This window comes from Chlorocebus sabaeus, chromosome 12 (assembly GCF_047675955.1).
Source record: "Chlorocebus sabaeus isolate Y175 chromosome 12, mChlSab1.0.hap1, whole genome shotgun sequence".
In the NCBI taxonomy this organism is placed as follows: domain Eukaryota; kingdom Metazoa; phylum Chordata; class Mammalia; order Primates; family Cercopithecidae; genus Chlorocebus; species Chlorocebus sabaeus.
The window spans coordinates 81,871,725-81,932,672 of NC_132915.1; the positions used below are offsets into that span (position 1 = coordinate 81,871,725).

Genomic DNA, 60,948 nt, shown 5'->3' on the forward strand with positions numbered 1-60,948 from the left:
CAAAGTGAGATCTGTACACCAGCATGGGCATTGCCTGGGTGCTTATTAAAAATGTGGAATATCAGGCTCCACCCCAGACCCACTGAATTGGAATCCACATTTTGACAAGATTCCCAACTGATTAACATACACAATAAAGCTTGAGAGTCTCTCGCCTAGAGCAGTGGTAATGAGGATTGAGGAGCCAAAGTGAATTCAAAGCTATCTCAGTAGTAGGGCAAATTGTTGAAATAAGACTCTCCTTTCTACTCTCACTTTCCAGATTCCAAAAAGGAAGGGTTTAGGTCCACTTACTAGCTGTTTGACCTTGGATAAATTATTTAGCTCCCCATGCTTCATTAATATGGCTCTGCTGTCACTAAGGTATCCAAAAAATTCTAACTGCTGACTCTATGAATTATTTGTAATCCTCCTCCTCTTGCACTGCCCTGTCAAGTGGTCATACAGTTCATTTTAATTTTTATGTATTTGTTCTACCCTATTGTAAAGTTAACAAATTACTGGGGAATAAATACTAATGATGGTTCCGACAGGGCCCTGCTTCTAGCTGTGAGGAATGAAACGTTTGCCTCCCTTGGAACAAAACTCTATAAATAGGTAATCTAACTGGAAAATTGCTCAACAAATTTATTAATTATGCTTAATGCTTTCACATAGAATGAATTTGGTGGAAATCACTAATATACCGAAGGAGTAGCATCCCAGGTCATATAAGAACTAGTTCTTCTTCTCTTAGCATAGTGGCTTCAAACAAGTAGAAAATCATTATCACCATTATTTTTAACCCTTAGGATAACTTTCCGAAGGCCCATTCATGGTCAGCATGGAAATGGTGAGACTAAAGGGCTGAGAAAAGTAAAAATAAACAGAGCAGATTTTAAACTTAATTGATGATGGCTTCCAAGGACTTTAAAAATCTCAGGTGTCTCAATGAAAAAGCTTGTCCTCGTTTCTTATCAATGGATGACTAATCATTTTGAACCATTTTTATTTTAACCATTTTCAACTCTCTTTATCTACAATTTATCCCCACCTTATGCCTAGTTGAACAGAACTGCCAGTGAATTCTAGGGAGGATAAAAATGCTTTATGGCAAACAAAAGCTGGAAGGCAGCACTTGAGAATGAATGGCAGATGAAGAAATTCTGAAAATCGTCTCCTCCATATAAGCAATGTGAACACTTTGCAAAAATTGTCAAAATTAACTTTTCTCAGAACTCTGGAAATTAACGATAGACCCACAACTATCCAAGAAGCTTTTATTCAAGAAAAATGGTTGAGGCTGGGCGCAGTGACTCACACCTCTAATCCCAGTACTTTGGGAGGCCAAGGAGGGTGGATCACCTGAGGTCAGGAGTTTGAGACCAGCCTGACCAATATAGTGAAACCCCATCTCTACTAAAAATACAAAAATTAGCTAGGCGTGGTGGCAGGCGCCTGTAATCCCAGCTACTCAGGAGGGTGAGGCAGGAGAATCGTTTGAACCTGGGAGGCAGAGATTGCAGTGAGCCAATGTCACACCATTGCATTCCAGCTTGGGCAACACAGTAAGACTCCATCTCAAAAAAAAAAAAAAAAGAAAGAAAAGAAAAGAAAAACAAAAGTGGTGCATCTAGGTAAAAACAGTAAGCTTTGTGGAATTTCCATGTACCCCATTTCCACACTTTGAAGTAGATGGAAACAAAAGTACGGTTTACCAAAATTCATGGTATATAGTTAAATCAGTGCAGAAAGAAATGTATAGCTATAAAGGCCTATATTTTAAAGAAGAAAAATATACCAGATTAATAAATTAAACTTCCACCTTAAAAAACTGGAGCAAAAGAGCAAGCTAAGCTCAGCGTAAGCAGCAGTAGGAAAATAATAAAAATTAAAGCAGAAATAAATGACATAGAAAAGAGAAAAACAATACAGAAAATCAATGCAACCAAAAGTTTGTTCTTTGAAAATATCCACAAGATAGAGAAATATTTAGTTAGACTGACCAAAAGAAGAAAACAGAAGAATAATATTACTAAAATCAGCAATGAAAGAAGAAACATTACGACTAAATGGAAATAAAAGGAATTACCAGGGGATGCTACAACAACTGTTTGTCCACAAATTAGATAACTTCCATGAAATGGATCACTTCCCAGAAAGACACAAACTACTGAAGCTGATTCAAGAAGAAACAGAATATCTGAATAGACCTATAATAAGTCAAGACATTGAAATAGTATTAAAAAAGAAATTTATCCAAAAGAAAAGCCCAAGCCCAGATGCCTTCCATATTGATTTCTACCAAGCATTTAAAAATAGAAGAATTAATACAAGTTGTTCAAAAACTTTCTCAAAAACGGAAGAAAAGGGAACAATTCTCAACTATTCTATAAAGCTAGTATTACCCTGATACCAAAACTGAAGACACTGCAAGAAAATAACACTAGAGACCAACATCTCTTATAAATACAGGTGCAAAAATCTTCAACAAATATTAGCAAACTGAATCTAGCAACACATAAAAATAATTACACAATATGACCAGGTGGGATTTGTTCCAGGAATGCAAGGTTGGTTTAGCATCTGAAAATCAAGCAATATAATACACTGTATTAGTAGAATAAGAAACTGTATGATCATCTCAATAGACATAGAAAAATCTTGTGACAAAATTCAACACCCTTTTATGATAAAAACACTCAACAATTGAGGAATATAAGGGCACTTCCTCAACCTGATAAATGGCATCTGTGAAAAACTCATAGCCAACAGCATAATTAATGGTGAAAGATTGAAAGCTTTCCCCCTTATAAGCGGGAACAGGTCAATGATGTCCGCTCTTACCACTTCTATTTACGTTATACTGGAAGTTCTAGCTGTCTAGCTGGGGGCAATTGGGTAAGGAAAATAAATAAAAAACACCCTGATTGGAAGGAGAGAAGTAAAACTACTTATATTTAAAGATAACATGATCTTATACATAGAAAATCTTAACGAATACACACACACACAAACACACACACAAAAGCTATTAGAACAAGCAAGTCAGCAAGGCTGTAGGATATAAGATCAATATACAAAATTCAATTGTATTTCTACATTTGCAATGAACAATCCAAAGATAAAATTAAGAAGATAATTTAATTCACAATAGCATCAAAGAGGCCGGGTGCAGCGGCTCATGCGTGTAATGCCATTACTTTGGGAAGCCAAGGTGAGGAGATTGCTTGAGTCCGGGAGTTTGAGACCAGACTAGGCAACACAGCAAGACGCATCTCTACAAAAAATTAAAAAATTAGCCAAACATGGTAGTGCATGCCTGTAGTGCCTGCTACTTGGCAGGCAAAGGTGGGAGAATCACTTGAGCCAGGAAAATTGAGGCTGCAATGAGTCATGGTCATATAACTGCACTCCACCCTTGGTGACAGAATGAGACTCTGCTCTCAAAAACAAAAACAAACAAAAGCCCACAACAGCATAAAAGAGAATAAAATACCCGGAAATAAATTTAAGAAAAGAACTTCAAGCCCTGTACACTGAAAACTAGAAAGCATTGCTAAATGAAATTAAAGACATAAATAAATGGGAAGCCATCCCATGTTCATGGGTCAGAAGACTTAGTATTGTTAAGATGGTAATACTTGACGGGCGTGGTGGCTCACGCCTGTAATCCCAGCACATTGGGAGACCAAGGTAGGCAGATCACTTGAGGTGAAGAGTTTGAGACCAGCCTGGCCAACATTGTGATATACTGTCTCTACTAAAAATACAAAAGTTAGCTGGGCATGGTGGTGGGCGCCTGTAGTCCCAGCTACTCGGGAGGCTGAGGCAGGGGAATTGCTTGAACCTGGGAGGCAGAGACTGCAGTGAGCTGAGATCGTACCACTGCACTCTAGCCTGTGCGACAGAGTGAGACTCTGTCTCCAAAAAAAAAAGATGGCAATAGCATCCAAATTGATCTACAAGTTTAATGCAACCTCTATCAAAATCTCAGCTTTTCTTTTTCAAAAATTAACAAGCTAACCATGAAATTCATATTGAAACTCAAGAGACACAGATGGGCTGGGCACAGTGGCTCACGCCTGTAATCCCAGCACTTTGGGAGGCCAAGGCAGACTGATCACGAGGCCAGGAGTTCAAGACTAGGCTGACCAACATGATGAAACCCCGTCTCCACTAAAAATACAAAATTAGCCGGGCATAGTGGTGCGTGCCTGTAATTCCAGCTACTCAGGAGGCTGAGGCAGAAGAATCGCTTGAACCTGGGAGGCAGAGGTTGCAGTGAGCCAAGATCGTACCACTGCACTCCAGCCTGGGTAACAAAAGCGAGACTCCGCCTTAGGAAAAAAAAAAAAAAAGAAGAATCAAAAACAATCTTGAAAAAGAACAAAGTTCTCAGGCTTCCCAGTTTCAAAGTTACAAAGTTACTACAAATTGACAATAATCAAGACCATGTGGTACTGGCATAAGGATAGACATGCAGATGAATGAATAAGAGTCTAGAAATAAATCTATATGTCTGTAGTCAATTTTTGACGATGATGTTGACATCATTCAATGTTCTCAGCACCATTGTCAAAAGAAACGTCTTTTCAATAAGTGGTGCTAGGACAATACGATATTCACGTGCAAAAGAATGAAGATGGACACCTATCTTACATGATATACAAAACTTAACTCAAACTGGATCAAATACTTAAATACAGGAGCTAAAACTATATAATTTTTAGAAGAAAACATGGGCATAAACCTTGTGACCTGAGTTAGCCAATGGTGTCTTTGACATGATTCTAAAGAACAGATGACAAAACAAAAAATAGATACATTGGACCATCAAAATAAAAAATGTTATGCTTTACTTTGGGAGGCTGAGGTGGGCGGATCACCTGAGATTGGGAGTTTGAGACCAGCCTGATCAACATGGAGGAACCCTGTCTCTACTAAAAATACAAAATTAGTTGGGCGTGGTGGTGCATGCCTGTAATCCCAGCTACTTGGGAGGCTGAGGCAGGAGACTCGCTGGAACCCAGGAGGCAGAGGTTGTGGTGAGCCAAGATCATGCCACTGCATTCCAGCCTGGGCAACAAGAGCAAAACTCCATCTTAAAAAAAAAAAAAAAAAAAAATTGTGCTTCAAATGACACCATCAAGGAAGGGAAGAGAAAATCCACAGAATGAGGGGCAGTGATTGCTAATCATATATCTGATAAGCAACTTGTACCTAGAATACATAAAACACTCTTGGCTTTTTTGTTTTTGTTTTTGTTTGAGACAGAGTCTTGTGCTGTCCGTTAACCAGGCTGGAGTGCAATAGCACACTCATGGCTCACTCGAGCTTTGACTTCCTAGGATCAAGTGATCTCCCACATCAGCCTCCTGAGTAGTTGGGACTCCAGGTGTGTGCCATCTCACCCAGCTAATTTTTGTATTTTTTTGTAGAGATGGAGTTTTACCATGTGACAGACTGGACTTGAACTCCTGGGCTAAAGCGATCCACTTGCCTCGGCTTCCCAAAGTGCTGGGATTACAGGCATGAGCCACCACAGGCAGCCCATAAAGTACTCTTACAACTAAATAATAAAAAGATAAAACCACAGTGTTAAAAATCAGAAGGGATTTTTAATAGATATTCCTTCAAAGAATATATACAAATGGTCAATAAGAACATTAAAATATGCTCAACATCATTAGCCATTAAGGAAATACAAATCAATACCACAGTGAGAAATCACTTCACATTTACTAAGACAGTTACGACAAATTTTGGTGAGGATGTGGAGAAACGGGAACTGGCATATATTGCTGGTGGGATTGTAAAAAGGTACAGTCATTTTAGAAGAGTCTGGCAGTAACTCCAAAAGCTAAACATAAAGTTATCGTACAGCTCAGCACTCTTAGGTATATACCCAAGAGAAATAAAAAATATATGCCTATACAAAAACTTGTACATGATGTTCATAACAGTTTTATTCATAATAGCCAAAACATGGAAACAACCCAAATCGAACTCGATTAATAAATGGAGAAACAATATCCATAAAATGGAATATTATTTGGCTATCAAAAGGAATGAAGTACTGATATGTTCTATGACATGGATAAACCTTGAAAATATCATGCTGTGCAAGAAGGTAGTCATAAAAGGCTGCATAATAAGTTAATTCCCTTTTTTTTTTTTTTTTTTTTTTTGAGACAGAGTTTCACTCTTGTTGCCCAGGCTGGAGTGTAATGGCATGATCTCGGCTCACTGCAACCTCTGCCTCCTGGATTCAATCAATTCTCCTGCCTCAGCCTCCCAAGTATCTGGGATTACAGACACGTGCCACCACACCCAGATAATTTTGTATTTTTAGTAGAGATGGGGTTTTTCCATGTTGGTCAGGCTGGTCTCAAACTCCTGACCTCAGGTGATTCGCCTGCCTCAGCCTCCCAAAGCGCTGGGATTACAGGTGTGAGCCACCGTGCCCGGCCCATCAATTCCATTTTTATGAAATAGTCAAGACAGGCAAACCTATATAGAAAAATATTAAATTAGTAGTTGCCAGGAGCTGGGGGAAGGGGAAATGGGGAATGACTGCTAATGGGTATGAGGTTTCTTTTTGCAGTGAGAAATCTTCTAAGGTTGGGTAGGGATGGTTGCTCAACCCTGTGAAGACACTAAAAGTCACTGAATGGTATGCTTTAAAGGAGTGAATGTTATGGTGTGTGATTATATCTCAATAAAGCTATTATTTAGAAAAATAACAAGCTGGAAGAGTTAACCTGGAATCTTTCATATTTAAGATGTCCTGGAAATTTTCTATTGTTTTGGAAAAACTCAGTGTGGTGGCTTTTGTGGTTATCTTTCCAATTCTATTCCTCCCCCATTCATTACAAAGTTGTCTTGCAGTTTGGATGGAATTATCCTTACTACCAGCTTCAATACATTCTAATTTGACTATTCTAGTCTGCCTTGCCATAGCCTAACAAATGGTATTCAAGGGTAACCATTAGAAAAATAAAAAGGCTTAAGATTTTTGTTAGGTCATAACTAACGCTTGCTCTCTCTTCCTGGATGTGAAGTACTGATAATTGTTGGCAGCCGACTTAAAACCGTGAGAGAGGTCAGCTTAAAGACAAAACTGCTGGATGCAGTACCTTGCGCCTGTAATCCTAGCACTTTGGGAGGCCAAGGCAGCAGGTCACTTGAGGTCAGGAGTTTAAGACAACCCTGGCAAACACGGTGAAACCCTGTATCTACTAAAAATACAAAAATTAGTGCACGCCTGTAATCCCAGCTACTCAAGGGGGTTGAAGCATGAAAATTGATGAACCCAGGAGGCAGAGGTTGCAGTGAGCCAAGATCTTGCCACTGCACTCCAGCCTGGAAGACAGAATGAGACTCTATTGCAAAAATAAAATAAAATAAAGATAAAACTGACGCATAGAGAAGGGGCGAGCCAAGACTATCATAGAAAAATGGAACAAGAACTCCATTTTTGAACTGTGCCTGACTCTTGTTTCCTTTATATAGGGTGTGACCCTGTGACAGCCTCAGTTTCTCCTAGCCTGATTGTTAATAGTGTCTCCTTTCTCAAAAGAGTCCTGCTTTAGATGGTCATTCATAAGGTCATACTCCCCATAACCGGATTTTCAGTTACAGATCGATGAATTTACTAGTTAACCCAGGTCAACTGTTTCTCAAGGCCATTCAAGTTTTGTTTATTTGTTTGTTTGTTTGTTTGTGATGGGGTCTAGCTCTGTCACCCAGGCTGGAGTGCAACGGCGCGATCTCAGCTCACTGCACCCTCCACCTCCCGGGTTTAAGCCTCCCGAGTAGCTCAGCTTCCCGAGTAGCTGCCATTATACCCAGCTAATTTTTGTAGTTTTAGTAGAGATGGGTTTTTGCCTGTTGGCCAGGCTGGTCTTGAACTTCTGGTCTCGAACTCCTGGCCTCAAGTGACCTGCCCACCTTGGCCTCCCAAAACGCTGGGGTTATAGGCACCCAGCTGCACTTTTCTCACTCTTGGCAATGTCCTAGTCTTTCTTCAGGACCCAGATGACCTTCTCCATGAAGTCTTTCTAGACTTTCTGTAATAAAAGTAACCATTCCCAACTCCCAATTTTTCTCATACCTTTATATCAGCACTCATTGCATTACAATGATACATTTTTGCACTTCTCTTCCTTAGCTGAATGTGAAACTTCTGGGGGGGGGGGGGGAACTATGTTATTTTTAACTTTGTATCCAAAGCATGAGAATACTGTGTACCTGGAACATCACATATTTTATTGTATTATTATTTTATTATTTTGAGACAGTCTCACTCTGTCGCCCAGGCTGGGGTGCAGTGGCATGATCTCGGCTACTTTTGTATTTTTAGTAGAGACAGTGTTTCACAATGTTGGCCAGGCTGGTCTCCAACTCTTGACCTCAAGTGATCTTGGCTTACTGCAATCTCTGCCTCAGCCTCTTGAGTATCTGAGACTACAGGTGCAGGCTGTTTTGCATTTTTTATAGAGATGGAGTTTCACTATGTTGCTCACCCTGGTCTCTAATTCCTGGGCCCATGCAACCTGCCAGATTCAGCCTCCCAAAATGCTGGGATTATACGCATGAGCCACCATGCTCAGCCTCATGTATACATGTGTGCATACATGTATGTATACAAGCACACATACCTGTGTGTATACATGCATCCATACATGTTTGTATGCATGCATGGGTGCATGCATGCATATGTACATGTATGTGTACACATGTGGATATATGCATGCACACATGCCATGTATACACATGTGCGTGCATGTGTGTATGCATGGGCATACATGTGTATGCATGTGTGCATGCATGTACGTGTGTATGCATGTGTACATGTGTATATGTGCATGTGTGCATGTGTGTATGTGTATACATATATGTATATATGTATGTATAGGTTGTGTGTGTATATATATATTTTTTTTTACTAAAAATAAACAAAAAAAAAGACAGGATCTCACTATGTTATCCAGGATGGTCTTAAACTCTTGCGTTCATGTGATCCTCTCACCTCGGCCTCCCAAAGTGCTAAAATTACCAGCATGACCATCATGCCTGGCTGCCTTGTATATTTTAATATTTGTTGAGGAATAAAGGAAAATAAATGGAAAATCCATTAATTTGTTTACTTTGTCATCTTAACAGTCTTAATAATTTTGCTCAGTGCTCTCCATTATAGAGGAAATGACTGTTAATGATGGCTCCCATCATTAATTGTTGATGACTGTTAATGAGGGATCCCAAAATAGTTAACGTGGGTTGGCAAGTGAATTTAGGCATGAGCTTATGTGACAGGGTAGGCCCTAATAGTTGTTTATATTTCCTTGTATTGCAAAATGCATTGTTTCGTGCTTTTTCACGTTTTAGACAACACTTCAAATTTATACCTACAATGATATAAAAGGCTAAAAACAATCAGATGTGATTTCCAAACTATAAAATTGTTAGACTAGGGGAGGATGCATCTTTTTCACAAATTAGTTGTTAGTTTGGTACCAATTTGTGTAAGTGTTATAACACCTTTTGCCAATTCTGAGCTTCAAAAAATAATTTATGTATATTTATGTAAACTTGACTCTGAAAACTTTGCCTCGTGTTAATCTTGATGCATTTAATTATATTTTATGAGGTACTTATTACCAAAACTAGTTTAAAGACTATTTGATATCACTTTCTTAACATCAGAAGGCCAATTTGTATACCTTTCTAATATTATGCTGACTTGTAGCGAATATTTTCTTTCAAGGCCTGAAATGTATTTTTCCCATAGAATAAAAGTACCTTTGTTTGCGCTTTACTATTTAGTTATATTTCTCCTATTTCCTACAATTGTCATCTAATTGCATTTGTTTCTGATTGACTACACCAGGTATATCAGCAAGAAGATGAGATCTACAATATACTATGGTTTGTGTAATATTTGAGAATTGTAAAGTATTGTATGCTCTGTCACAGGGAATAATTTGCCAAAGATAAATCCTTCTGATAGGTAATTTTATTTTTTATGGGTTGAAACAGTAAAGGGAGAAATAGCAAAAACAAAAGTTAGTAATGTAGATGAAATGAGACAGAATGAATGTACTTCCTCAATTAAGGAATAATAATAAAACTTTATATCCACGTCCCTGGAATTGTTATAAATATTTTACATATGTTAACTTGTTTAGTCCTCACAACAACCTATTTATAGACAAAGAAACTGAGGCAAGAGGCTGGGCACAGAGCCTTACACTTGTAATCCTAGCACTTTGGGAAGCTAGGGCAGGAGGATTGCTTTAGGTCAGGAGTTCAAGACCAGCCTGGGCAACATAGCAAGACCCTTTCTCTACAAAATAAAAACAAAAATAAAAAAGCTGAGGCAAGAGAGGTTAAGTGACTTGCTTAGCTCACATAGCTAGTAAATGGTGGACTAGAATTCAAACTCGGCCTGTCTTGCTTTCACAGTATTCAGGCTTAGCCAATAGTTTATACTGTAACCTAAAGCAAAGCATTCTTAAGATAAAGTATTTTGTAGAGATTCTAAAGTCAGGAGGTCTAGTTTATCTTAACAGCCTTTGTTTCTTAGTAAATGTTAAATTCAAGTTTTAATTATATTGTTGGTGATTCTGTAAAATGATACAATAAGAAACAGATTTTGTTGGAATTTTCCTGAATTATTTTGTGAGAAAAAAAGCACTTACGAAAAAGATTGTTCTTTTAAATTCTTCCACTTATTTTTTGTGCCCTTAATGAACTGTTCTGCAATGACATTATGTTTCATAAAATTCCTCTTAACTGAAGCAAATTATATGGTCAAAGGAAAGGGCAAGATGTTTAAATTTCCAGCGCATCTTAGCAGAAAAACATGATATACCTTCCTAAGTCTCAGATGGTGAAATTGACTTTCCTAAATCTCAGATGATGAAGTATACATTACATTGGTTATCAAACTAAATAATGCTAGACCAAAATCTACTTTGCAAATTGAATTTTGAGAGTTGAACATCTACTATATGTTGTTTAAATTAACTCAGTACTGTACTTGCTTACTTAAATAGCATTGGCTTTGGAGTCTGACAGAGCTGGGTCCAAACTCCCATTGTTCTCACTTATTGAATGTCATCTGGGCATTTAACTTAATCTTTTTGGGTTCTAACTGTACAGTTTATGACTGTTGTGAAAATCAAGTTAATGGTTAAATAATTTCCCTAGCATGTCATTTATGTTCCCTTGTTCAGTAAATATTAGTCAATCTCTCTTCACAATAAACTTACTGAGTTTGTTTACACACATACACAAGCTGCATAGTCTAGGTGAAGATTTTAACATTATGAGCTTAAATAAACTAGAATGAGTCATAACTATCTATCTAAAATGAAAGACATTTCCAAAAACACTTTAAAAAAGATAATAGGCCGGACGCGGTGGCTCACGCCTGTAATCCCAGCACTTTGGGAGGTCGAGGCGGGCGGATCACGAGGTCAGGGGATCAAGACCATCCTGGCTGACACGGTGAACCCCGTCTCTACTAAAAATACAAAAAATTAGCTGGGTGTGGTGGCAGGCACCTGTAGTCCCAGCTACTCAGGAGGCTGAGGCAGAAGAATGGCGTGAACCCAGGAGGCGGAGCTTGCAGTGAGCCGAGATCGCGCCACTGCACTCCAGCCTGAGTGACAGAGGGAGACTCTGCCAAAAAAAAAAAAAAAAACATTTAGCCTGGTGTGGTGGTAGGTGCCTGAAGTCCCAGCTACTGGGAGGCTGAGGTGAGAGGATCGCCTGAGCCTGGGAGGTCAAGGCTGTGGTGAGCCATGATTATGCCACTGCACTCCAGCCTGGGTGACAGAAGGTGCTTAAGTGTCCACAAGGTGCTAAACCCTGGGATCTGATGGCAAACTAGTAATTCTTTTTGAGACAGAGTCTTGCTCTGTCACCCAAGCTGGAGTGCAGTGGTGTGATCTCACTGCAACCTGTCTCAAAAAAAACAAAACGAAAAGATAAAAACAGTTGATATTTACATGGGGCATATTTGAACATCTTTTGAATTTAGCTTCCGTTAAGAATAAACATTAGTGGTTCGATCAAGGAAAGTATGGATTAAAACAAGATTAAGCATGAAATTTTAAAAGAAAAATGAGTATGTGATTTAATTTAATTTAATTTTTTATTTATTTTTGAAAAAGTCTCACTCTGTTCCCAGGCTGCAGTGCAGTAGCACGTGATCTCAGCTCACTGCAACCTCTGCCTCCCAGGTTCAAGCAATTCTCCTGTCTCAGCCTTCTGAGTAGCTGGGATTATAGGCACGCACCATCATGCCTGGCTAATTTTTGTATTTTTAGTAGAGACAGGATCTCACCATGTTGGCCAGGCTGGTCTCAAACTTCTGACCTCGTGATCCACCCGCATTGGCCTCCTAAAGTGCTGGGATTACAGGCATGTCTGGCCAAGTATGTGATTTAAAAAAAAGACTTCAGACCGAGTGCGGTGGCTTACGCCTGTAATCTCAGCACTTTAGGAGACTGAGGCAGGCGGATCACAAGGTCAGGAGATCGAGAACATCTTGGCCAACATGGTGAAACCCTGTCTCTACTAAAAATACAAAAACTAGTCGGGCATTGTGGTAAGCGTCTGTAGTCCCAGCTACTCTGGAGGCTGAGGTAGGTGAATTGCTTGAACCTGGGAGGTGGAGGTTGCAGTGAGCTGAGATTGCACCACTGCACTCCAGCCTGGGTGACAAGAGCGAAACTCCATCTCAAAAAAAAAAAAAAAAGATTTTAATTAGGCATTTGGATATGAGTTAGCATAGCAGCTGAGAAGAACATGAACTCTAGTAAACTCTAGTCAACTCTAGTCACTCCCCTGGACCACACCCACATATATAAACACAGGATACCAGTGGTTCATCAAGATCAGGTGCTGAACTGATAATTTGCCCGGAACCTTTGTATCATTTAAAGGCAATTTACAGTAACACAGTATCTTAGGATCTGAAGGCTTTTACAAAGTTACCATTTCATGCATAACAAACCAATGTAAGTTAATCATCTGAGCTGATAATTATTTTTCTACTTAATTCTAAACATGTTTAGAAAAAAGACAAGAATTATTTTTTTCTTGGCATTAGCACCACAAATTTCATGTTAATTGATTCTAACTTTGTTTATGAAACTTCAAATTTACTCCATTTCTGGAGGATCACCTTGTTTTCACCTTATTTTTTAAGTTTTTATAGGGCTGAAAATTTGCAGTATGCCTATCTTTTAAAAATAATAATACACTCACCAGAGAAAACTGAATTGTGATCTTTAAAATGTTTATATGAAAAATTATTTATAACAAAGACAAAGATGAAAAATATGTCTGATATTGAGCCAAAAATTATGCTGTTGACTGTCAAGTAGAGTATGGGCTTTGGAGTAGGTCTTCAGGGTATGATTAGTTGAACTAATATGTAATTACTCTAATTCTTTGGCTTAATTTTATAAGGTAAAGGAGGAGGTATGGAAGTTAACGTGTATTTTTCTCACAAAGCAAAACCATTTAAAAATCTTTATAAAGGAGAAAGCTGAGCTGAGAAATTTTTCCAGAAAATTTCAGAAGCCACTGAAATTTTTCTAGTGACTTCTGTCAATGGATAAATAAGCATTTTATCTATTCATTCAGTCAACAAATATTTAAGTGTCCACAAGGTGCTAAACCCTGGAATCTGATGGCAAACTGGTAATTATTTTTTATTTATTTATTTATTTTTAAGACAGAGTCTCACTCTGTCACCCAAGCTGGAGTGCAGTGGCAAGATCTTGGCTCACTGCAACCACTGCCTCCCAGGTTCAAGTGATTCTCCTGCCTCAGCCTCCCGAGTAGCTGGAATTACAGGTGCCTACCACCATGCCTGGCTAATTTTTGTATTTTTTGTGGAAACAGGGTTTTACCATGTTGCCCGCCACCATGCCCAGCTAATTTTTCTATTTTTTGTAGAAACGGGGTTTCGCCATGTTGCCCAGGCTGGTCTCAAACTCCTGGGCTCAAGTGATCCTCCCACCTTGGCCTCCCAAAGTGCTGGGATTAGAGGCCTGAGCCACTGTGCCCAGCCACAAACTGGTACATCTTATTCAGACATTTGTGGCATTTCCAATTTTATACACATATTTGTACACTAATTTTTTAAAAAAATTTCTTTTCAGAGTAGTTTTAGGTTCACAGCAAAACTGAGCAGAAAGTACAGAGGGTTCCCATATACCCCCTGCCATTCCCTCCAACAGCCTCCTACACTACCAACATCCTGCACCAGAGCGCCATATTCACAGGTATACACTATTATAGGATCATACAGAATAGTTTCACTCACAGCCCTAAAAATCCTCTGTCATCTATTTGTCCCTTTCCTCTGCTCCATGGCAACCAGAGATCCTCATACCGTTTTCATACTCTTCCCTTTGCTAAAGCTGTTGTTTTAAAACGAAGTTTGGGTAAACATAGTTTAACTAGGGTCAAGTATAATATAACTGATCTTTAATCTACTGATTATACTCAATTTAGCAAATTTGTTAACTCTTAAGAATATCTACATTCACATTTCTTTGGCCTCATTTTTTTGTGTTATTGGTCACACTGTATAAAATCCTTTGTTGTAAGGTTTCAGAAAACATTTTTTTCAAAAAATGCAGAATATAAAACAATGCTTAAATTAAGCAATTGGTGTAGTTCCTTAAATCTAAGAGGGCATTTAATTATAAGATGCAGCATTATTTTATATACCACTAAGATGCACTATTATTTTATATTTGAGTAAAAAAAAAAAAAACCACAAGCCATTGGCTGGGCGCAGTGACTCATGCCTGTAATCCCAGCACTTTGGAAGGCTGAGGCCAGTGGATCACCTGAGGTCAGGAGTTCGAGACCAGCCTGACCAATATGGTGAAACCCTGTCTCTACTAAAAACACAAAAATTAGTCGGGCGTGGTGGCATGGACCTGTAGTCCCAGCTACCTGGGAGGGTGGGACAGGAGAATTGCTTGAACTCGGGGAGGCAGAGGTTGCCATGAGCCTAGATCATGCCACTGCACTCCACCCTGGGCAACAGACCGAGACTCCATCTCAGAAAAAAAAAAGGAAAAAAGAAAAAACACATGCTAATTAATTGTAATATGGCATTGACTATGAGATGCATTCCCATTTCAGAGAAATTAAAATGTATTAGTGTTTTTTGAAGTGTGCTTTAGAATTAACTACAATAGTAAATTTTTGTTTGGAATGTTATTTCAATGTTAGGATTCTATTCTGTTTTTTTTTTTTTTTTGACGGGGTCTCACTGTCACCCAGGGTAGAGTCAAGTGGCACGATCACAGCTCACTGCACCCGCCACTTCCTAGGATAAGGTGATCCTACCACCTCAGCCTTCCCGGTAGCTGAGACTACAGGTGCCATCACCATACCTGGCTAATTGTTTTGCTTTGGTTTTTTATTTATTTATTTATTTATTTTAGTAGAGACAGAGTTTCGTCATGTTGCCCAGGCTGATCTCCCAAACTCCTGGCTTCAAGCAATCCTCCTGCCTAGGCCTCCCAAACTGCTGGGATTACAGGCATGAGCCACTGCGCCTGGCCCTCAATCCTGCTATTTTTATCAACCAGAAACTCTCAACAGCAGGAATTTGATTTTGAAGCATTGTTCTTTCCCACTGATTCTACACCAGTGGAACCAAGGATGTTAATCGAGGAATGGTTCGGACATTAACTCTTCTAGTTGTAGTTTGTCATTTATTTGCAGATTGAGGTAGATCATTCAGTCACTATTAATTATCATAAACGGCAATAATAAACAACTTTTCTTTCTTTCTTTCTTTCTTTTTTTTTGAGACGGAATCCCGCTCTGTTACCCAGGCTGGAGTGTAGCGGCGCGATCTCGGCTGACTGCAACCTCCGCCCCTCCAGGTTTAAGCAATTCTCTGCCTCAGCCTCCGGAGTAGCTGGGATTACAGGCGCCCGCCACCACACCCGGCTAATTTTCTGTAATTTTAGTAGAGACAGGCTTTCACCATCTTGGCCAGGCCGGTCTTGAACTCCTGACCTCGCGATCCACCTGCCTCGGCCCCAAAGTGTTGGGATTACAGGCGCGAGCCACGACACCCGGCCACAACTTCTTTTCAAAATTGAATTCAATTCTGAAATCTCTCAAGGGAGGTCGTGGATTATTTAAAAGGAAATTACTTGAAACAATAAACATAAAACAATGTAGAAATAGCATAAACTCATCTAGATTGAAGAAACAGAAACATGGAGTACTAGCATCTTCTTGGGATTACTTAAAATTAGGACAAATAGTTACCCTAACCAAGTGGCATTTCTTTCCATTTTAGAGCTGTGCTGTCCACATATACAACTAAAATTTTCTAGCAGCTAGCCACAGTTAGTCTTTAAAAAGAGAAATTAACTTAATAATTTATCTAATTTAATGTAATATGTCCAAAATATTATACTTTCAACATGCAGTCAATATAAAATTTACTAACGAGATGTTCTTCCACATCTGGTGTACTGTTTACACCGTACTCCACAGAGTGGCGAGCTGCCTTTCCAACCCTCACTTAGCCACATGTGGCTACCGTATTGGACAGCAGTCTTAGGGGATTTCAGTATCAACTGATCCTTTAATTCTGAGTTTGAGAATTTCTTTTTATAATACACACGGTCGCTAAGGCGCTTAGAGATCTGTGAGGGGCATGGAGATTTCACTCTCAGGTCCCTTTTGATCCAAGATCCCACAGCACTAAAAGCAGTAAGAGGGAAGGCAATGGGCAACCCTTGCGCCCAGGAAGGTGGCCTGGAGGAGGGCCTGGTTGCTCTGAGCAGTGCCCGGCGGGGAGGCTGCAGACGCGGCGTTGGAAGTGGGATTTCGAGACAAGCTCCGGCAGCTGCCCGGAACCCGTGTCTTTTTCTGGGGCACCCGGGAACAGCAGGGCCGGACGGAGGGAGAGCAGCCTCCGGGCCATGCACAGGGTCCCGAGCCGCCACCGCCGCCAAGGGAGCTCGGCCCAGGGCTGCAGCGCTTCCCGCCTAGGCGGGCGGCAGCCGGAGCCAGGAGCCGGAGGAAGCCCGGCCTGCGTCCAGCGGACAGCAGGACACGATCTCCCCGGCGCGCTCTCGCCGGCGCCGCAGCGGGCGCGCGGGCGGCAGGGTGGGCGTGGAGCGGCGGGGGCACCGCCCCTGGGAGAGGCGGGCGCCGCGGTTCCGGGGGCGGGACGCGCCGAGGAGTAGGGCGCGAGCCGCCGGTTTTGATTAGTGCGCGGAGCTGCAGCGGCGGAGCTGCTCGGCCGGGAGCCCGGCGGCGAGACGGGGAGGCGGCGGAGGTGCCGGCGCGCAGGGTCTGGCCGGCGGCCGCGAGGGTCGGGAGAGGCGAGCCGGGGCGTGGGGCCGCAGTCGCCCCGACCAGAGCCGGGAGACCGCAGCACCCGCAGCCGCCCGTGAGCGCGCCGAAGACAGCGCGCGGGCGAGAGCGCGCGGGCGGGGGCGCGCAGGCCCTGCCCGCCCCTTCCGTCCCCACCCCCCTCCACCCCTTCCTCTCCCCACCTTCTTCTCGCCTCCCGCGCCCCCGCACCGGGCGCCCACCCTGTCCTCCTCCTGCGGGAGCGTTGTCCGTGTTGGCGGCCGCAGCGGGCCGGGCCGGGCCGGCGGGCCGGGGGATGGCGCTGCTGGACCTGGCCCTAGAGGGAATGGCCGTCTTCGGGTTCGTCCTCTTCTTGGTGCTGTGGCTGATGCATTTCATGGCCATCATCTACACGTGAGTGAGGGACTGCAGGAGGGGCTCGGGGCAGGGGTCCGGGCCTCGGGGACAGGCGAGAATGGGAAATGTTTGTGCTTTGAAGGGGCTGGGCTCGGGCGGGGGTGGAGAAAGCTGATCCTCAGGCTGTTCCCCCCCATTTCCTCGCCCCTCGGACCGGCAGTGGCGGTGGTCTTTGCGAGGGAAAAGTGTTGGGCGAGGGAAGGGTTTGCTGGGTTGCCGGTGACTGCCCAGCCAGGCGAAAGGAGACTGCTCTTACGTGTCAGGCTGAATGAAGGTGGTGGCTCGGTTTGGTTGTGCTGGGGATTCGTGTGATTTTTCATCTGGGCCGAGATGTATGGTGTATTGTTTTTTCTTCCGACCTGGGCCACGTTTCTGTTAGGGTGGTGATTGTGTCCACTTCTGGGAGCTGCTCACAGCTCTCTGGACACTTCCCTGTGGATTTTCTTCTTCCTGAAAGAGCTCTGTGCGCTTAGATAGGTGTGAAGCACCTGTCCACCCTGAAAAACGTCCACCAAACCTGCGAGCTGGCATGATAGCTTTGAGTCCTGTAGCTTGTACATATCAGCGTGGTTTTCTTTCCTTTTTTCAATTCCTCGTCTTATTGTCTTATGTAGATTTGTACTGTCCCCCCGCCCGCCACATCTTTTCATTTTTGTTTAACAAATACTTCTTGAGGCCTACTAGATACCATTCACTATTCTTGGCCAGGGGACACGGTGGTGAGCAGGACACAATTCCTGTCCTCATGGGGCTTACATTCTAGAAGGAAGAAGCAGATAAAATCTGAATAAAGTTATGAGATTGTGATGAAGCATGTAAGTGAAATAGAACTGGGTGATGGCATGAATAGAGACATGGGGTATGTAGCTAGTTTGGTATATCCACTGTTTAACTAAGGTGAAGTCTGCCTCTGTAAAGAAATGAAAAAATTATATAGAGCACATTACTGATATCGATTCACTTGGATTTTTAGTCTGGGTGAGAAAAAGAACAATTGTGTATAGTAATCGTTACCATGAACTAGAATAGAGTGTATGTTAGTGGAAGAGATTTTAAGAAATTAGTAACTTTTAGTTGTTGTTGTTGTTGTTGTTTTTTTTCCTTTTTACTGCGGAAGAAGTGTGCCTTTGCTTTTGGAAACACTGTATTTTATTAGTACAGTGTGGCATTTCCTGGTACTAAGAAAGATGCTGCTGGTACAAGTTATACTGATATTTCTTTGAAAGTGAAAGAAAACATGCCACTTGGATATTGTTGACTTTAGTTTTTGGAGTTTGTGAGCTTAGTCACTGAGCACATTCTGGAATTCATTTAAAATATGTGAGTTCTTTTCCTTTAAAAAAATTGTTACTTTTTACAGTCATAAAAATAAAAAATGCTTACCGTGTAAGGAATTTATGCAATACATAGGGATGGAGAAAAATAAAACATGCACACACCAAAAGTACATTTCCTTGTCAACCTTTTGTGACTGCTTCCAATTTGTGTGTGTGTGTGTGAGAGAGAGCAAAGGAGGGAGGGGAAGGGGGAAGAGAGAAAAGGGCTATATTATGATTATTGTTCTGTAACCTGCTTTAAAGTTCATCTGTTTAATAAATGTTTATTGAAAAGCCGTTTTGTGCAAGGCACTGTTCTAGTTGCTGGAAGAGTGAAGAGCAAACATCCAAGGCCCCTGTTCACATGGAACTATCCTGTGAAATGTCATGACCATTTTTTTCATGTCAATATCTGTATGATCTCTACATCATTTGTAATAGATGCATGATATTTTAGTTTACCAGGTACTGAAATTTATTATTACTGATGGCTGTGTAGGTTGTTTCCAATTTATCTAGATTACAAACAACACTGTGATGAATTTGTATGCATACATCTTTGAGAAATGATCTCCTTAGTTATATTTCCGAAAGAGGAATTATTGGGCCAGAAGTGGTGCACATTTTAAACTTTGATACATATTGGCCCCATAGAAATGTTATATATATTCACAGTCCTGGTAACATTGTATGATAGCCCCATTTTGCCTTACAAACACTAAGTAGCAGGCATTTCACTGTTTTTATTTTCATCCCTTTAAAGTTACATTGAGCACTTTTAAAATACGTTTATATGCTAGTTACATTTAGATGTAAATTACATACTCATAATCCTTTGCCTGTGCTGCAATCTGTTGCTGAATTCATCTTTGTGATATAAAGGTTGTTTTTCTGTTATCTGTCATATGTAGCATTCTTTTCCCCAATCTGTTATTTGTCTTTTAACTTTGTACATATATTTGACATGGAGAAAAGTGTTTGTGCATGTGTGTTTTAGGTAGATAGGTCTTTCTGTTTCTTTTTTTTTTTTTTTTTTTTTTTGAGACGGAGTCTCGCTCTGTCACCCAGGCTGGAGTGCAGTGGCCGGATCTCCGCTCACTGCAAGCTCCGCCTCCCGGGTTTACGCCATTCTCCTGCCTCAGCCTCCCGAGTAGCTGGGACTACAGGCGCCCACCACCTCGCCCGGCTAGTTTTTTGTATTTTTTTTTAGTAGAGACGGGGTTTCAGCGTGTTAGCCAGGATGGTCTCGATCTCCTGACCTCGTGATCTGCCCATCTCGGCCTCCCAAAATGCTGGGATTACAGGCTTGAGCCACCGCGCCTGGTCTGTCTTTCTGTTTCTTTTACGTTTTCTAACTTACAATTTTTATATCTTCCTTATTCCTCCAAATTACTATATATGTTAGTCTCTGCTTCCTCTTAGTATTTTTATTTTTTCTTAATTTTTTCACATATTACCCTTAATTCACCCAGTATTTCCCTTCGTTTTATGAGAGCTAGAGCCCTAATTATAGTTCCTTCTAAGTATTTAGAGACTTGTCCAAAATTACTTATCAAATGATTATTTGATTATTCCACTGTTTCGAAATGTTTTTATTATAGACTAAATTCTGCTTTATACTTGGGTATGTTTCAAAGCTTCCATTGCCCTTTCTTAACCTATTTTAGATGGCAGATGTTTTTAGGATTTCTGCTTACAGTGTTAAAGGTAACATTCAGATTAGAGACATTTCATATTCAAGAGTCTTATTGTTGAGATTGAAGATTTCCTAAAAGTAACTAAAGATTATAGCCTTGGCAAGTTGAATAGCCTTTATGGGTTATTTTTCTTAATTATTTTTTATTTCTTTGTGAGCGCTAGTGTGGCTTGATAGCTTGGGGCCTGAGGCGAAATTGTGTAAAAGTCTAGAACTGGTGGTCGTCTTTCCCTTTTAGCCCTTGGGAGCCATGTTGCTGCATGATGAAATGATCTGAGCAGAAACCTTGCTTCATGCTCTCTCCCCTATCCCATCCACCTCAGATTATTATTTCCCTGTGTACATAAGGTCCTAATGTTTAGCATCAGGCTTTATCTTTCTACTGGAGGTGCTAGGCTAGTGTGGAAATAATTTATTTATGTGTCCTTAAATATTAGCTACCCTCAAGTAAAACAGAGGTCCTTTTACCTGGAGAGGTGTGTGTGTGTGTGTGTGTGTGTGTGTGTGTGTGTATTTTTTTCTTTGAGACAGGATCTTGCTCTCTTGCTCAGGCTGAAGTACAATGGTACGATCTTGGCTCACTGCAACCACCACATCCCAGGCTGAAATGATTCTGCTGCCTCAGCCTCCTAAGTAGCTCTCAAGTAGCTGGGACTACAGGCATACCTGGCTAATTTTTGTGCTTTTTGTAGATATGGGGTTCCACCATGCTGCCCAGGCTGGTCTTGAACTCCTGGACTTAAGTGATCTACCTGTCTTGGCTCCCAAAGTACTGGGATTACAGGTGTGAGCCATCGTGCCTGGCCCCCTGGAGATTTTTTAAGATTTTTAAAGTTAATTCTGTTTTCTGCAAACATATTTCCTTTATTTTGTTTATTATTATTTTTTTGAGACAGTCTTCTCTATTGCCCAGGCTGGAGTGCAGTGACTCGATCACAGTTCACTGCAGCCTCCACATCCCAGGTTGGAGCAATTCTCCCACCTCAGCCTCCCAAGTAACTGGGACTACAGGTACATGCCATCACACCCGGCTAATTTTTGTTACCCAGGCTGGTCTCAAACTCCTGGGCTCAAGTGATCCCCCCACCTCGGCCTTCTGAAGTTCTGGGATTACGGACGTGAGCCACTGCAGCCAGCCCAAATATGCTATTTCTAATGTACAGCAACTTCAATACCCAATGCATAGTTTTTGAATGGAATTTGCATACTCATTGTGTCAGGATAACTGCGATAAATGACCTGTCAAAAACTGGTTGTGTTTTTAATGTAAATAGTAGCATTTGGGATATTATTTTTAGTTAGTATGATCTTTGCCTTAAATTCATGAATACTTGGTGTTCTGAGCCTTAGTGGAATGTAAATTGAGAACGTCTTTTTTGGGTTTAGTCCTGAGGATGCCCTTGGACTGTGGTCAAACGTTCATCAGTCAGGATCATTGCTACAGGGCTGCTTTCAGGGAAATGACTAAGGCAGTTCAGCAGTTGCCCGTTTAACCTGAGCTTGGGAAGATACAGAATTAGACTATAGTGTGATAGCTTTAAAGAGCAAAGTGAGGGGCAGTGAGGGGAGGGAGAGCATCAGGAAGAATAGTTAATAGATACTGGGCTTAATACCTAGGTGATGGGATGACCTGTGCAGCAAACCACCATGGCACATGTTTACCTGTGTAACAAACCTGCACATCCTGCGCATGTACCCTGAACTTAAAAGTTGAAGAAAAGAAAAAGAGCAACGTGGAAATTGTAAGATTTTAATATTCAGTGATGGTTCTATTGATTCATTATCCCTCCCTTTCTCTCTGACATTAATTAGTTCAGTACATCTTCATATCTACCCTAGATATTGAAACTATGTCTACTCGCTGGTATCTCTGTCTGCAGTCTTGTGCCCCTTCGATTTTATGTTTCTTATTGTAGCCTTTATCCTTCTGGATTACTAATCTTGGATCACAGTAGCTTAAAATCTTACCATGATTCCTCATTGCCTGCAGGTTACAGTTCAAACTCCTTAATGAGACAAGCACAGCTCTGTAGGAGCTGGGCCATCCCTGTGTTCCTGTTTCTTCATCAACGTTGTGTTACTGGCATTTCCCCAAACGTGCAATGTGCTTTCTTTGGAATTGTCTTTCTTTTTTCTTTCTCTTCCTTCTTTCCTTCCTTTTTTCTTGTTTGATTAACTCCTACTCATTCAGGTCATTTTGGACTTCAGTTCCTTGTTGGGTTAGGTGCCCTTCATGGCACCCAGCCATCTCCTATTTGTTTTCTATGGTGGTGGAATCTTTTACATTCTGTAGTGTGGTAAGCCCATTGTCCAGTGGGCAGAATTTGTTTTCCTGTAGAGATAACTCACTTTTGGTTATTTTGCCTTCTGTGAGAGAATTTGTGTTAGCAAAGTTAAGCTTGCACAAGAAGGTGTGCTTTACTTATTACATTACTTTCATGCATTACTTATTGCTTATGAAGCCCATTTTGAAGCAATACCATTTTTGAAATACGTGCTATATGTAGTAAATTGGTCATGACATGCTGATTGTAAACAGTAATACAGTCATGAGTGATAACATAACAAAGGTCATTAGTCACTGGAAATTGCTGGCATGGACTATGTGAAGTTAGGGACTTGCTGATATAGCAGTGAACCTAATTTTACACGAAATATTAACAAGCTCTGTGACATGGAGCAGGGAAGATAAATTCCTAGAGTCAGATAAATTGGTTCAGCAGAACCACGCAGCGGAATTATAAAAACAACACATTCTGGGGCTGTTAAGCAGGGTGAACTTTTGCCCTTGTGGAATTCATAGTCTTCCTTAGAAACCTAGAGGGAAATTCTGTCTTTTTTCTTTTTTTTTTTTTTTTTGAGACAGAGTCTCATTCTGTCGCCCAGGCTGGAGTGCAGTAGTGTGGTCTCACCTCACTGCAACCTCTGCCTTCTGGGTGCGAGTGATTCTTGTGCCTCAGCCTCCCAAGCAGCTGGGGCTACAAGCACGCGCCACCACGCCCTGCTCATTTTTGTACTTTCAGTAGAGATGGAGTTTCATCATGTTGGCCAGTCTGGTCTCGAACTCCTGCCCTCAAGTGATTCCCCCGTCTCAGCCCCGCAAAGTGCTGGGATTACAGGCATGAGCCACTGTACCCAGCCGAGTGAGTGAAATTCTTGTGCCTCACTTGTGAAGAGCTGTATTAAGGTTACTGCAGAGGCTTCTTCCCGCCATCTGAAGAGGAAGGAGTCCACCCTCCTTGTTTAACCTTTACCTGCCTCCAGTAGGTTTCCCTGCATCCCGGGCTTTCCTCTTGCAAAAGCCAAATTTGACAACAAAACTGTAGAAGAAGTTATTTAAAAATGAGACAGGCCAGTCGCGGTGGCTCACGCCTGTAATCCCAGCACTTTGGAAGGCCAAGGCAGGTGGATCACCTGAGGTCAACAGTTCGAGACTAGCTTGACCAATATGGCGAAACCCCATCTCTACTAAAAATACAAAAATTAGCCAGGTGTGGTGGCAGGTGCCTGTAATCCCAGCTACTCGGGAGGCAGAGATAGGAGAATCGCTTCAACCCTGGAGGCGGGAGTTGCAGTGAGCTAAGATCGTGCCACTGCACTCCAGCCTGGGTGACAGAGCGAGACTCTGCCTCAGGGAAAAAAAAAAGTTCCCACCTTGACTTTTTTTCTTTTCCTTTTGAGACAGGGTCTCTCTCTGTTACCCAGGCTGGAGTGCAGTAGTGTGATCATGGCTCACTACAGCCTTGACCTGCCAGGCTCAAGCAGTCCTCCTACTTCAGCCTCCTGGGTAGTTGGGACTACAGGCACATGCCAGCACGCCTGACTAATTTTTGTATTTTTTTGTAGAGATGGGGTTCCACCATGTTGGCTAGGCTGGTCTAGAACTCCTGAGTTCAAACAGTCTGGCCACCTTGGCCTCCACAGGTGCTAGGATTATAGGCCTTTTCCATTCTTCAGTCACCTAGTCTTTCTAGACCTGTGGTTGTCAACTTTGACTGCACTATGGAGTCACATCGAGGGCTTAAAAAAAAGAAACAACTGCTGCCTGGGGCTCACCCCTACAGACAAGGTGAAATTGGTTCAGGCATCAGTATTTTCAAAACTCGCTAGGTGACATGGATGTGCAGCCTAGGCTGAGAATGATTGCCACGGGCTGTCTGTTCACAGTTGTGTCCAGCACCTGCCACCTCTTGGCTTTATTTAATTCTCCATTTAGCCCAGAGCCCACAGTTCATCACTTCATTATCTTGCCTCTTGCCTCACCTCATATCAGTCTGCCCTGTTATCCTGAATCCATCCAATAATGATAGCTGCTCAACTTTGAAAATCCTACAGAGGGTAATCACACAGCCATGTGGACTAATACTACTACACATTGGTAGTCTCAGGGCTCAGCTAAACCTGCAAGCACTGCCTGGCAGTGCTTTTTTTTTTCTGTAGTTAGCTCTGATACCCATCACTTTAAAAAACCTCTTCTAAATCTTCATTCTACCGCGTTCTTGGTGGATGACCTTAGCTCCTACTTCATACTGTGGATCCTATCATGCCTTAAATTACTTTTTTCCTTTTCTCTCTTTGCCCTTCAGCTAGCTCTTCTTGAATTTTTAAAGAATTTCAAGTAGTCTTTAAAAAATTGAACTAGAGGCTGGGCGTGTTGGCTCACGCCTGTAATCCCAGCACTTTGGGAGGCCGAGTCAGGTGGATCACCTGAGGTCAGGTGTTTGAGACCAGCCTGGCTAACATGGGGAAACACTGTCTCTACTAAAAATACAAAAAATTAGCCAGGCGTGGTGGTACTTGCCTGTAATCCCAGCTACTTCGGAGGCTGAGGCAGGAGAATTGCTTGAATCTGGGAGGCAGAGGTTGCAGTGAGCCAAGGTTGTGCCATTGGACTCCAGCCTGGGCAACAAGAACAAAACTTCGTCTGGGTAGGGGGGAGTTTCGACTAGAAAGCCAGGGCAGGGAGGATCGCCTGAGGCCAGGAGTTCAAGACCAGCCTGAGCAATATAATAAGACCCCATTGCCACAGAAAAAATTTTAAAAAATTAGCCAGAGGCGGTGGTATGCAGTGAGCTATGACTGCTACTGCACTCCAACCTGGGTGACAGAGCAAGATTGTATCTCAAAAAAACTAGAAAAATTTAAAGTAGAAGCCCTCTGTTCCACTCTTTGGCCCTTTCACTCAGTGGCAGGTTTCAGTAGAAACTAGTGTTTGTTTACTGTTATCACATCTCAGCTCCCATTCATTTACTTTTTAACCCATTTTTAGCTCTCTACCGTTATCCTCCATGAACTGCCCCAATTCTTGCCAAAAGTGCTCAGAGATAGCAGTAAGTACATATGTAATCTACCGAACATTTCCATTCTTATCTTGGTCTCTCCAGCAGCATTCAGTGTTACTCTTTCTTGAACCCTTTGAGAAAGAAAACAGCTTGGCCAGATAAACCCTTCTGTCACTTTACTTGCACCCTGGCTGTCTTTCTGGTTCTTTGATCCCCACTTTTAGTCTTCTTCATGCATCACTCTTTTTTGTTTGTTTGTTTGTTTTAGAGGGAGTTTCGATCTTGTCGTCCAGGCTGGAGTGCAGTGGCACAATCTTGGCTCACTGCAACCTCTGCCTCCCAGGTTCGAGTGATTCTCCTTCCTCAGCCTCCCAAGTAGCTGGAATTACAGGCGCACCACCATGCCCGGCTAATTTTTGTATTTTTAGTAGAGACGGGGGTTTCACCATATTGGTCAGGCTGGTCGCGAACTCCTGACCTCAGGTGATCCACCCGCCTCAGCTTCCCAAAGTGCTGGGATTACAGGCATGAGCCACTGTGCCTGGCCTCTCCTTCATGCATTACTGATTCAATAATATTATATTCCTTGGCCATCTTCTAAGAATGCTGTGCCTTGGAGAGCTTGTGTATTTACCTTACAGTGGATGGCTTCTATATTTTTGTCTCTAGGCTAACCTTACTTGCTGAGCTCTCTGTATCTGTTTACTTATTTACTCTTCATTTATTCACAATTATTTTTAAAAATTGAGAACATACTATGTATTGTTGCTTTGCTGGGCTCTGGAGAATTTATATTCTATTGTAGCGTTTCTCCAAGTGTAGGTTACTGCCAGCCTTTATCATTTGGGATGCTTGTGAAAAATGCAGATTCCTAGTCTCTTCATCTGGTTCATTCACTTGTGATCTCTACCTGTTGGCGTTATTTATACCAAAAGTTGCAAACCTGTGGTCTCCTAGATGAGACATCACCACTTGATGTCTTAAGAGTAACTTAAAGTTCGTACATTCAAAAGTTCATTACTCTCTCCCATCTCTCATTGTGCCTAGATTTTATGAATGCCACCATTAGTTACCATAACCTGACCCAGATATACCCCTCATTCTCCCTCATTCCCCCTCCACCAACACCCTCATCAGTTGTTGGCTAAGCTCCTTGATTGTGAGTTCTCACCTTCTCTTGACTTTGCTGCTTTTGCTTGTTTCTTTTGTGTGTATGTTTTGTTTTGTTTGAGACAGTCTTGCTCTGTTGCCCAGGCTGGAGTTCAGTGGTACAGACTCGACTCACCACAACCTCCACCTCCTGGGTTCAAGCGAGTCTCCTGCCTCAGCCTCCCGACTAGCTGGGATTACAGGTGTGTACTACCATGCCTGGCTAATTTTTGTATTTTTAGTAGAGACGGAGTTTCACCATGTTGGCCAGGCTGGTCTTGAACTCCCAACCTCAGGTAATACACCCGCCTCAGCCTCCCATGAGCCACTTACAGGCATGAGCCACTGCACCCAGCCTTTCACTTGTTTCTTATGCCTTTCTGGTTTGTGTGTCTCTCTCTTTCTTTTGGACCTTTGTAATATTTTTCCTTTGCCTTCCATCTCCCCTGCCTGTACTTTATTCTCTTAACTTCTATAAATACAAAAATGATCCTGGTTGCTTCCTTTTAGTCTTTCATGGTTATTTCTTGCCTAGAGGATGAGCTCCAGGCCTTTTCAGCCTTGTCTGTGAAGTCACGAAGAATTTATAGCGGAGATGAGTCTTAAAGCAGTGCTGCTTAAGCTTGAGTGTGCCTGTGAATCACCTACAGATCTTATTGAACTGAAGATTCAGTTTCAGTAGTTCTGAGGGGTGAGGCCTGAAATTCCGAAGCTCTGAAAAGCTCCCAGGTGTTGCCAATGCTGCTGGTCCACGGGCCACACTTGGAGTATGAAAGTCTGGAAAGACCGCCTCCTAGAAATAGTTGGATGCTTCCATCTCTCTTCTCTCAAAGTGTTCCAAACATACTTTGATGATAGTCTGTATCACACTGCATTTGCAGCATCCTGTACGGACTTTACTTCTGAATGAGAGGTGGCCTGTGTACATGTGAGAACCACCTCTCCTATTAACACATGGAAATGCTATAATGATTAGACACTTATACACCCAGAGCCTGAAAATATGAAAGGAAAATCTGCATATTCCAGAAACCAAGAGGGAATGCAAAGTAGTGGGTTGGTCTTGTCTGCTAATTTGAATCCCGGCGAGGTTTCAATTTACTGATATTTCTTCTCGTTATTGGTCATATTTTCCTCATTCTTCGCATGCCTGGAAATTTTTTAATAGATGCCAGACATTTTGAATTTCACCCTGTTGAGTGCTGGATGTTTTTGTTTTTCTGGACTCTTGACTTGAGTTCTTCAATTCATTTTCTTTTTTTTCTTTTTTTTTTTTTTTGAGATGGAGTCTTGCTCTGTTGCCCAGATCGTGCAGTGGCACGATCTTGGCTCACTGCAACCTCCGCCTCCCAGATTCAAGTGAGTCTCCTGCGCAGCCTTCTGAGTAGCTGGGATTACGGGCACACGAGACCACACCTGGCTAATTATTTTTTGTATTTTTAGAAGAGACGGGGTTTCACCGCATTGGCCAGGCTGGTCTCGAACTCCTGACCCCAAATTATCCTCCCACCTTGGCCTCCCAAAGTGCTGGGATTACAGGCATGAGCCACTGCCCAGCCTACCTTATTTTCTGTGTCATAGGAATCACACTCTTCCTTTGCTTGATGTCCAGTATCTTCAAAACTGTTGTCTCCTGTTTTTTTTTCTGATTTTTTGGTTGTTTCAGGTGGGAGAGAGTAAATCCAGTTAGTGTTTCTTCGTCTTGTCCAAAAGTTGAAGGCTTGGTGGGTGGTGGGAAGAGTAGGATTTTTAGTATTAGTGTGAGGACAGAGTCAGTGCTGCACTCTAGTTATAATAACCTCAAACTGTAAACAACCCAAACATCCATCCACAGAAAGTAAAGTGTAGTAATTAGTAAAACTATCCGGTAACAAGAGTGAATACATGATAGCTAAATGTAGCAACATGGATGAATCTCACAAACATAACGCAACCCAAAGAGGCCAGACAGAAAAGATACATCCTATGGGATTCCATTTATATAAAAATTTAAAGCCAGCAAAACTAGTCTGTAGTGTTAGAAGTCAGGACAGGGAGTACCCTTGAGGGCAGTGTAGTACATGGAAGGAGACATGAGGGGACTTCTGGGGTTCTGCTAATACCGTTTTTTGATCTGGGTACTGGTTACATGGCAGTTTCACTTTGAGAAAATTCTTTGAACTGTGTACTTACATGTGACTTTATCATATGTACATTATGTATCAATAAAAAGTACCCCCTCACACCACTTCCCCAACAAAAAGGTCAAGGCTGCAAGCCAAATGCATTACAGGAAGGTAAGAACTGGATTCCCAGTATAGAACCTGGAAAGCAAGTCGTCTGTCCTAGGCTGAGGGTGGAAATGGACACCCATGAGAAAGCTTGTGCAACGTGTAGGAATCATAGGCTCAAGTTCATACTGTCTAGGAAATGCAGAAACCCTGATCTGAGACACTAAAAGAAAAACTGGTTGGAAACCAGTAAAACTTGTAAGACCCTGTCTGAGCCACTTATAATCCTGCCCCACTTTAAGGTCTCCACCATTGAGGCCACTTTTGAAACACTAGCAGTTGATCACAGTGCCCTCCGCCCCTGCCCCCCATCACCCATGCCGGAGTGTAGTGGCACGATCTTGGCTCACTGCAACCTCTGCCTCCTGGGTTCAAGTCATTCTTGTGCCTCAGCTTCCTGAGTAGCTGGAATTATAGGTGTGTGCCACCACGCCCAGCTAATTTTTCTATTTTTAGTAAAGTTGGGGTTTTGCCATTTTGGACAAGGTGGTCTTGAACTCTTGACCTCAAGTGATCTGCCTGCCTCATCTTCCCAAAGTGTTAGAATTACAGGCGTGAGCCACTGCACCAGCCCCAAGGCTACTTCTGACCTTGGAAACTTCGTTATTTTGAAAAAAACCACTGGGATTTAAAATTTTTTTTTGAAAAAAATCACTGGGGTTTTATAAAAATTTTTGAAAAAAATCACTGGGATCTTAGAGCTCTTTATTCTGTCATCCACATCTCAAACTCTTTCATGATTTCTATGTAGAAATCTGTAGATTGGCCTCCAACACACTGGTCATGCGCAAAGGCATTGTTTCCGCGTGTGGAACGATGGTCTAGAGCAAAGCTTTGTTGACATGTTTATTAAGAGTTGTGTAAGGAGAAGATTTTCTGGGCATGTGCAACCCAACTTTCCCATTAAAGCCACAGCTCCTCGACAGCAGGGAATTCACCTGTTGTTTGTTGCATCTTCAGTGCATATGATCATGACTAGTGTACATTCAGGGCTCTAAAGATGTTGTTCAGTAAGTGACTGCGAAGTAGTTATGGAGTACCACTGTGTGCCGAGCATGGTGCTACAGGTGTTTTGTTCATTTGGTGACCTAATGGATATTCTTTTATTGTTTTGACAAACATTTCAAGTAATTTGTGCCACATGGCCTTGTTGGTTGCATTATGTAAGTTGAAACAGTATTCTGCAAGGTAGGATCTTGTACCCTAGGGGTTACACAACAAACTGATCCATTGGCTTTTGGAAAGAAAATATTAGAGAGAGACAGGGACAGAGGGGAGGCACAAATATGTTTTTTTAAAGGTCCTCTGATATAGTCTGGCTTATTTTGAGTAGAAATGTCAGACACAGTACTTAATAATTCTCTTCATCCGTAAACCTAGGGCTCTGTGGCTGTTGGGAGAGTCAGAATGAGTCTATGATAAGATACTGCATTCTCAACACGAAAAGTTCTTCAAAGGAGGAGCTGTGTCTAATGGTATTTAAAGTAAAACATCTTGGGAGAAGGGAAAAATAGGATCTACTCTAAACTTTACCAAAATGTAATCACCTCTAGACTATTCAGTACAGTTTAGATGGTCTTCGTTGCTGCTGTTTTTAATCTAAAGCCTTGCCACAGGCACTGAGATGATTGGTGGGCCAGGTTTCTCTGTTATTTGGTCAGCAGTTGACCTGCATGTTTTTGGTAGTTTAATAGCACTTAAGGATCACACAGTGGGACCAACAGATAAAAATCACTGGGATTTTAGACCTTGTTCTGTCGTCCACATCTCTAAACTTTTTCATCATTTCTGCGTCTTTGCCTGTACCTCTCTCTGGGCTGCATTCTGGGTAGCTTCTTCTAATCTAGATTCCAATTCTTTTGTAAACTGAGTATGCAAGATTCTGTATTACTTGTCTTTTGAATTTCTGATGTCAGTGATCATAACTGTCATTTCTAGAACTTGTGTGGTTCTTTTCATATTATTTGTGGTCATATATAATGATTTCCCTCATTTCCTTCTCTTCTCTTGGGTTTCGTTCAGGTACAGGGAGGTTGCATTCTTGGCCCAAACCCACGTGGTCAGGTGTTCTCCAAGAAGACTTTTTTCTTTTTTGTTTTTGTTTTTGTTTTAGATAGAGTCTTTCTCTGTCATCAAGTGCAGTGGCGCGATCTCGGTTCATTGCAGCCTCCGCCTCCCAGGTTCAAGGGATTCTCATGCCTCAGCCTTCTGAGGAGCTGGGACCACAGGTGCACACCACCATGCCTGGCCATATTTTGTCTTTTTTAGTAGAGATGGAGTTTCACCATGTTGACCAGGCTGGTCTCGAACTCCTGACCTCAAGTGATCCACCTGCCTCCACCTTTGAAAGTGCTGGGATTGCAGGCATGAGCCACTGTGCCTGGCCAAGACTTTTTTCTTTTGTTCTATTTCACTGAGGACTTAATCCAAGATAGACAGCATCTGCATCTTCCCTGTATGGACCAGGATTTTTCTGCTTGCCTTTCAGGAAGTCCAGATTTACACAAGGCTCTCAGAACAGTTGTGCTGTCAGTCTTATCTCAGGCTTCTCTCCATCTCCAGGTCACCAGGGACCAATGGATGGTCAGGAGGCAAGCATGGACTCCAGCACTCACTCGCTGAGAGATTTTTTTTCTCCTTCCTGACCTTAGAGACTCTTCTCTTTATTTTCCTAACGGTTCAATTATGTATTGTAAAACATGCTTTTACTACACTTGTATTAAAAAGGAAGAGAGAAAAGTTTATATCTATGAATATGTACATATATAACTCATGTATACCATAAATATGTGTATGTATTTTGACTTATATATGCATTTTTAAAACCTCTGGAAGGACAAGAAACTAGTAAAGCTGGGGAAGCAGTAATGGAAACAGGCAGATGAGGGGATAGTGGTGGCAGATTTCTTTTATCAGACCTTCTTAATATTTTTAGTGATTTGAGCCATATGAGTATATTACCAGTTCAGGGGCTGAACGTGGTGGCTCCTGCCTATAATCCCAGCACTTTAAGAAGCCAAGACAGGAGGATTCTTTGAGCCCAGGAGTTCAAGACCAGCCTGGGCAATATAATGAGACCCCATCTCCATAAAAAAAAATTTTAAAAATTAGCCTGGTATGGTGGCATGTACCTGTCATCCTAGCTACTGGGGAGGCTGAAATGGCAGGATCGCTTGAGCCCGTGAGATGCAGATAATTATACCACTGCATGCCAGCTTGAGCAACAGAGCAAGACCCCGTCTCTCATATGTGTGTGTGTGTGTGTGTGTGTATATATATATCCTTTTCAATCAATTAATTGTGTAATATAAACTTTTCCCCTAGCAGTCTAGATGTTCTTTACCCGGTAGGTTTCAGGCATCTAGTCTGCTATTTCGTTAGAATAGTGATTACTTTTGTGGTTATATGCATTTTAGATCATGGTTTTGCCCATCTGCTCCTCTAGATGAACTCTGTAGATCAATATTTTCCAAACTACCTATGGCAAAGCAGTTGTTCTTTAAAATTTCCCCAATCTGACTGGGTGTGGTGGCTCACACCTGTGATCCCAGCACTTTAGGAGGCTGAGGCGGGCAGATCACGTAGGATCAGGAGTTCGAGACCAACCTGGCCAACATGGTGAAACCCTGTCTCTACTGAAAATACAAAAAGTTAGCTGGGCATGGTGGTGCATACCTGTAATCCCAGCTACTCGGGAGGCTGAGGCAGGGGAATCACTTGAACCCGGGAGGTGAAGGTTGCAGTAGCTGAGATCACACCACTGCACTTCAGCCTGGGTGGCAGAGCAAAACTCTGTCTTTAAAAAAAAAAAAAAAATTTCCAATTTGCCATGAGCCAGTACTTTGGTAACTACAATAAAAATAAATTGCTGATCACATGCTTGATGTCATGGCAATGTTAAATTGCTATACAAGTTTCTACAAGGTTTCACTCAATTGTTTCTCACTTGCAAACCGGTAAAAAGCAACTACTGGATCAGACCACACTTTGAGTAACACTGTGATAGATGGTGCTCCAGTGTTTTCTGTTACTTGGTGTATCAGAAATTGATTCCACCCTGTTCTAGAAATTTCTTGTTGATTTTTAAGTTTTTCCATTGTAAACCTGGTGTGTGTGTGCGTGCATTTGTTCATGTGTGTGTAAAACTGTTTGTATGGCTTTATCTGAAACATTAGATATTTGCTATAGCACACACTTGCCTTAGTTAGAGACCAAAACCCGTGGCTAACTGGTCTGGGTAGTGGTACTGGTGTCCCTCCAAAAGTCACTCCCAGTTTAATAGTGGATTTTATCAAATCAAGATGTGTTGATGCAAGTATTTTTTGATCATCTGAAAGTTCTCATTGGTTGATTTTCACAGTAAGTCAGAGCTGCCATCTGGCTGGCAGCAATTGTAAGGTACCATTGATGTCAGAGATGTTAAAATGTGGAAGAACGTGTGTCTTAGAATATCTTGCAGATGGACCCATGATTGTTCTAGTGTCTAATTACTGTCGAATGCTGGAGACTTGTTTATGAGAAGTACTCGTCATGTATTTATGAGAAGTAGGAGGAAGCCTTCAGTGGCTTCCTTTAGAAACTTCACCACTATACTGAATGGCATCTTGTTGCGACAGCCTGATGTTAACTGGGGCACGTTGCCTGTTCTCCAGCATTGCTTCTTTCTTTTTTTTGAGACAGTGTCTCACTCTGTTGCCAATGCTGGAGTGCAGTGGCGCAATCTTGGCTCACTGCAGCCTCCACCCCCTGGGTTCAAGCGATTCTTCTGCCTCAGCTTCCCGAGTAGCTGGGATTATAGGCACCCACCATCACGCCCAGCTAGTTGTTTTTTTTTTTTTTTTTTTTTTTTTTTTTTTTTTTTTTTTTTTTTTAGTGGAGATGGAGTTTCACTGTGTTGGCCAGACTGGTCTCGAACTCCTGACCTCAAGTGATCCATCCACCTTGGTCTCCCAAAGTGCTGGGATTACAGGCGTGAGCCACCGCACCTGGCGTTGCTTTTCTCATTAGGAGCCTTGCTGTGCTGCAGCATCCTTGCAATGGACCAGCAGTGAGAATGTTGGCCATTTGGCCACTTATCTGTGAACCGGTGGCACTGGTATATCTTCCAGTGTCATTAATAGACATTTTTCTCATCCTTTAGTTTTTTTTCTTTCTTTCAGTTTCCTTCTGTTCTAGCCCTGCCATTCTGACCTTATTAATATTGGGAGTTCCAGTTGTCCCATTATCTTGCTTGCCGTGCACACTGCTTGATACTTCTTTTAACTGTGTATTATCTCCCTGCAAAGAAATTTATCAGAAAGTTCTGGTTATCCTTTCATAATTTTCTGCTGCAGACGGGGTTTTATTTTACCTGTTTTTATGGTTCTGTGGCCACTTCGATGGCAATTTAAGAGGAAGAGGAGTTAATCTTTGGGCTAACACTGCCATTTGTTTCTTCACCATGTATTTTATTGAAATGTCTGCACTGTGCCTGGCATAGTTCTGTGAGTACAGCAATAGTCAGAGAGTACATCATGGGTATTCAGTCTTTTGGCTTCCCTGGGTCACACTGGAAGAAGAGTCATTGCCTTGGGTCACATACAAAATACACTAACACTAACAATAGCTGATGAGCTTTCAAAAATCACAAAAATCTCACAATGTTTGGAGAAAGTTTATGAATTTGTGTTGGGCCACATTCAAAGTCATGCTTACCTGGTGCTACTTCCCTTCATGTTTAGATCTTCTTTTAGAAAGACGTCAACTTTTAAAAATCTTAACTTAGACTTTAGTGATTTATTGATAGCTTGTAAGTGCTTTGATTTGACACGAATGTATTCTATAGAAATAATTTTTGTATCATTTGCTTTTTAGCCGATTACACCTCAACAAGAAGGCGACTGACAAACAGCCTTATAGCAAGCTCCCAGGTGTCTCTCTTCTGAAACCACTGAAAGGAGTAGATCCTAACTTAATAAACAACCTGGAAACATTCTTTGAATTGGATTATCCCAAAGTAAGTACAGTGTTATGGTTTTTTGTTTTGTTTTGTTCCCCTCATGATGAACCATTAGTGATTTTAATACTGTAAAAGGTGAAGGTATTAAAAATTCATGATGAAGTTGGCCTCATAAAATATAAGCTTTAGTAGTAGTCATCACAGAACAGAAATGTAATGAGGAAGGGGTATAAATTCCCTTTCTAACCACCTATGTGTCCGTGTGAAGTAGAGATCCCTGAGTAAACCTGAAACTCAGACAATGTCAAGTGCCTGGTAGTTTGAAAATAAAAATTTTCTTCCATGAGAGTTGGATGTGAACAATAGGAAGAGGAGACAAGGAGAGGGAGAAAGCAATGTTAGTGGTCTGAAATGGGTTGCAGTATAGCTAGAACTCAACATGACTTCCTTGGAGAAACTGGCTTTGAGCCGAGAGTAGATTACAATTAGTGGTAAGGTAGGGTTTCATCTTACCTCATTTTTAATTTCCTTACTGTTCTGATTTTAATAGCTAATTGTATTGCTTATGCCATTTGTCTTTATAATCTGTATATCTATAAACTCAGTGTACTGCCTTAATTGGAGAACTTCCGGTTTTCTTGAGATGAAAGTATTTTTTTATCACTTTGCTTTAGTAGTCCACCTGTAGTTTCTTAGAAGAACTTAATATTCTTTGATTTTCGTACTTAGCTTTACAGCAGCTTTGTATTAAATTGCTTATTTGAGACACTGCTTTTGAAAGGGCATTTTGGTGGTAACAGGTCACTTGTGAGAAGAATGTGTCTTTAAGCTTCTACCCACTTGACTCTCAGTACGGTTTAATTTTCCCTTTGCAGTCTCTATTCACTTGCCTCAGTTTTTACCCTATTGCCTCAGTTTTTCCATAGCTATTTTTGCTGCTGGGGAGTCATCCCTCTTAAGTTTTTTGGACAGGGTAGCTCAAATAGTCAGAAGGAAGATGATACACACACTACACTTCTCATGGTGACTGGTTTTCATGCTCTTGTTTCTTTTCTTTTAGCCTTTATTTTTTTCGGTAGCACCAATGAAAAGAATAGAGAAGACACAGATGTGATAGCCTTAATGCAGCACTTATTAAGTAGGTGGACATGAGTATCATTCAGTTGTATTTTTAGTGTTTTTATATTACTGCTTTGGAGTTTGGGAGTTTAGAAGCCAATTTTGGAGTATTAAAAGCTGTTTTGAAGCAGAAAAATTGTATATTCTAGCTTGTATTTATATGTGTAATAATTTTAGATATTTGAATTAAATGTGTTAACGTCAATCAATTAAATACAGTTTTTAAAAAATAAGATATAATTGTATATACTTGTTTTTTCAGACTAAAAAAGTAAAACTTAGCCTTTTGTAATTCAGAAAGAAGGATATAAATAAAATTAATTGTAAAATAAGCTTTGCAGTAAGAAAACTGAAAGATTTTCAAGCTCTGTAAAAGTAAATGCAAAGGAGAATTAATGTTTATGAATGAAATTTTTCATTGATTATGAATGAATCTTAGAGCATAGCTTAGAGTCTTGTGCATTATCATTGTGAAGCTTAATCTCGCATTTCAGTTTTTAACTGTCCTCTTTCATTTTCCCCATTCAACCACTCTTAAAATTGGTTATGGAATTTTTATGTTGTGGTGCTTGTGAGACAATAGTCATGGGATTTAAATGCTTGAGGAAATTAGTGAGGGGTTTAGTTGTAGAAATAATTTTTTTTTTTTTTTAAGCCAGTATCTTGCTTTGTCACCTAGGCTGAAGCATAGTAGCGCAGTCATGACTCACTGCAGCCTCGGCCTCCCAGGCTCAAGCAGTCCTCCCACCTCACCCTCCCTAGTAGCTGGGACTATGGGCATGTGCTACCACACGTGGCTAATTTTTGTATTTTTTGTAGAGGGTGTTGCCATGTTGCTGGGGTTAGTCTTGAACTCCTGGGCTCAAGCAATCTCCCCACCTCAGCCTCCCAAAGTGCTGGGATTACAAACGTGAGCCACCATGTCGTACTGAGAGAATTTTTAAAAGTAGCCCCAGGGATATATGTATCCATTGATTACGAACATTTCTAATGACCCCATAACTGATTTATTGTGAACGAAGATTTTGGCCAGGCGTGGTGGCTTGTGCTTGTAATCCCAGCATTTTGGGAGGCTGAGGTGGGAGGATTGCTTGAGGCCAGGTGTTCAAGACCAGCCTGGGCAACACTGTGGTGAGACCCCACCTTCAAAAAAAATAAAAATTAAAAAATTGAAATAAAAACATTTTTTGGAAATTACAGTTTAGAATGATCTCAAGAGCTCTTGTTTTCACTTAGAGTAGTAGTTCTTTTTCCATTTAGTTTTATCATTTAAGTGGGTTGAGGAGAAAGCTATTTTGACATTCATTGTAAAATGAATAATAGTATCTGCAGATTATTTTATTCTTTGTTGGTACATAATTTTGTTTTCTAATTATAAAAGTATATTTAGCTGTATAAATAGAACATTTGGAAAGCAGAAAAGTGCAAAGTACCTGCAATCTAAGGGAAATGTTTGATCTCACAGCATTTTATTTACTTTGTAAAAACCAAATACAATGGCAAATGTTCCACAGGAGACTAAAGTTAAACCACTGAAATCACGCATATCTGAGTGTGAACAGACAAGGCATTTGTGTCACCACGAAGTCAAGGAGACACAAAATAAACATTTACGTGACTGCCAGGTGCAGTGTCCTTTCATATTTGCATTTTGCCTGGTATGAACATCGTTTTACCAGAGTATGGAAATGTTTTCATTTTGGACATAACTTTCTCTTCTCGTATTCAGTTGGGACCATCAGAGGCCATTTGGGGGAAATAATAGAACATATGTTGGAGTTTTAAAATTTTGTTTGATTTTGGACATGTGCAAGAAAATTTGCTACTACTGGTACTTGCTCTGAATTTCTAGGTTTCAATTTTTGTGAGACTATACTAGTTGCCCTGAAAGATCTCTGTGCTGTATACATCTTACAAATCTACTTTTGTACTGATACTCATTCCTTGGGAAGACATAAAAGAATGAAAAGGTGATGCAGTTCATTTTCCACAACATTGAACATTCATTTGTCACCAGCATAGAAAGGATTTGGGGAGAGATTAAGCAGTAGCAGGAATAGTCAGTAATCTGCATCTAAAGGGGCTTGATGGCTTTACTTCAGTACATTCTGGCCATGTGAAGAATACCTAAATTAACTATCAGAGTTATTAATAGAGTGAACCTATCATAACTATGATTTTTTTTTCTTTTCTGCAATTATAGAATTTATTTATTTATTTATTTATTTATTTATTTATTTTTCCTTTTGAAGCAGAGTCTTGCTCTGTCACCCAGGCTGGAGTACAGTGCCACAATCTTGGCTCACTGCAACCTCCACCTCCTGGGTTCAAGCAATTCTCCTGTGTCAGCCTCCCGAGTAGCTGGGATTACAGGCGCATGCCACTACCCCTGGCTAATTTTTGTATTTTTATTAGAGAGAGGATTTCATCGTGTTGGCCAGTCTGGTCTTGAATTCCTGACCTCAGTTGATCCACCCACCTCAGCCTCCTAAAGTGCTGGGATTGCAGGTGTGAGCCACCATGCCTGGCCTGATTTAACAGTTTTAATACAGGGATTCTTAGCAAATAAAATATCTGATCAAATTGTGAAGACACAGAGCTGAGAGCTAAAAAATGATTCCTGGTTAAAAGCTGATACTTTAGAAAATACTTGGAATGCTGCCTCCAATTTGGTGTAATTTCCAATATCAAAAACAAATGAATCTTACGTATTTGAGTCTGAACTTTTTTTTGGATAATATGAATATGAGTCTCTTTTACGCTCTGGCTAATCAGAAAGTATTTGCTTTTAATTAAAAATTGTGTTTAAGCACTGTAATCAATAAAAATTAAAACTTTTAACCTTGCATCTGAATAAAGGCAGACTGTGCCTCTCTTACTTACGACCTCCCTACTTAACACTAGTATAACATTTTTCTTCCCATCGAGTATATTTCTAGTACTATAGTTTTACAAAGTTTTCTCTTGCTGGGGAAAATAAAAGCTAAGATTAGTTTTTTATTGTACTTTATGGAATTGTATTACTTATAAACATTTCCTTTCATTGTACGCACTCATACTTACAAAATAGCATTAAAAAGGCATTAAAGGCTGGGCATAGTGGCTCATGCCTATAATACCAGCACCTTGGGAGGCTGAGGTGGGCAGATCACTTGAGCCCAAGCATTCAAGACCAGCTCGTCGTCTGTACTAAAAATACAAAAATTAGCCAGGTGTGGTGGTACATACCTGTAGTCCCAGCAGTTACTAGGGAGGCTGAGGTGGGAGGATTGCTTGAGCCTGGGAAGTTGAGGCTATAGTGAGCCAAGATCACGCCACTGCACTCCAGCCTGGGTGACAGTGAAAGACCTTGTCTCAAAAAAAAAGCATTAAAGAAACTATCCTATGTTTTGGAAAACAAGGAACTCTTTCAAGTAAGCCTTGCTGAGCAGCCTCCTATAGTAGGAAAGCTCATTGTTACTTTTGTCCTTTGAAAAGTCACTTAACCTCTCTAATCATTATTGTGAAGGTTGTTGCCTTTTTGGTGGCTCAACCAAACATTGTTTTGCGAGTCTGAATGGGAGGCTGGCTGACACTTTAGAGTCAGCTGTTAAGGAAATTTCAGGAGGATGGTAGAAGTAGGGCCCTTTCCATTTTCAGATTTTATCTGATCTCTGGAGACCAGGTAACTGTCAAGTTGGTTTCAGTACCTCTTGCGTGGCAAGTTTGGTCAGTCATTAGAGGTGGATATTGGATAGAATATATAATAACAGCAGTAGGTAGGTAGAAAGTACGAGGAGAATATACATTGTTTTCCCCATCAACTTAATTATTAAAACATGTTTTTCATTTGAAAAAAAATCTTGCTAGCTAAACCTTCTTTGTTAACTTTAGTCTTGGTTCTTTTGTGATCAACTGCAAATTTCTTTGATTTTTATTTTTATTTTTTTTCCCCGAGACAGTTTCACTCTTGCTGCCCAGGCTGGAGTACAATGGCGCGATCTCAGCTCACTGCAACCTCCCTCTGCCTCCTGGATTCAGACAATTCTCCTGCCTCAGCTTCCCAAGTAGCTGGGATTACAGGCGTATGCCACCACACCTGGCTAATTATTGCATTTTTAGTAGAGATGGGATTTCACCATGTTGGTCAGGCTGGCCTCGAACTCCTGACCTCAGGTGATCCACCCGCCTGGCCTCCCAAAGTGCTAGAATTACAGGCATGAGCCACCATGCCTGGCCCACAAATTTTTTTATTGACAATTTTTGCTGAGATTATAGTTAGTGGGCAAACTATTGTTATTATGCTCAAAAGCACTATAAACATTTTATTTCTACTTTTTACTTGTGTGTGCTTATCAGTGAAAGTAAATATAACAGACTTTGTCATTCTCTTGAGTTAGTTGGCTTTGTTATGTTTTCATGGACATAATTAACCTCCCTTCTGTGCTTAAAAATGTTCAACCAGTTTTATGTTGTCGTCTTTTTGTTTTGTTTTGTTTCTTGAGATTGTGTCGCAGCATGCTGTCACCCAGGCTGGAGTGCAGTGCTGTGATCTGGGCTCACTGCAGCCTCCGTCTCCTGGGTTCAAGTGATTCTCCTGCCTGAGCCTCCCAAGTAGCTGGGATTACAGGCATGTGCCACTACACTTGGCTAATTTTTTGTATTTTTAGTAGAGACAGGGTTTCACCATGTTGCCCAGGCTGGTCTCAAAAACCTGACCTCAAGTGATCCACCAGGCTTGGCTTCCTGAGGTGCTGGGATTACAGGCATGAGCCACCGTGCCTGGCCATTCAAACAGTTTTAGAAAAGATTTGGTAGGAAGTTTGTCATTGAGTCAACATGTATTTATTACCACTTCTGGAAAAAAAAAAATCGCTGCTTAGAATACATATCCTACAAATAATAGAGTAATATTTTTGTATGTTAAGGACAAATACTTAAAAAATTTAGTTGTTGGCTGAGCACAGAGGCTCACGCCTGTAATCCCAGCACTTTGGGAGGCAGAGGCAGGCAGATCACAAGGTCAGGAGTTCAAGACCAGCCTGGCCAATGAAACTCCGTCTCTACTAAAAATGCAAAAGTTAGCCAGACGTGGTAGCGGGCATCTGTAGTCCCAACTACTCCTACTTGGGAGGCTGAGGTAGGAGAATCAATTGAACCCGGGAGGTGGAGGTTACAGTAAGCTGAGATCATGCCACCGCACTCCAGCCTGGGCGACAACGCAAGACTGCATTTCAAAAAAAAAAAAAAAGTTGTTAATGGAAATTTAGGGGTTCAGCTCAGGATTTTATAAATCTGGCTGCATGTCAAATCACCCCAGAGACTCAAAAGTCTAGAATAGGGTCCAATTCTCTTTTTAAAATAAATGCCCCAAGGAATTTTTTTTTTTTTTTTTTTTTTTTTTTGCGACAGTGTCTCGCTCTGTCTCCCAGGCTGAAATGTAACAGTCTTTGGCTCACTGCAGCCTCAACCTCCTGGGCTCAAGCAGTCCTCCCACCTCAGCTTCCCAAGTAGCTGGGACCACAGGCATGCCTCACCATGCCCAGCTAATTTTTAAAATGTTTTGTAGAGACATGGCCTCGCCTTTTTGCCCAGGCTGCTCTCGAACTCCTAGGCTCCAGCAGTCTTCCCACCTTGACCTCCCAAGGTGCTGGGATTACAGGCATGAGCCACCTTGCCCAGCCCCAGGGTAATTTTGTCACAGCTAGGCAAGTGTTAAGAAATGCCTTTCTTAATTTACTGTTAAAAATCTAAACATAGCACTGGGCAAAATAAAGTTGTGGGTATTTTCATAGTTACAAGACTAAACATTCATTTAAAGATAGTAAATGTCCATTCAAATCAAATTCTGTTTTGTTTCAAAAAGTTATAAAACAAAAAAGTGTAATCTTACTTTGTCCTTTTCATGTGATGAATTTGGAAGGGCCCTTTAAATTTATATAATTTGATTTTATATGAAATTTGTTGTACCTTCATGAAATAAGTGTAGAGACAAAGCTTCTACAGAGAGGATGTGTTTATTTTGCTTCCTTTTAATGTCACTTTTTACTCTGCTAGGCACCCTGTGAGCAGTTAGTGAATCTTCAGTAGTGATGGCCATGGAGAAGCCTGAGATCCAGTTAATTCGTAGGAGATTGCTATCTGGGAATGGCAAGACTGCAGTTGTGGGCACTGCCAGTCTCTTCCTTATTTCTTCTGCTTGCAGATAGGCTCCTAATCAGGAGAAGCTTCATTCCATTAAAGCAACACTTGTTATCATAAGTGTTTGCATCCGTTGTGAATGCTGTCTTTTAAAACTTCGCATAATAAACTTCGCATTGCTTGTTTATTCCTGTGCTTTTTGTTCAATCAATAAATGCTAGTAAGTGCTTTTTTGTTTTTTAAAGAATTTAACTTACATACAATGCTTTTTGACTAGTATGAAGTACTCCTTTGTGTACAAGATCATGATGATCCAGCCATTGATGTATGTAAGAAGCTTCTTGGAAAATATCCAAATGTTGATGCTAGATTGTTTATAGGTAAGTAAATTCTGTAGTAACCATTTTCCATTGATAGTGTAAAGTATCAGTAATCTCTGCATTGAACTGAAGATTAAGGTGTTAGCCATGTTTGTTTTAAACATGTTTGGTGGAGTACTGAAAGATGTTTATGTCCTTTTGAGAAAAGTTATAAAAACAAAGGTTTTTTTTTCATATCTGAGATGAACAAAGTCACACAAAAATTAATATTTTTCCCATTAATCAGACATGAGGGTCTGTTATTTTTTGTTTCTTCAATATTTTAAATGTGTGGTGTTTTCTGTATCTTATTGACTATAATTGGAGTGAATGATATAATTCACTTTTATTATATTACAAGAAGGGTATTTTTCCAATAGCCTACAGACTTATTTGAAAGACTTATTAAGGTGTGTTTGCCCTTAATTTTTTTTTTTAACATAGAAGTGATGTGATCTCTCTAGAAAACAAGTAAGTCATGTATAACGATACCAGATTGTTGCTATTTGAAGATAGAGCAATGATTTAAATTTTTTATTAGTTTAAAATGCAATTTTGAAAATTAATGTAAGTGTAGCACGCCTGCAGATTGATCAGGACCATTACAAATCTATCAGCTCATGGTCAGAGATGCTCATTCTTCACATGTGCGATCTTAAACTATTTACTATCATATATTTATGGGTTTTTTTTTTGTTTTTTTTTTTTTGAGACGGATTTTTTGCTCTTACCACCCAGGCTGGAGTGCAATGGCGCGACTTCAGCTCACTGCAACCCCTTCCTCCTGGGTTCAAGCAATTCTCCTGCTTCAGCCTCCTGAGCAGCTGGGATCACAGGCGTGCATCACCACACCCAGCTAATTTTTTTCTATTTTTAGCAGAGACAAGGTTTCACCATGTCAGTCAGGCTGGTCTCGAACTGCTGACCTCAGGTGATCCACCTGCCTCGACCTTCCAAAGTGCTGGGATTATAGCCTCCCCAGTAACTGGGATTACACTCATGTGCCACCACACTCAGCTGATTTTTTTGTATTTTTAGTAGAGATGGGGTTTCGCCATGTCAAATTGATCTCGAATTCCTGACCTCAGGTGATTCACCCCCTGTCGACCTCCCAAAGTGCTGGGATTACAGGCGTGAGCCCATGGTGCCCGGCCATGTGTATTTATATTTAATATGTCTTTATTAAATATAATCTCACTGTATTTATGAATTTATGCTGTTTTAATTATAGCTTCAAAATGATACCTATAGCTTTTTTCCTTAGGATTATTTTTTAAATTGACAAATAAAATTTGTATTTATTTTTGGTGTACGGCTTGATGTTTTGAAATATATATATACATTGTGGAATCGCTAAATTAAGTTGATTAACATATGCATTTCTGCACATATTTATTCATGGTGGGAAATCTCTCTTAGCAGTTTTCAAGTAAACAACAACATTATTGTATACTTTCTCATGCACTTATACTGTATTTGTGGTGAGAGATCTACTCTCAATCATTTTCAAGTATACCATATATTGTTGTTAGCTATAGTTGCCATGTTGTACAATTGCCGTTAAATATTGACTCATACTTAACTACTAAGGCAGGGACTTAAGAATTAGAAAAAGTGAAACAGTGAATTTTCAAAGGTAAATGATACAGTTTTCCTTTTGAGAATGGAGAGTTTTTTCCTAAATATATTATTATGAATAATAGAGAATGTTACATAATATGAAAGTATGTTTATTTGAATTGTTAAGTATGCAAGTACTTTTCATATCTATCATGTATCTTTATACTATATTTTTAATGTTACATAAATCTTTTTCTATTGTATCTTTACATTTTTAGGTGGTAAAAAGGTTGGCATTAATCCTAAAATTAATAATTTAATGCCAGGATATGAAGTTGCAAAGTATGATCTTATATGGATTTGTGATAGTGGAATAAGAGGTGAGGTTTTTTTCTTATTTATTTTATGAAACTATTAATTTGAAGATAAAATACTAAAAGCAATCTGCAGATACATTAATGAGTTCTTTTTATTTGCCTGAAAGAGTAATTTATTTCATCATTATTTCATGGTGATACGTCCAGTTAATGCTTACTAAGATTTTGATTTTTTTCATCCTAAACTAGAATGTTACATGTATTAAAATGTTTTCATTTTGAAGAGAAAATTTCAACCATTAAATTAAAAATGGTCGTGGTTCATTATATAATCTACAAGCTTTCCCATGGGTGTAACTTTTCCCTTGTTTGCCTGACACTTATCTTTAATGTGTTTTGGCTTGCATAATACACTGTCTCACAAAGGGACAGAAATTAATAGGTGCATATTTTATTAGAACACGTACACTTATCGGACTATACGCATGACTTTTTACTTAAATGATTTTAGCAAGAAGCCTTTCATATACTGAAATTATAACTTGCATTTGTGAACACTTATAATAGTTTCAGTGTTCTATAATATTTTGTTACATTCTAATTGCCTTAAGTTTCTTAACCCCAATACTATTCACATCTTGGGCTTTGTTGTGGGAGCTGTCTTCTAGGATGTTTAGCAGCATCTCTGGTATCTACCCATGCGATGCCAGTAGTACCCCCTTCTCAGTAGTAAAAGCAAAAATATCTTCAGATGTTGCCAGATATCCCCTGTGGGGCAGAATTGCCCCCAGTTGAGAAGCACTGACCTAGAATGAGTATTTAAGGTCCAAATACAACTTCTCTTTATACAGTAGATTTAGTTCTTAAAGACTTGGAGGAAATGAAAAATAAAGTCATGTAAAAATGATATGAGATGTTTGCTATTTAAAGATTGGGCAATAATTTAAATATTTTGTCAGCTTAAAATGCAAATTAGAAAATGAACATAAACGTCGCACTCCTATGAGTTAATCAGGACTATTACAAATCTATCAACTCCTGGTCAGAGATGATGTTCCTTCTTCATATTTGCTATCTTCAATTATTCACTATCATATGTTTTTCAGTGTACAGATCTCCGTTCAATATAATCACATTCCATTCCGGTGTGCAAATCTGATACTCGCAGAGAAAGTAGTCTCATTTCCTATGATTGGAGAGTAGAGAAGCCAGCACGAGAACTGAGGTCCTTTTACCTCTGCTCCTGAACCTTTTCCACTAGGACACATTGTCCTTACTCCAATTTAGAAGTTCTGACAGGGGGGTAATCTTGTACTAAGTATATTCTGCCTCTAGTACGTAGTAGGTATATACTTTTCTTTTCTTTTCTTTTTTTTTGAGATGGAGTCTCGCTCTGTCGCCCAGGCTGGAGTGCAGTGGCGCGATCTCGGCTTACTGCAAGCTCTGCCTCCCGGGTTCACGCCATTCTTCTGCCTCAGCCTCCCAAGTAGCTGGGATTACAGGCGCCCGCCACCTCGCCCGGCTAATTTTTTGTATTTTTAGTAGAGACGGGGTTTCACTGTGTTAGCCAGGATGGTCTCGATCTCCTGACCTCGTGATCCACCCACCTTGGCCTCCCAAAGTGTTGGGATTATAGGTGTGAACCACCGCGCCCGGCCGGTATATACTTTGCTCAAAGTATATTCTGCCTCTGGTACATAGTAGGTATATACTGGGCTAAAAAACGTATAAATTAGCTTTCAAGAATCAGGCCCTTTTGAAATTTTGTATTCTTCTCAGAAAGGTGGTAGAGATTCATTTTATTAGAGCCATATGTTTAAAATAATGTTTTTATTAAGAATTTAATAACAATTCACCAAATATATTTTATATTAGTGGGCATTCTACTAAAAAGAAATTTTCTTTTCTCCCCCTCTCTGCCTTTTTTTTAAATTGTAGTAATTCCAGATACACTGACTGACATGGTGAATCAAATGACAGAAAAAGTAGGCTTGGTTCACGGGCTGCCTTACGTGGCAGACAGACAGGGCTTTGCTGCCACCTTAGAGCAGGTGAGTATGGTGGTTATAAATCATGTTCGTGGTATCAGCCTCCTCATCTCCCAGAAGCTTGAGACTATGGGAGCAGGAATTAGGTATCTCAAGTTAACTGTATTAAGTCCATTTCGGAACCTGCTGTGTTCTAGAAGCCCTGAGTTTAGAGCAGCTGTTTTCATTAGTGAGGAAATTCTTGGGCCCCTGACTGTACCCTGGCAGTGAACAGCTGTGCTCAGGAAATGCCTGTGGTCTTATTGCCAGCTGAACAGTTTAACCTCCTGCCTTGTAGTATTCACTTCCAGTTCTAGAGTTCAGTTCTTCATATTGTTCTTTCAAACGTCCAATCTGAAAAGAATCGCTGCCCCCGGCTTTTTTTTTTTTTTTTGATGGAGTCTTGCTGTGTTGCCCAGGCTGGAGTGCAGTGGCATGATCTCGGCTCACTGAAACCTCCACTTCCCAGGTTCAAACGATTATTCTGCCTCAGCCTCCCAAGTAGCTGGGATTTCAGGTGTGCTACCACGCCTGGCTAACTTTTGTATTTTTAGTAGAAATGGGGTTTCACCATGTTGGCCAGGCTGGTCTCAAACTCCTGACCTCAAGTGATCTGCCCGCCTCAGCCTCCCAAAGTGCTGAGATTAAAGGCATGAGCCACTGCTCCCAGCCCTGAAAAGAACCTTTTTAAAATATCACAAAGTATTTCAAATATACAGAAAATAAAATTTATTCATACAAGTCCTTATAAAACCCATTTGATGTCCTTTTAAAACATATTTCTAATAATTATCTGAGAAACTTATGTTTTCATTTTATTTTTTCTCCACCTTAGAAATAGTAACATGCATAGGAAACTATAAATAATGGAAAAGTATAAGATGCAAAAAAACAAAAACGAACAACCTAGAACCCTAACAATTACAGGAAGTTTCTGGGTTTTTTGGGGTTTTTTGTTTTTTGGGGGTTTTTTTGTTTTTTTTTTTGAGATGGAGTCTCGCTCTGTCACCCAGGCTGGAGTGTAGTGGCACTATCTCGGCTCACTGCAAGCTCTGCCTCCCGGGTTCACACCATTCTCCTGCCTCAGCCTCCTGAGTAGCTGGGACTACATGTGCCTGCCACCATGCCCGGCTAATTTTTTGTATTTTTGATAGAGACAGGGTTTCATTGTGTTAGCCAGGATGGTCTCGATCTCCTGACCTCGTGATCTGCCCTCCTCGGCCTCCCAAAGTGCTGGGATTGCAGGCGTGAGCCACCGTGCCCGGCCGGAAGTTTCTGTTTTTAAAAATAAAGGTTTGTTGTATCATTTGGGCACTTTGGAGTCTTTATTTTTCCCCGCTTCCTGGGCTCTTTAGAAAACATTGTTGAGATAGTATTCTAAAAGTAATCTGTATCTCATTTTTGTGACTTTGTAAGCTTTTCCCATATCATTAATAGCTTTTTTATTGGCTGTATTGTAGGCTATCCTGCGTGTGTCCTATGCTTGAGTTAATCATTCCTGTACTGTGAAACCTTTGGGAGGAAAAATTTGTTGTAATATTACAAGGACAGATACATGATTTCAGTCTTTAAATATGTCAACTTGCTCTTAAGCATATCTGCATTTATATTCTTTTGAATTGCAGTCTTATGATTGCCACATATCTGAGGGGGTAAAGGTACATTGTGGGAACTTGCCTGTGACCTTTGGCAATTTGAACTGTGAGCTCTTTCTTAATATTGCCTGTAAATGTATTTGTTCTACTGCAAGAAATTGTTAGTCTTAAATGCCAGAATCTTTGTTTAGAAAAAGAAACTGAGTAGCCGCTTTAAAATAAAATACAATCTATTCTAATATACCAAATTGTATTTTTGTCTTAGAAATATCCAAATTGGTATAGATGTCAATAACATCTCCATGATGTATATATCAATACACATCTCCCAGAATACACCCATCCCCTTAGTGTAGGTTTAATCTCTGGCAGTCACTCTGCCATACTTAGAATGAATCATTCTCAGCTGTAAAGAAATCCTGGGCGCATTCAGCTCAGTGACTAACAGCTCATTCCTAAGACCTCAGTAACTGCTAAGGAATTACGATGTGTGCCTCTGTTCTTAGAAGCCAGGTTCGATTCAGTCCTACCAACACAAGGACTTCACTGGAGTCTGGGTTCAGGGTAGGTAGCAAGAATCATAATCTTAATTGCCCCTTAGAATTGTCTTGCTCTGCACTGTGTGTGTAACTCCAGACATTGAGAAAGATCACTACTGTTTATTTCAGGCTACTTAGAAAAGGCAACATATCTGAGGTGTAAATAATAAATAGGATTTTATGTCTGCTAGGTAGGGTAATAACAGTCCTTTTCTACCATTGATTTATCAGCTTATGTATCTTATGACTTCAGAGTATATGTAGAGAAATGGCAGTAGGGGATGAGAGAATTTTAGTATCCCCCTTATGAAAAATACATTGAAAAAAATGAGGAAATTGGGAAGAGTCTTAGTGACTAAGGGAGAGGGAGCAGCTAGCTACAAAAGGATGCAAGAAAAGGAATTAAGAAATAGGATTGTGTCCCCCGCGCCCCCCCCCCCCCAAAAAAGAAATAGGATTGTTCTGAAGGTTGATAGACCTATGGGTGGTATGTGTATGCATGTATGTATATATAAACACATATATGTAACATACAAATATGTATATTGATCCAAGTAAACAAAGTAGATGTGTGTGTATATTTACATGAACACCCTAAAAATAAGATACATTCAATATTTGTTCATCTTTTGTATGTCAATGAGTGATATTTTTACCTTATTTGGTATCTAAATTAAGTTTTATTTGGATGCATTTTTAGATTACTAAGTGTGCTTGCACTATGAAAGCAATATTGTATACCACTTTGTATTCAGGTAATTTACATAAGAATAATAAGATATTCATTCGATCATACTTTTAAAAAACATTGGGAAAAACAGTTCGTAAACACCATACTTTTAACATGAAATTCTAATCGTACACATTTGTGGTTTTTTGGGCAGGTATATTTTGGAACTTCACATCCAAGATACTATATCTCTGCCAATGTAACTGGCTTCAAATGTGTGACAGGAATGTCTTGTTTAATGAGAAAAGACGTGTTAGATCAAGCAGGAGGACTTATAGCTTTTGCTCAGTACATTGCCGAAGATTACTTTATGGCCAAAGCGATAGCTGACCGGTAAGAACTAAATGAAGCCATAGTGTTTTTATTACGTAACTTCTGTTGGTTTATTCTTTTTGTTCAACCTGTAGATTAGGGCTTTTTAGTTTAATTTTATTTTTTTGCTAGTAAGTACAGAATAGGTCAATTTGAATTTTTTTATTTTTGTTTTGGAGACAGAGTCTTGCTCTGTCACCCGGGCTGGAGTGCAGTGGCGCAATCTTGGCTCACTGTAGCCTCTGCCTCCTGGATTCAAGTGATTCTCGTGCCTCTGCCACCAGAGTAGCTGGGACTACAGGCATGTACCAGCACACACAGCTAATTTTTTTATTTTTAGTAGAGATGGGGTTTCTTTTGTGTTGGCCAGGCTGGTCTTGAACTTCTGACCTCAAGTGATCTGCCCACCTTGACCTCCCAAAGTGCTGGGATTACAGGTATGAGCCACCACACCCAGCAGATCAATAATTTTAGAGAGTAATTCATATTCTAATTATAGAATTGTAGGTATGTACTAATGAAGAAAGTAAATGTGATTCCTCTGCATTTTTCAAATTAATGTGTTTTAAAGTGATTAAAAGGAAGTTTCTTTGTCATTAGAATTTTTACTGTATAGATATAAATTTCTGTGTTTTAGAAGAGTTAAAACTATCAGTGCAGTCATAAACCAGTAGGTGAAAATTTAAAGACTGTCTTTTCAAAATTTGAAATTTGTCAGTGAATTATACGATACTTTGCTAAGAAGCCACTGAAAAATTCATATGACTGACTTAGCATTTCTCTATCACAAGATACTTGTTTTGTTTTTTTTGAAACAGAGTCTCTCCCTGATGCCCAAGCTGGAGTGCAGTGGCACAATCTCGGCTCACTGCAAGCTCCGCCTCCTGGGTTCAAACGAGTCTCCTGCCTCAGCCTCCCAAGTAGCTGGGATTATAGGCGCCCGCCACCACGCTCAGCTACCTTTTTGTGTGTGTTAGTAGAGGCGGGGTTTCACCATTTTGGCCAGGCTAGTCTTGAACTCCTGACCTCACGACCCGCCCACCTCTGCCTCGCAAAGTGCTGGGATTACAGGCGTGAGCCACGGCACCCAACCTAAAATACTTGTTTTTAAAGGGGATCACTGCCTTGTGTGAGAATTTTTTTTTAATTTTTAAAAAACTAAAGTGTGTTTTAAATAAAAATTCTGTTGTGATTGTGTTAATGTGGTTCATGGTTTCCTGGTGTCTCCCATGAGACCCATAATGCCACTTTCTGTTGACATGTCTTGTTGAATATTCACACAACTTTGTTTATTGTTTGGTTAATAGTCATCAGAGACTCATCCATTAAATATGGAACCTCTCCATTGTTTTTCCAAATGACTGCATTTTAAGTTTCTTAAACTGTAAAGTAAGGAGGGTACAGTTTCTTCTAGTTCTTAGATGGTGCTGTCATGGTCTAGCGTAATTGCTGAAACATCCATACGTATGGTAGACCTTAAGTAGTGTGCTAATCCTGAAAGCTGGGCTCACCCTCCATCCCGGCAATTGCCTGGTCTTTATAATGATTACTGAATGCATAACCAGTTACGCTTGCATGTGTTCATCATAACTTACTTTCTAATTGTGTTAATTTTCAGAGGTTGGAGGTTTGCGATGTCCACTCAAGTTGCAATGCAAAACTCTGGCTCATATTCAATTTCTCAGTTTCAATCCAGAATGATCAGGTAAATCAACTGTTTTTTTTTTTAATACTTCGTTAAAAGGAAAGGTGGGGTGGGGGGGTTAGTAATTTTTACAGGTTTAATGTAGTTAAATAAGTATACCTAAAGGTTAGATTTTTGTTTAGTTCCCGAAAATAGAGTTTAACTTCTGTGTTTAAGACAAATTTAATGTCTAAATATATTTTATTTGCTGTATAACACAGAAAGCACTCAATAGAGAGATGTTGAGACTGAATTTTTTAATATGCTGATCTCTATTTTCTAACTTTCTATACTGATTAAATTTTATAATCTGTATTCATCAGAGCGTAGGCCATACAAATGAATTTATAGACATTTTTCTTTGACATCCTAGACAAAAATAGAAAAGAGAGTCATTAAAAAAAAAATGTAGGTTGTGTGTGGTGCTTCACACCTGTAATCCCAGCGCTTTGGAAGGCCAAGGCGAGAGGATCGCTTGAGCCCAGGAGTTCGAGACCAGCCTGGGCAAAATGGATGAAACCCTGTCTCTACAAAAAATGAAAAATTAGCCAAGTGTGGTTTTCATGTGCACCTGTGGTCCCAGCTACTTGGTGGGGATAAGGTGGGAGGATCACTTGAGCCTGGGAGATTGAAGCTACAGCGTGTGCCACGGCAGTCCGGCCTGGGTGACAGAGCAGAACCCCATCTCAAGTAAAAAAAAAAAAAAGAGTTTAAAAAGAATGGCCTTTCTATCACAAGGTAAAAAACTGATTATTTGGGGGAGAAAAAAATGGATTTGTCTTGTAATCAGGATGTTGTTTTAAAGAAAATGCTTTTTGTTTTTCTAGGTGGACCAAACTACGAATTAACATGCTTCCTGCTACGATAATTTGTGAGCCAATTTCAGAATGCTTTGTTGCCAGTTTAATTATTGGCTGGGCAGCCCACCATGTATTCAGATGGGATATTATGGTATTTTTCATGTGTCATTGCCTGGCATGGTTTATATTTGACTACATTCAACTCAGGGGTGTCCAGGTATGTGGATAGGCATGAAAAGGTTGGCAGTCACTTGGTGGAACTAGAACTATTTGAATTTAGAAAAAGTTGAAGAAAATCTATCTGAGCCATTCTTCAGCTTCCCATTGTAGGTTAGTCTCAGGTTTGAACATCAGTTTCTCTAGTGGGATGTTGACACAAAACTTAAGTTGATTTGCAACTTTCTATTGGTTATGTAATCACTTTTATTAAGGTTCCAAAAACATGAAGTTAATTAAATCAGTGAGTATTCAAACTAATCATACATTAAGATAGCAGTTATTTTAATGCGTCTTCTAGTGACAGTTGGCATTTTCTTGAATGGTATAACATGGCAGTTAAATTACATAAGGAAGCAGACTGGATTTTACATAGTATACTTAGAAAAGTGAAATCCAATTTTTTTAACCATGTCTTTAGTTTGACAGTGAGTGAAATTTAAAAAAATTTTTTTCCATTCGTAGGGTGGCACACTGTGTTTTTCAAAACTTGATTATGCAGTCGCCTGGTTCATCCGCGAATCCATGACAATATACATTTTTTTGTCTGCATTATGGGACCCAACTATAAGCTGGAGAACTGGTCGCTACAGATTACGCTGTGGGGGTACAGCAGAGGAAATCCTAGATGTATAACTACAGCTTTGTGACTGTATATAAAGGAAAAAAGAGAAGTATTATAAATTATGTTTATATAAATGCTTTTAAAGATCTACCTTCTGTAGTTTTATCACATGTATGTTTTGGTATCTGTTCTTTAATTTATTTTGCATGGCACTTGCATCTGTGAAAAAAAAAAAAAAACACATCTGTAGTCTTGGCCAAATGATACACTTTATTTTGTGGAAGTAGAGAATCAAGAGAATTGGTTCTAGGAACCTGGGTTTGTTCTTCATTGTTGTTTATTTTTTTAAAATAAATAAATATATATATAGATGCTCTGCAACAAACACTATGACAGTATCCTTCAGTAGAGAAAGTTTCTTATTTGTGAGTACACTCTTTTAGAACATTTACGGGTGGGATGGCAGCAGCTTTGCTTTAGGGTTTAGAAGAGACTAGAAGGAATGACTATTCATGTCCAAAGTGAATGGTTTTGTGCAGTGAACAACACACGGCGAGGTACTAACTGAGAAACTTTTTCATGCTTTATGCCTACCTCTTGTAGTTGTTGCAGAGCAAATATAAATTGTAATAAGGTAGCTAGGCCTTGCAGAAACAAACAGAAAAACTTTAAAAAAAATAAATAAAAGAGCTGGAGTCTAGTATTTATATGAATCTGTGAGAGATATTTTGGTCTCACTGCAATGAACCAAAAGTGGCTGAGTTTGGTTTTTAATTGTAGCCATGTATTGAAGGCATCTTTTTGACCAACTCTTGTTGGTTCTGTCTTGAACCATTGTTAATCACTGTGCTGTAATTAGTATAGCTAAATCTTTTCCTTCCTTGCTCCTGCCCCAGCCCACCCCATCTTCCCTTAACATTTTTTCAGGGGGGGGTTGGGAGTGGTTTTGTTTTAGTGTGAGTGGATGTTTTGATAGTTGTAAGGAAAAAATGCATTTCAGACACATTTCACACATGAGCTATTTTCTTACACAGTATGTCTTATTGTTAATAAGAATGTAATTTCATGATACAAGTATTTAATATCTTTTTTAAGTCAGTAAATATTCTAGCCATCAATAAATAAATTGCAGTAGAGTATTAAGAGGGGATAAGATGAGTTTACTCTTAAAATTAATCAGTATCAAACTAAGTCTACTGTGTGTGTTTTTTTTTTTTTTTTTTTTTTTTTTACTATTATAGTTAGTCTAGTCTTATTTAAATTGGATTTTTGTATTCCAGTTTATATGACAAAATAGACTAGATCAGTGCTGGTTGTAAATGCATGCTGTACCCCACTGTTTTCTCCCCATCATGCCGCTAAACTTGCTCACCAGGTTGTGCTTAACTTGTGGTGAACTGGACTTGTTTTTTTTTTTTTTTTTTTTTTTTTTTTAAAAAAAAACAAAACAAAAATGTAAGGGACAGTGCATAAGCCTTTTCTTTGTTTAGTAGTGGTGTTTGCTTTTTCTTCAGGATTGGATGGCATGTTGTCCATAGGAATGCCTACTGCAGGGCTAATACTGGCAATATGGCAGCTGTAAATTCTGAGTTACTACAGTCTCCACGTCAAAGCATAATGTGTAGCATATTAGCAATAACTACATATTTATAGAAAACACTTTTCACTCTACTGAGCCAATTCATTTCATTGTCAAATGTCTATATCCATGGTTTAAATGGCAACATATCTGTAAGTATGTATACACATTATATTTAAGCTTTTCTCTGGGCCAAACTGCTTCGTCCTGTTTTCTTTTTTTTGTTTGTTTTTTTTGTTGTTGTTTTTAGCCTTATGATGAATTTGTTTGAAGGGCATTTTCTTTATGAACAAAGGCTTGGATGCATATTCCTTTCTTTCTGTGAATGGGAATTGTTCCCTGAGGAAAGTTGCACAGTTAAACAGTCTGGTTGTGACCCACTACATGTTCTGTTTTTAATCACTATGACCTGAGTTGAACTTTGCTCACCATGTTTGTATTTGTTGGTCTGTTTAATGAAGTTTGGTTGATGCCATCCTTTGCACTGCCGAAGTGTAAACTTGTGTTATTACTTAGCTTTCTGCTGATCTCATTATGGACAGTGTAACAACAAAACCAAAATGGCTGGACAGACTTCTTGTGTTTTGTAAATATAAAATAGGACAGTTCTGTAGGTTTGTTCAGTGTGCTAGTGGAGTATTTCCTTAATGTAAAGCTTCACTTAAGCAGAGTGGTTCTTTGTTTAGCAAGCTTGGAGTGATGATAAAATGGTAAGAAATAATATAAATGTTGAAGAAAGCATCACAACAGAACTATAGGAGTCTAAATTTAATAAATAATCTTTAAAAAAAAACATTGTCTAGAATATATACCATGTTTTATTATTTAAAATCATTGTCTTAAATGTTTGTTCAAAAAATAAAAATTTGAATACAATCAAAACGTTAGCAGTAGTATATTTTTTTGTTCTTTTCTTCTATATTTTTATAAATAGCATGTTCCAACATTCACATCAGAAGTATTAGAACAGTTCTGTCAAGTATTCCTTTTGAAAGCTTCCTTTCACCTGAGCCATAGGTAAAATGAATAAGGACATAGGCAGTCCTGTGACTTAAGTATGTCTTTTCTACCTTGGTTGCCTGTTAAAATCACCTGGAGAACTTGTAAAAATATATATATATACACACATACACCCTGGACCCTGTACACCACAGACACACGCACACACACACCCTGGGCCCTGCCCACATAGATTTTGGTGTAATCGTTCTGGGTGAGGCCTGAGCTCTTCTACCTGTGATTCTACTGTGAGAATGGCTGGCTTGTAATGACCTTCAGAAAAGAGCCAGTGGTCCTTTGGGCCCCTCTTCCCCAGGCTCACAATTTGAACTCAGCCTTTTAGATCTTACCACTCTAATGGCTAGGAAAGGTAAATCCAAAGGAAGGAATGGAATGGCATTATTACTTGAGACCCAGATGGGAGATGAACCTTACGTGCTTTCCAAGGCCGGGTCCCTCCCAAGCTGGAGGCCTTCACAGGCCTGTTTTACCACCATCCCATGAGAAAAGAATGTTCTTAACTGGAAAACAGATCTGGAGTAGAAAGAATCTGCTATCAGCTGAATATATTTGTCTCTCCATAGCTCATATGTTGAAACCTAATCCCCAATGTGAGGAGGGTCTTTCAAGGTGAGGCCTTTGGTAGGTGATCAGAGCCCTCAGGATTGCTGCTTATAAAGGAAACCCCAGAGAGCTTACTTGCCTCTTCTGGCATGTGAGGATACAGCAAAAAGGTGACCAGCTATGAACCAGGAAGTCCGCTTTTACTAGCCACTGAATCTGCCAGGGCCTTGATCTTAAACTTTCCAGTCTCCAAAACCGACAAAGTTTTGTTTATAACCCCCCCAGTCTATGGTATTCTGTTACAGGAGCCATAAGAAACTAAGACACAATCTAAAAGGGATCTGGCCCAGTAAACAAACTGATTCCTTCTCATTTGTGTACTTCTAACCCTACAGTTTAAGAAATGATCAACACAAAGTTGATCAGTATTAGAATTTCATAGCTAGGTGGATATTGAAGATCCCTCACTCTTATTTTAGAATGAAGCTGAGACACCCACGATGAGAGCTGTGATCATAGGGTTAGGTAGACGTGGCGCTGGTGGCAGAGCTGGGAGTAGCCCCTCTATCTGGTCCCAATGTGGTGTATTTCTCCACTGGATCACATTGTTTAAATTTATGCCTACACTAGCTTTAAAATTTACCTAGACCTTAAGGGGGAAAGAATATCACAGTTTTAATAACCATCTGTATCCTAACTCTCAAAAATTGTTCTAGAGAACCAGATTCAAACCTGTAGAACAAGAATGTAAATTACTATAAAGCTCATTTAAAGTGAAATGCTTTACATACATGATTGATAGAGAAGATTAATACATGCCACAAGACTGTTTTCATGAGAATGAAAATAGTTCAGACCTTTCCTTCTGAAGTTTATCAGGATCTAGTACTTGAATTATTCATTTACTCATTTCAAGTTATAGTTTATGACCACATCAACTTCATTTCGGTGAAAAGAAAGCAAACATCACAAAATGGTGAGCACCTATCTCTGCAAAGCTGCAAGGATATGTGTTTAGTTGGATAATTTGCTTTAAAAATATTGATACCTAGAAGAAAGCTTAAAATCACTATCTTAGTATTTTCTAAAAACAAAAATACATATCTTTAAGGGATCCCTGAGCAGCTAGTTGCCTAAGAACCAAAATGCGCTAAGCCTTTCACATGGCCCCTCCTCAGTTCCGGGAGAAATTGGCAGAGACTGTGGGTGTCTGGAATGGTTTCATGTGGTTGTGCTGTTTAGACTAATCATCATTTAGACATCCATGCTAATAGCATGGACTTGTAATTATCTAATTTAAACAATTTAGGGATATAATTTATTTCTCTACAGGACTGAGAGTGTCTGCGCCCCTCCCCTGCTGCCTGCACACCTCCCATTGCGGTCATGCCACCTTTGTTTCCCAACCCTTGTCACCAGCCATGAAACCTCTATCATTTCCCCTCATGACTGACCAACACCAGGCCAGCCTAAGGAACATACTGGAGAAATCCAGCAGACTATTTATTGTGCAGCTCTGGAGCAGGGGAAAGGAATGGGTTAGAAGTGGTGACTTGGGAGTAATTTCCCTAGAGGTGATGGCTGAGACAGTGACTATAACCAAAGTCAGAGTGTCAGCGGGTGACAACTAAGGACAGAATCTTGGGGACCTATTTAGAGAGACAATGGAATAAAAACATCTAGGAAAAGAGGCTGCCAAACCTGGTGTTCAAATGAGCTTTTTGGTAGCTGTGGGACTTTGGGAAGCTTCCTTCATCTTTCTGAGCCAAGCTTTCTTACCATGTAGAATGGAGATATTACAGCACCTTCTGAGGTGGTAGAGATGATTCAACCAGGTCATGTACATAAGCATAGGGACAGTTAGTGCCTTTTTCCTCCAAAAGAAGAAAGAAATAGTAAAAGGAGTGCCACAGTAACCTTGGAAAGAGATTTCAAGAAGGAAGTGGTCACGGGAGGAGCCGTTGACCGTAAAGGATGGGAAGAGGCTAACTTCCCGTAGAGTTACCAGCATAGGTCTCCGCCATACTGAATTGTCTCAGATGTTGATAGATGAAGTATCTGCATGGGAGTAATACAGCTTCTTTATGAATGATTTTTCTTGTTTTACACAATGATACATTTTCTACAGTGAGAGACAAAGGGGTGGGACTTTCAAAGCCAGAAATTGCTCCTGACCCTGAGAGCACCCGTATGACTCTGATGCTAAGGAAACGTTTTAAGAAAGGCAGCTCCCAGGAGGCCAGTTCATCAGAGTGGAAGACGCAGAAGTCAGAGGCTTTAGGTTTGGCTGCATGTGAGAAAGACATGAAAGCTATGGGCACAGATATTTGGAAACTGCAACAACGATGCATTTCCACCCAAGGTCCCCGTAATACTAAGACAAAAAACAGCCTGACTTGAATTTGCGAGAAATGTCCTAAGAAGTTGGGTCAGTAAGAGATGATAAAGGGGAATTGCCCATCCCCATCTTCCAGTCTCCTGACTTTATCCTAGACCGTCTCCCAACAGCATAATCAGCATCCCAGAAGCAGCTGTGGGCACCCTAGCCCTGCCCAGTCTGTCCTTTTACATTTTGTTCTGATTCACTTGTTTTTGGTTATATTGCTTGTTTTACTTCCTGCTTTGTCTCTACATTGACTTGGAGCTTGACTTCTGACTTCAGCTTCTTTCTCTGACCCCATGTTCCTTAGCCTTACTCAAAGCCCAGGAAAAGGTGGTCCTTAATTTTCTATTCTCATTTCACATCACCATCTCCAGCCTGAGCTCTCCATCCCCAACCCAATGGCTCTCAACAGCTGACTCTTCCATGTGCAACCAGAGCTTCCTTGCTCCCATGCTGTTTCCTTGCCCTGAAAGTTTCTCTCCCTTCATCCTCACTTTCCCTGCCTATGGGGATACTCTCCTTCTTTATTGTTGGTTTTTTGCTGTTTTTTGGGGTTTTTTTTTTTTTTTTTGGTTTTTTGGTTTTTTGAGACAGAGTGTTACTCTGTCACCCAGGCTTGAGTGCAGTGGCGCAATCTGGGCTCACTGCAACTTCCACTTCCTGTGTTCAAGCGTGCCTCAGCCTCCTGAGTAGCCGGGATTACAGGTGTGCGCCACTACACCCAGCTAATTTTTGTATTTTTAAGGGGTTTCACACCATGTTGGCCAGGTTGATCTCAAACTCCTGTCCTCATGTGATTCCCCTGCCTCGGCCTCCCAAAGTGCTGGGATTACAGGCGTGAGCCATCACCACGCCCAGTCAAGATACTCTCCTCCTTTAAACCTCAACTCACATTCAATTCAGGACCTTTCCAGAGTGGTGTGTGCCCACATTTTGTCCCTTTCATTTTGTCAGGCATTTCACTTAGGTGTCTGCAGGTCATTTCTAGTTTTCAGGGGCCTGGACTTTGCATATCTTAGTTGTCCTTTTTTGTGCTTTTTTTCTCTTTGTACCCTTCCCTTCCCTCCAGTGCATTCACGTAATAGTCACTCAGGAAAGGTCTATTGTTGACAGTCAAGCCAGAATCAAAACATTAATTCTGGCACCAATGTCATTTAATAACCTTTTCACCCTCTCATTGTGTTAGTAAGGCATTTGCTGTTTCATGCTCCCAACCCCCCACGCTCACTCTACTTGACTAATAGATTTCTCTACACATGAGTAAAATACTAAAATTTTGTTTTCCCCTTCTGGAATCTTCTAGTTCTGGTTTTGGGTTTTTGTTGTTTTTGTTTGTTTGTTTTTTGTTTTTTGAGACAGAGTCTGCCTCTGTCGCCCAGGCTGGAGTGCAGTGGCGTGATCTCAGCTCACTGCAACCTCCGCCTACCGGGTTCAAACGATTCTCCTGCCTCAGCCTCCTGAGTAGCTGGGATTACAGGCACCCACCACCATGCCTAATTTTCGCATTTTTAGTAGAGACGGGGTTTCGCCATGTTGGTCACGCTGGTCTCGAACTTGTGACCTTGTGATCTGCCCGCCTCGACTTCCCAAAGTGCTGGGATTACAGGCCTGAGCCACTGCACCCGGCCTGTTTTTTTTTTTTCTTAAACTTTGAGAAGCTAGCAGTTTTGGGAAGGAATCAAGAGGTGACCCTGTCAAATCTATCTCATCAACATCCTACAAGCCCACTGATTCTTGTTGTGTTTTATTTTCAAGTCACATGTTAGTTTTGGATCATAAAAATAGTACATATTTACTATAAACATGAAACATAAGAAATAAAAGCACTTCTAGGTAGCTACTCAAGAGAACTTGAAACAAAACATGTCCACATAAAAACTTGAATGTTCATAGCAGCATTATTCATAATAGCCAAAAGGTGGAAACAACTCAAATGTCCATCAACTGATGAATGGACAAACAAAACTTGATCATATACAGACAATGGGATATTATTTATCCCTAAAAAACAAATGAAGGGCCGGGCGCAGTGGCTCATGCATGTAATCCCAATATTTTGGGAGGCCAAG

At 40.3% G+C, this 60,948-nt stretch overlaps 1 protein-coding gene across 1 annotated transcript; it reads left to right on the forward strand.

Annotated features, from left to right (window-relative positions):
- Positions 1–17,256: 17,256 nt before the first annotated feature.
- UGCG (UDP-glucose ceramide glucosyltransferase) lies at positions 17,257–55,815 on the forward strand. The gene is made up of 9 exons (XM_007968416.3): positions 17,257–17,757; positions 35,327–35,468; positions 42,928–43,030; positions 44,848–44,949; positions 46,825–46,937; positions 49,932–50,110; positions 51,708–51,794; positions 52,601–52,790; positions 53,255–55,815. The coding sequence occupies exons 1-9, from the start codon at positions 17,660–17,662 to the stop codon at positions 53,423–53,425; spliced, it is 1,185 nt and encodes a 394-aa protein (XP_007966607.1). The 5' UTR covers positions 17,257–17,659; the 3' UTR covers positions 53,426–55,815.
- The last annotated feature ends 5,133 nt before the right edge of the window (positions 55,816–60,948 follow it).

Coding starts and splice junctions, on each gene's coding strand:
- UGCG (XM_007968416.3), top strand. CDS start 17,660: ATGGCGCTGCTGGACCTGGCCCTAGAGGGAATGGCCGTCTTCGGGTTC. Junction 44,950..46,824: donor TTGTGATAGTGGAATAAGAG/GTGAGGTTTTTT, acceptor TTTAAATTGTAG/TAATTCCAGATACACTGACT. Junction 46,938..49,931: donor TTGCTGCCACCTTAGAGCAG/GTGAGTATGGTG, acceptor TTTTTTGGGCAG/GTATATTTTGGAACTTCACA.